This window comes from Actinia tenebrosa, unplaced genomic scaffold (genome assembly GCF_029948245.1).
Source record: "Actinia tenebrosa isolate PJP-AT-01 unplaced genomic scaffold, QUT_ActTen_1.0 PGA_scaffold13__45_contigs__length_12533684, whole genome shotgun sequence".
NCBI lineage: Eukaryota > Metazoa > Cnidaria > Anthozoa > Actiniaria > Actiniidae > Actinia > Actinia tenebrosa.
Window position 1 is genome coordinate 5,157,497 of NW_028292573.1, and position 72,089 is coordinate 5,229,585.

The following is a 72,089-nucleotide window of genomic DNA, read 5'->3' on the forward strand; positions in this document are numbered from 1 at the left end:
TTCTTCCAAAAATGCAAATATCGTGAAATAAGCCTTGCATTATCAATGCAACCTGACCTAAATCAATGGGCAAAATAAATACAGCTAAGACTCTATGCTTTTTTCATGATCTGAAATTTAAGACAATAATAATGACATCATAATAATATATTTTACATCGTAAAAATATTGAATTTGCTGTTAGCCCCTTTTCATTTCCATTTGTTTAGCCCGAGAAGTCGGTTTTACGCGTCCGAAGTGCATTTTTACTTACATTTTTTAAGCTCACGTTTTGTCGGAGTTGTGTTTCAAGCGAATTTACAGTTGAATTTAAGAGTCCGCAGTGTTGTTGACTGAAAAGTTCCTCGATAAATTTTACAAAAAATGATTCGGTATGCATGGCTAGAAAGTGTTCAACAAAGGTTCTGCATATTCACTTTCAGTTAGAGCTAGTGTTAAAAGTTGACTAATATTCTCTTTGACGAATCCGTCTAATATCGATGATAAAAGAGTCTTGACGAATCTTTGATATTGAGATATAGATCTGGCCTTTGGTTTGGGTTATTGAAAAATGGTATGAAACCACGATAAAGAATTATTCAAATAAATGCTTAGAAACACTAAACAAACAAAGCAATCTGAACAACTGAAAAAAACTATTATACGTGATCATTCTAACTTATTAATTTCAAGTCAAAACTTTGCAACAAAAACAAAAACAAAAAAAAAAAACAAACAAACAAACAAACAAAAAAAAAACCAAAAAAAAAAGAAAAAAAAAAAAAAAACCGAAAAAAAAAAAAAAACAACAACAACAACAAAAAAAGACAAATTCATACTTAAAATATAGATTGAATATAGAATGAAAGAAAGGTGTCAGAGGAAAAAAAAAGCTATCAATTTGTTTTCAATTAATTTTCATGTTCAAATTTTGCAAAGACAAAATAATTTAAGACTTCGGAAAGGAAAGGAAAGGAAAGGAAAGGAAAGGAAAGGAAAGGAAAGGAAAGAAAAGAAAGAAAAGAAAAGAAAAGAAAGAAAAGAAAAGAAACAGCAACCCAGATCAGAACTTTGCGAAGCAGAATATATCCTTATATCATGGTAAATTATAATACCACAATCATTTACTTTCTAAATTATAATGTCTTGGATGTGTTACTTTCATCATCTGGACATGAACTTCAGTATCAAGCCGTGTTGATATCAGGAATGAACATGATATTGGTCTTGTAATCAATACAAAAAAGATCTGATGTACCTCAAGCATAAAAAACGTCTAAGGCTTACAGCTGCACTGCTAAAAAATTATCTAGACGCACTCAGGTAAGATAACAACCTTGGTGATTCATGACTCACTTTTGCTTTCGTTAATCTTCCACTATCAAAACCTGAAACAACCTCTATAGGCTGATCTAAGTCAGGGCATGGCCAACTCACCGATCGAACTTGGAAACAAGCTCTGGGCTGAGCTAAGTCAGGGCATGGCTAAATCACAGATCAAACCCTGAAACTACGTCCTGTGCTGATCTAAGTCAGGGCATGGCAAACCTCACAGATCAAACCCTGAAACAACCTCGGGGCTGATCTCGAAGTCAAGGGCATGGCTAACTCACCGATCGAACTTCGAAACAAGCTCTGGGCTGATCTAAGTCAGGGCACGGCTATAACTCACAGATCAAACCCTGATACAAACTCTGGGCTGATCTAAGTCAGGACATGGCTAACTCACAGATTGAACCCTGCTATTCTAATCCCCAAATATACTAAAAGAAAGAAATACGATATGTCCAAACAAAGTAAAAAGTTCTTGCTTTAACTAACTTGAATTAAAAATCAATAAAGTAGTTCTTGTTTTAGTCGCATCACACGGGTTTTTCGTGAGAAAGAGAAAACATTTTTAGTGGCCCCCCCCCCACCCCACCCTACCAAATAAATAAAAACAATATGTTTAATGATAACTAATTCTTAATAATTTAATAAAGTTAATAATTTTTGCTTTAGCTTACCTGAATTACAAATCAATAAAAGTAATAATGCTTTAAGTTGTCCAGGACCTATTTCAGAAAGGAAAGAGTATTAAACAGGCGAGAGAAATAGAAATAATAACTTAAGTATTTGCGTATGGTTTTTGTTTCCAAGCTGTAAACATTACTCCTGTTTTACATTGAATCTGGATTTTGTTTAAGCACAGGCGTATTTGTACTTTGAAATAATTACAAGATTTCCTGACAAGCAATTACACCGAAGTGAAGCTAGCAGTCGGATTGGCAGCGTCGGATTAATATTTATTGAGATTCAGAATCATTTCCGGGGGAGGTCAAACAGGTCATTCTACGAAAATATTTAGATAGATATTTAAAAGACAGTCGAAAGGATTAATAGGTACGAATGAAAATACACGACCAAAAGCATAACATCGAGCAGTGTGTCAATAAAGTTCACAAATGCGATTAACATTCATATCAACTCAGTTTTACAGTCTTTTCTATCGTAATACGTCAAGGTATTATCACGTATGACGTCATAACCTCCCGAACAATCGAAAGAGAAAATAATAATCTACTTTCTGACATCATGTATCTAGGCACTACGCTGACAGCAAAAACGAAGTGGTCGTGGTTTGTTTGTAGGATTGATTCTCGATGCTGTCAAGATATTTTGATAATAATAATAATAATAATAATAATAATAATAAAAAAGAAGAAGAAGAAGGAAAAGAAAAAAAAAAAAAAAAAAAAAAAGAAAAGAAAAGAAAGAAAAAAGTTAACCAAAAAGTTAACATTGATTTTATTTATCAGATCAACGACTGTATTGATCAAACAAGGAATGATGAGATTACATATGAGGATATTCCATGGATCTCTGTTAGATAAGTTTTGTGGAGGGAGGAAAACTAGAGAACACGGAGAAAACCCTCGAATTCAAGGAGAGACCTAACAAACTCTACTCACAAATGATGCTGAGTACAGGTGTTACAACAGGGGTGGATATATATGGCGAAAACTTGAAGGTTCAAATACACAGATAGCATAAATCTAAAAATAAAAATCCCTGCATGCATTTAAACAATTTCGCAGTGTCCTTTATTTAGGTCAGCTCATAATGTTTTTTAGTTTTTCAACTAAAGGGAGATGACAAGTCACCCACCCCCCTTCCCCCCCCTCCGGATTCACTTTTGGGGAACAACGTCTTTTACTGTTGCGAATCCAAAAATCACCTTCATGCGCAAAACCCGAAGTTCAGTCCGGCGTCCACAGCTTTAGAAAACTGCGCATAAAATGTCAAAAATAAAGGTTTATCTTCAGCGTGACAACGTCTTGTCAGATACCCTCAAGACCCACTCGTACCGTCCTCGAGGAAGAACCCTACATTTGACATATGTCATGACGATTTATGTATCTGCATGACAGAACACTTCAAAATTCTAATGAACTAGACGCATATCTGCGTGAACTCGGGCTTCATAGCAGAACATCGAAAGAATTCTTGGTGAACACTGTCATCCTTCTGACGAAACCTTGAAAAATTCCGCCATTGCTCGACCATGTGCTTATGTGCGCATGCGCTTTAAACACAACTGCGATTTGTGACAGAACGTTAATAAAGCCCAATTTATACCTCGGGCATTTCTTTGAAAGCCCAAGTAAAAATCAATCAGTGTTATGAAATGATAGTGACGGTGATAGGATTGGTCAAGGTTAAATAGACCACTCTCAAAAAATCTGGGTTTAAAAACACCCTTTACTAGGTCGTTTACTTTTCCTTGCTTTCGCTATTTGGTAGACAAAAAATTGCCATTCTTGGTTTGAAATATTGCGTCTATTGCTTGTTTCAAATCAGTAGACCAGTTAGATATAGTAATGACTCAGTGCGCATCTGGCGACCCACGTGTGTGTACTAAACATGAAGTACAATGCATTCCAACTAAAGCTTGTTGTATTTGCGATGGTGATTAGCGATGACAAGTTTTTTTTTTCAAAATCAAGTGTAAACTTTAAGACATCGAATGGTTGCCTATTCATTAGTACTGATCTGATCTGATCTGATTTATAAAACCGTACGCATAGGAGAAATCTGTACTAACCTTTTGCAACTGGTCTTTGAGTTGCACCAACTCAGAAAGGCTTGTTCCAAAGAACCTGTAACGACTAGTATATTTTTCAATATACCGCATTTAACATCTACTAATCATTAAATATATTATTTTGGACCCAAACTACCGTATTTCCTCTTTTGAGCTTCTAGCTTCTAATAAGGCTCCGCTTCTAATGACAAAAGCCCCCAGTCTAAACTCAGTGAAAAAGTGTAAGTCACCAGGAGCCTAGTAGATGAAATGCATTAGTATATAGTTGTTCATTTATTACTGGGGAGATTAATTAACGTTTCTGATAAGAGATATCTTTATATGTGTTCTGCCATGTATGTCAAATGAATTTGAAGTACAAAAGATTGAAGACTAGACAACCTGAAGATCAGTCACTTCGTGGTCTAATAAATTAAAAACTTCTCTAGATATTAAATATTGCATACTAGAAAGAATGGAAAAAAACCCCCGTACAAACCATTTTTAAGCATCATATTTAAGAATAATAATATCTTATAGATATTGATAAAATATAAAAAATAAAAAATAAAAAATAAAAAAGAATTCGCTATCAGTAACAACACAAAGGTTTAAGAAGAAAGGAAAAGCTAAAATAAGAAATTCAACATCATTATTAAGTCGTTTTTTAAATGCACAAAGTCTAGATTAGCAGTGCAGTAAGCTCAATATCTCTGCGTCTTTCGCTTTTTTTTTTTTTACGGCGTTTTCCCAATTTAGTTGACATAACGACTACTTTAATCAATCTAAAAGCAATTCTTGAAAGCATAATAAATCATGTTAAAGCAAGCCCTTGTAGTGTTAATCATAAAGTCTTGTGGGTGTACATTGAGTGTGTTCATAAGAGCCTTGAATAATTAATCCAGAAATGCTATAGGTCTTTGTAATGAATCCCAGTGCTCTATTTTCCGTGTGTGCATGACGTAAAATTTCAATTTATTAATATCTAATTCCAAAACAATAAATCTGACTTAAAAATCGGAAAATAAGGCATTGTGGGAGACACGAGTGAAAAACATCTGCGCATGCTCTGAATCCGTATGCAAATTATTCAAAACATAAGTAAATTTGACTTTCAAACATGCCTGATAAATTGGACTTCACAAAATGCCAAAATTAGTGTCCATGCTTGAAACTTAAGGGTAATTCTTTCATATTGTGTTCGTTAATACAGTATCTTGGTCTGACAAAAGTATGCTCTCGAACTTTTTTGTTTACTTGGAGAAAACAAACATTTATTTTCTCCCTCAAACTCTTCCAAATTCTTAGAAAACGTGCTAAAGTGCATGCATGCGCAAACGTTTTCCCCTGGTGTCATTGTGGGAGTCATCACAAGGGACGATAATTCATTATTGATATTTTTAGCCCTAATTTCATAATTTCATTTTATAATCAGTTCGTTGCTAAGAAACGTGACGTAAAACGACAAACAACCCATTGGGCCTAAAACTTAGGTTGACACATTCGGTACGTATACGACTCATTCGGTACCTAGTCACCCTGACAGGGAGAAGACGAGCATTGAAATTAAAGGTGCCTGGGGAAATTTGAGAGACGACTTCACAAGAAATGACTTCGGATCGAAAATGACTGTTGTCCATGAGAGTGGATATCGGTATGGCATTTGTACTGTACATTGGAGTTGTTTGGAACGAATGTCCGCAGAGAGTATTGGATAAATTTATACAACTCAAAGGATTGTGGGAAAGCCATTTTTAAATTTACATATTTGATGTTTTATTTCCGGATATATGAAAGCATCCAAACACTTGTGCAAAAAAGTATCTATTCTGGGTTGCAAGTTTAAGGTTGATTTATTCATAACATATTTGACATCTTTGCTAGAGTAATTTCACAAAATACTAGACCTAATACATAGTATGATAGTAGTATATAAACACTAAGTCCATTGCTTGAATTAAAAGTTCCTTACAACTCACTTATTACACGACTTTGTTTCACGGGCCATGTAAGGAAAATCACTCGCAGCTTTAACGTATTTCTTGTGTTATTGTGGCTATATTGTGTTGGTTTATTTGTTAGTTATATCTAAAGTTGACAGAACTTTCGATAGTTGCAGATGCTTTAGGATGATTCCTTTGCTTTCTGGTAACGCTTGAGAAGATATACACTGAGTTGCAAAAATCGTTGTCGGATTTAGAACACAGAACATAGAAGCTGAGACCAATATGGAACATGGGAATTATGTTAATTTGATGTTTCTAGTGATACAACTCGTGGAATGTTCTTAAATAGTTGCACTGCAGGGGCGGATTCAGGGGAGTGAATTGGGTGAATTTTCACCCCCCTTTTCTGAGCAGTTATGTCTTCAAATTTCATAATTAAGTTGTTAATTATGTTGGGGGGGGGGGGGGGGGGGAGGGGGAGGGGGGTATGTGCAAAAGGGAAATGATTGATGAGAAATAATAATTTTTAATATTTTTAAATGCTTTAAAAATTGCATTTCTGTGGGTCTAAAATTCGAAAATTCCTGGGAGATCATGCACCGACCTCAATAAATGCTCAAGCCTTTGTAATTGTTGCCTATTTATTACAATAAATCATCCCCTTTTGAAAATCCTGGATCCGCGCCTGCACTGATAGAAAGTATTAGGACTTTTAACACTTTTCGTAACATGTCAAATTGTATCTCAAATTGATAATTAAATCTGAGGAGAGTTATGTCATTTCTCAGAATGCCTTCGGTCTCAGTATCTATATTCCATGTTTTGAACTCCACTTTTATTTTGCAATTAAGTGTTGCATGTATACGTTAATATATGAATGTAAGAAAACAAGAACAAATTGGTAGACCTCTCCTGGTCAAACTCACTTTCTATTGAACGAGAGCACGTCACGTGAAGGACGTGACACAAAAACACGTGATCGGGGAATAAATGCACGTGATTCGGTAAGTTTTGCATGTTTTTGTGCGTTTTTTTATTACAACTACTTTAACTTCCTTTTTAATTTTCGCTTAAATCAATAGACCTAATTAGCTTGATCGTAATGTTTTGCCATTTCAGACCTCGTATCATTCTTTGTTTAATGTTTACAAATGAGAGGACGCATGGATATAGATACAACTCAAACAAATTCAAAATTTCGTCTGGAAAATCGGCAAATGGAGACGGGGGCTGGGATCGAGTGATTTTCATCCCTCTTCCCTCCCCTCCCCCGAACTCCTTTCATTGCTATACAGACAAATCCCAACCCCGTTGTTTGAATTAAATGTTAAAGTAAGTGAGCCATTACTTAAAAAATCCTAAAATAGTTCTTTTCCGAATTTGCTTGAGTGAAAGGTTCCAAGTTGAGGACCGCAGGCTTGATTGATTTTAAGTACTTAAAATCCATAAACATCATCCAACTTCCTTCGTCTTGAAACCATTTTATAAACAGCGCATGCGTTCTGATTAATATCCTGTTTGTAATACAAAAATGAAGTTTTTTTGCGGATGGCTGGGGCACTTGACGTCATTTCTTGTCTCGTGTGGAATGTTCATTAACTGAATCACAAGCTTTCGATAGGATTCTTTGTGGCTAACAGCTAATGTTGGTCAGTATTTGCTACCATTTGAAGCAGAGAATGGGATTCAAAGAGTTTTATCAGTTGATTGAAACATAGCAATACATGCAGACGGCTGCTATACTGGCATGCTACTTCTCTTGAGATGCAATTGCATCCTACGCGACATAATATAGCAGCAGCGATTTGTAAAGCATAAGGATATTGTATTCAGTTATTAGCAATTAAAGTTACATATAAATTTTTGGCAGCCAATCAGAATGCATCATCCAGGCAAAGGTAAAGTATTCATGTTTAACGTCCTTAATTCCTTCACCTACGTTGGCTGGTTATCTCCTGAAGTTAACGGTGCGCACTTTACCTCCTCTCTCCATTGGTGCTCCGTTTTAAGAGTGTTCAAAGCTGAAAGAACGCAGATTAGATGCAGATTAGATGGAAGTTGAAACAGACGTGGAGTTCCAGAGGATCAAACCGTGGACCAACTGACCTACGCCTGCTCCTACATAGAATACTTCCTACAATATATATAGAGGTTCATTTCTCAAAAAAAGAAAGTTGGACCAAAGTTCTTGTTTTGCAAACAGCTTTTTGATCAGTAAAAAGAGGGAAAACTGTACTCATAAATTCGTGGCTTGGCCTCGTAGGATGAATGAAATTTTATCTGCGAGGAAGTTTGGAACATTGAATACGAACGTTATGACTATATTGCTGAAGCAAGTTCTCGAGGCGGGTTTGAATTTTCTAGTCGCCCTTGATCACCTCACACCTGATTCATCAGCTTTTATCTGTATCATTACCAAGTATTGTACGCTGTCCTGAAGAGCTGTTGAACGGCTGGCATGTTCTTTACGCTTTACGCTTTTTTTGCTATTGCTATTGCTATTATATGATAAGTCTTGATAAAACTTGAGTACAAATGACAATGATGCACTAGGAACTTACACTCAACGGGTACAAATACCGTCCCATCTATTCCAAGCCCTTTGTCGCTATGATATTGCATGCAATAACGTATGACTCGTTATTGTCTCAAGTATCAGTGAATCTGTTGACTTGAATCACGATACATGGACCACACTTGTCCTTGAAACACGACTCAAACTGCGCGCAAGGGCATTTGGGCCTCTTCATCACGTCTTCCTTTGCAGACCACGATCTTAATGACCAGACTTCGTAGCTGCTTGTCCACACAGGAATATACCAGAGGATTAAGCAACGCATTAATGTATGCCAACCATTTAACAATGTTAGCAAAGATAAAGTCCACCCACACATTAAACGAGTAGCACACACTGACCACTATGAATGGAGCCCAAAAACACACAAATGTTCCTATCACGACGGAAATGGTCTTGGCAGCTTTAAGGTCACGTGAGACTCGTTTGAACTTTTCCTCCTGGGAAATACTCGATCTTCTGACAATGTCCCGTGCGTGCTTCTGTGCAACGCAGAAAATCTTGCTGTAGGAAACCACGATGACGATTAATGGGAGGAGGAAACTTGCGGCGAACACAAACAAGGCGTAAACTAAAATTAATAATATCAATAAAATAATATTAGTTTATTACTAAGCCGACGAGGAACACACAGGCCTTTGGGTGTTTTATTTACTTGGGTTTGACTTTTGCGTTTCTTACCCTTTCTATTCTTCCTTTCTTTTATAATAAAGGAACTTAAGGGAGTTAAGGCTTGATTACACGAAGCAATTTTCTCTTCAACTTGTCTCGCAACATTTTTCTAAAGGAACTTGTCATTAGAGTTAAAGCTTGATTACACGGAGCAATTTCCTCTGCAACTTGTCTGGCAACGGCGTTTCGGCACAAGCTGCACGAGTGTCTACACAGTGCAACGGAGACTCAATCGTTGCCAAAAGTAGAAACGAATTCTACTTTTCGCAACAATTGCTGAAACTTCTATCGCAACATTTGTCTAATTAAGCTCTAGATTACACGCTGCAGTGCTCCATGCAACTTGTGTCGCAACCGGCGCCGTTTCAACACAAGTTGCAGAGAAAATTGATCTGTGTAATTGCGCCTTGAAGCGATTACAATGGTAGTCATGTGTATTTTTACCACCACGAGAATTGATGGGTGATTAAAAACGCAGCAATTACCATCATAAAAGAAAAAACTCAAGCATCAAGAAACAAACCAGGCTTATTTTAACATTGTGTTTAGCATTTTTCCAGTATTTTAATACTGATAAAATACAAAAAGACAAAACGTGCTGATTGAAATGAATTGAAGGTTTTGAAGTGCTGTTTGCCAAAGACCTAATATTGCAATCAAATCTAAAAGAATATATAATAGAAATAATAGAATATTAAAGAGATGCAGTGACGATACACTCCATTATTACAAAAAAATCGACACTACTTAAAATGCGGCTTATTTACCTATTGGGCACTCTTAGCTCCAACGCTTTGCTTTCAACTAACCCATTCTTTTGTCTTTTGCTTGTTTGTTTTTGTTTCCTTGCCCACCTTGTTTTCATGCATTGGTTTCTTTTGGTCTTATTCTCATTATATAATCACTCCTTTCTACCAACTCTTTCTCTTTTACTCCGACGAAGGACTAGCGTCCGAAACGTCAGTAGTTTTTTCATCTTTTCACGGTGTATACTTTACCCTTTTACCATTACTATTTTACTTCCTAATTTCAGCATTTGCCCAGTATTAAGGAGGCTGGAAAGTGTTTTGTATATTCATAATTATGAAATAAAACAATCAAAATGGCTATGATATGACAGCAAGTCAACTCGGAAAGACAAAGACCATAAACCAAAGATCACAATGAACACGAAAAAATGACGTAAGAAGTAGCTATGGGAACATCAGAACCCTTGTTATGCTATTAAAAATGTTCATTAAAAAAAACCTAATTCAGGAACCAAACGAATTTTTTTAAAACCGGAATATTTAAACATTGAACGTAATCTTCTCTTTAGCGAAAAAAGGAAAAAAAATATGTAAAAAGGAATTCGTAAAAAAAAAAAGAAGAAAAAATTGTTTGGAATAGTTCCCTTTTACAGAATTTTTAAAAATTTTCTTTGAGTTTTCGAAAACATAAACCAAAGCCATATCTAAAATTTGAGGAAATCTCTCCGCACAGTTTTTGATTTTTTTCATTTCGAATATTAAAATTTTCGAGGATAAAATTTTCCTTTTCCAAGTTCAACGTCATCGGACGTAGAGCCCACGCGCGCTCAAGAAAAACCGTATCGAGCCTCCTTAAGACAAGGAATTTACTTCTTGTTTTTGATATGTTATTTAAGGAAGCCATAATTTTTTACTTAGCTCAATGAAAAACTTACCTTTCCTTTGGTTTTGGTTGTAAGTCATAGGTTGCCTTAAAAACGCTACGGTTCCCGCGTAACACCAAACAGCAATAATCATGACGAACCCCCTTCTCCAAGTCATGCAACGCACGTACTTTAATGGACGGGTTATTGCTAAGTATCTGTCAACACTTATACAACTTAGACTAAGGATAGATGCCGTTCCACAAAATATATCCATACATCCCCAAAAGCTTAGGAATTTTCCCCCAAGAAGTATCTGAATTGCGTTGTTGCCGTAAACCTGGACCAAAACGTACACTGGCATGCTGATGACCGCGATTAGAATGTCAGCAATACAAAGATTGACGATGAAGTAGTTAGTAAGCGGACGGATGCAGTCGAAACGGAGAGTAGCGAAGCACACGAATATGTTCGCTAACAGAGTAAAGATGATGAGAACGCAGATGAAGGTTGCAGAAATGATGGCTTCTGCTGTCTGTATCGGAACGGGATATCTGAAACTAGCGTTGGAATCAACATTTCCACTGTTTGTTTCATTCATATTTTTTCCTGTGAAACGTACCTTTTGGCTTCGAAACTCAAGAGCTAGGTAGATAAATCAGACGGTGTTTTTGATATCTTGCTCTATGATCTCTATGATATCACTCAGAGAGACTGAGACCACTTCGTAGAATTTTGCTGCAGGCTATTGGGCTTTTCTTGGAGGCCAAACACGAATAAATTCAATTGTTGCCACAATCCTTTTAGAGAATAGATCTTATAACGAATTTTTTTTCAGTACACAATCTAAACGAAGATACTTATCTTGAGGGAATTTCTGCTTTTAAAATATATTCCTGTTTATTCCCAGATCAGTGTGCTCTTCTCTTCTTCGTCTTCTTTTACCACGAATCAAACTATAATATCCAACTCTGCTTAATTAAAGTTTCTTTATATCCTGTACAATGCATCACCAGTGGTTTCATATAGTTGTTCAGTTTCCTTTCACTTGGTTAATTTCTCGTTCAACAGTCTTCAATCCTTAGTGATGAGCAAAATGTGACACTTTGGTATCTCTTTGATCTGTAGCGCTATCGCTGCAAAAAGATTAAGATTATAAAACAAAGTTAGCTCGTTGAGAAGCAAATTTGAATGAAAAGTTTGATTAGGTTCTATAAATGGATCTTAGGCAAATTGTTTCCATTAAGCACGAACAAAAGTTGTGATTTGTTCCTACGCGTATATTCACACATTTGGCATCGTTAATTTCCACAGCGGTATAATGCACATATTAGGGTAATGATATCATCCAGTATGAAGCAAAGAAGGTCGCCTTATTGACGAAGTTCCGATTCAAAATCAAGTTCAAATTTATTCACAACTCGAACCGATTCACCATAGAAATAACGAAATTACCAAAGCGAGAATGACAATTCCATTAAGGAAAAATTGGCGCTATGAATATTTCATCGATTTTTGTAGTCTGATAAAAGGAAGTTAAGATCTTAGAACTGATACCAACCTTTTCTTTTCTTTTCTTTTCTTTTCTCTTCTCTTCTTTTCTCTTTTTTCTTTTCTTTTCTTTTCTTTTCTCTTCTTTCCTTTCCTTTCCTTTCCTTTCCTTTCCTTTTTAATTTTGTTTTCTTTTTCTATCCCTGCTTTTTCTTTCTTTCCATCATTTTTCTCTTCCTTTCCTCTCTCCTCCTTAATTCGTTTTACTTTCTTATTCTTTCATGTCCTTCCCTTGCCTCTTCAGTTTTCATTTTCATTTCCTTTTCTTGATATCTACTATAGAATTTGATTTCTATCACCGGACGTTAAAACGACCTTAAATTCCGGAAAAATGAGTTTAATACAGAGTTATAGAGAGAATCCTCTTTTAATTACATATTTAGAAAGCCTGGGCCAGAAGTCCTTTATATTACAAGTGACGGAACAATGTCTTATCTCTTTCTCTCTTAAATCTAGCCTATGATTTTCTCCTCTAATAAAAACCAATATATTTACATTATGACTGGACTCCATATTTTGGTGTTAAAGTCTCATTGGAGGTAAGTAACCTATGCTGGTTGGATTATACTTTGCGTGCTCGAAGTCTTAAACCTTTAACGAGATCTTTCACATAACATTTCCCTTGCTATTGAATGAGGAATATTATCGCTTTCATATAGTTCAGCAATGATTACCTCCTGTTATGAAGGCGAATTTTGTTCCCAGACAACTGTTATTGCAATTCTCATCAAACGTTCTTATGACTAGATCATTTTCAGTTTTTGAAAATTGGTCTTATCTTATCTCATTTTCAGCCCCGCGAGAAATACAATTTTAGACTAAATCATAACTAAGTTTGAAAGCCTCATTAATTTTTGGACTCAGTGCAAACGATATTTTCAAGCTACTGTTATGTACATTGAAATTATACATCTATTATGCTTAAAAAAAGCCTCCCAACCGGCCAACACTACAGCTCAATAAAGTGTCGACAGTATTCTTAAAAAGGACAACGCGGAGCTGAGAGAGAGATTTAGAAAGAGAGTAAACGAAACCGCTAAAGAAATATAAAAAGAAAGACAGAAAGAGAGAGAGAGAGAGAGAGAGAGAGTGAGAGAGAGAGAGAAACATCAATATAGAAAGAAAGAAAAAAGGAATAATAATAATAATAATAATAATAATAATAATAATAATAATGATAATAAAGACGAAAGTAGACTTTTGAAAGAAATAAAAGTAAGAGGATTTGTTATTGAACACAAATCCGCTACAAATAAATAAACAAATGAATAAGAGGGTGAAAGGGTAGTGTTTTTAGTGGATCAAAAACCATGAATCTCTCCAAACAGACAAAATAACTCCCCCCACTTTCTTCAAGAAAATTATCTTTGATCACTACCATACAATCAACTCAGAATTCAATATAACGATAACGATATCAATGTATGTATACGTCTACAGAAAGGTCTTTAAAAACACACGATAGCAACTTCATCGTTTCCATGTCGATTTGAAAAAATGGCTAAAAAAAAATTTAAATTAGAGATTTGAAAGTAAAACTTGCCTAAGAGCACTTCAACCAAGAAGTTTAGCAGACTCTGTTGCTACGAAATTGATACAATCGTCCATTATTTTAGATTCGATGTTGTGACAGATATAAAGTGTAGCTTTGGGCGACTTGTAAATAAAGATAAGAGATTATACTTGACGACAATAGAGACCTAAAACTACTATCTCTAATTACGCACCAGTTTATGAACCAAGGTTAAGTTGTCAACAGGATGTATGCAGAAATTTAGGCCTCAGCAAGTCACTCACACTGTCACATAATTGTATTTATGTACAGCGAATGGATTAGATTGTCATGCTGGCCATCAATGCAGACGTCAGGTGGGTCTACCTGCCTTTGTTGCGATAAATCAAGGGAATATCACTGATATCACTGAATATCACTACTATCGAGAATAATACAAAAGAAAAAAAAAACAAACCATGCAGTCGTAAGGTATTAAAAGCCTCGGCTCTGATTTCTTGTGGATTAACTTTTTGACTGATAAATATGTAGAATGTTGGACTACTTAATTAGAATGTTCACGTCTTTAACGAACAAGACGTCTGTTCTTAGAAAAGAAAACTGGAAAAAAAAAATCCCAAAGTCCGGCAAAAGTGGTTTTCTGATGAAAATAGTTAAGAACAGTATTCTGTCATGCGAAAAATAGCAGGGTTTTTCTAATTTGGCAATTGTTTTTTTTTTTTTGTCCTTGATATTCATTAACATACTAAACTTGAAAAAACCTGAAAAGGTTTGAGAAAAATGGCAAAGATCAATATTAAAAGCTTTACTCGCAATTGGACATGTTAATTATAGTTATACAAAGAGTATCAAAATACTAAACTATAAACTGTGAAATAACAAAAAAAAAAAAGGGTCAAATAACCCAAAAAAGAAAAACAAAGGTAAAAAACCCCTGTTATTTTATCAAAACTACAAAAAGTGTAGTATAAGTAAACACTAAAACTCTTGAGGGAGGCTTAATGGACCTCCAACATATGTTTTCCGAGTTTTGAGTATGAGAAAATATAGAAAGACTTACCCGAGGCAAATACGGATCTCAAGTAAAATGGATAATGCTGTAGCTAGAAATTCAGAACAGATGTCTCTTAACTTATCTTTAGTAAGACTATCATGCGCTATGCTTAAATCATATTGCCACCTAATAAAGTTCACGTCTAAGCTATTAGTAGACGTCATGTGAACGAGTCTTAAAACAGAATTAAAATAGAAAAAAACCTGTCAAATTTGTCTAGAGCAGAACACCATAATAGTTTGGATATACACATTTAAGTCGTGGTCAAAATTGAATAAATTGGATCGATATTGATTTGTAATAACTGGCTAAACTTTGATGATTTATTTTAATCTTCTAGACTTGCAGCTAAATTACAAGTTTATTCTCATTTTTTTAAAAAACCTTAATTTTATCGAACATCTCAGTTTTACAAACTCTGGGCTGATCTAAGTCAGGGCATGACTAACTGACATATTGAACCTTAAAACAACCTCTAGGGTGATCAAGGTCAGGGCTTGGCTTACTCAAAGATTAATGATAAAAAGGTAAATTATACACCGTGAAAAGATGAAAAAACTTACTGACGTTTCGGACGCTAGTCCTTCGTCGGAGTAAAAGAGACGAAGGACTAGCGTCCGAAACGTCAGTAAGTTTTTTCATCTTTTCACGGTGTATAATTTACCTTTTCATCATTACTGTTTCATTAGAAACACCGACGCAGCTCACACTAGTTTTGAGCTAGTTATATCTTCCTATTACTCAAAGATTGTTGATTGAACCTTAAAAAACGACCTCTACCCTGGGCTGATTTAAGTAAAGATATGACTTTATACTTACAGCTCGAAAATGCGACTTCTGTCAACCTATCAGAATGCGAATCGAGATACGCTCTAATTCAATACTCGAGTGATGCATCTCTGATGTGCATCTCAGTGTATAAATTTTGGAACTTGAAAGAGCTTAATGATTCTAAAAAACAAATTATGTTTCACGTAGTAGATTAAAAAAAACATTACGTCCAGAATAATGGTACCCCGTATAAAACAATAAATTACAAACATGACAGTTGGAATAAAGAGAAAACAGAAAAAAGGAATAAAGCGACAGGAGTAAAAAAAAAAAAAAAAAAAAAAAAAAAAAAGAATTCCTGAGAAAGCAAAAAGCAAGGAAGAAATAAGCTACTGTTTGCCTTAATTGTTTAGTGTTTAAAAAAATGTATTGAAGGTCGAATATTAATAAAAAACATTTACCCCAACGGACAATTAATTAATACTAAAAAAAAACGCTTATCGAAAGAAAAAACTCTTGCGTGCTTGAAATCATCATGGTGGTCAATTGTTCAACATTTAAATTGAGGATAGGTTGCCTGGCAACTATCTAAGGGAACCGAGAAGGACGCACTTTAAGCGTTTATTTCGAAGTATTCTGGACTAAGTAGAACCTGGAGACCTAGCTTTTAAGGATATGTCAAAAAAACACTAAATTAAGTTAAGTGTTTTAATATTTTTTCCTAGTCCCCTTCAGAGTTCCGTGCGCCATCTTGAAAGGTAGCTTTGCCTTTGTCCAAGGTGTTTAGACAAAAACTTGCAAGGTTATTCATATCGTTGCAAGCTCACTGTTGGTCTCGCTTCGATGGAAAAGCACGGCTACCTTTCAAGACGGCACAGGAAACTATGGAGGGGACAGTTGCAAAATTTCCCGCCAGAAAAATTCAGTGTACTTGAATCGATGTCACGTGATTGCGCAGGTGATTGAACGCGTGACTTGCCTCTATTACTCAAAGGGTGTTTTCCCCATGTTTTTTTTCGTCTGCAATAATTATGAGATCTGTTGGAAGAATTGTTTGGTTATTTAAGTTATATGTTTTAGGATTCATCGCAGAGTAGTATTTATAAACTCAGAGGCCGTGTTGTAGCGGTGGATATAAACATGTATAAATATACGAGCCGTCAGAAATATATAGATCTACAGATAGTGGTCGATATTTACAGCATGGTCGCTCACTCAAGGTTTAGATTTCCAATCTCTGAGTATGACCGTTCGGTTTAATAATGGGCAAAACAGTCCTCGAAAATTTTTAGCTCTGGCCTTTTACAGAAGCATTAGGTATTCGATGTTAAGTCAATATCTTATGTTTGACTGTTTAACTATTAAGAATGTTTAATTGATTGTGTAACTTCAGCATTACATGACATTGTGTGAATAATTCTCAAATCTCTTCGTGGTTGCTTATTGGAGGTTGATATAATCCCAAAAGTGGTCGCTTACGTAGTGTTAAAGTTAAGGTATATATTTCTAGAATGATTTATTTAAGTTCTCTAAACGATCCGAGGAATTGAAAAAAAAAAAAAAAAAAAAAAAAATTGGCGTCAAAAAAATTTCAAAGTTTGTTGACACCTTGGAGCAACATCTGGACTGATCTTAGTAAGGGCACAGGCTATAGTTCGTATTGAAATTTATATATGTGTGTTAGCTAGGATATGGAGAGAGGAAAACCCCAGAATTTGAAAAAAAAAAATTAAATAAAGCAAGAGGCCTAACAAGCTCTACTCACATGTGATGCCAAGTCCAGGAATGGAGCGCGAGACCTCAAAGGTGAAAGGCAAGGTAGTGTGCTATCGCTGCCTTGACTCTTGCACTATTGACACCTTGGCAAGATGCATGCCACGTTTCACCATTCCGACTAATATCAGTCGTAAACACTCATCCCTATTAGTATTTAATGGACTATTTTCGCTATAGTTGCGTATGTAATGACTAATACTTCAAATTCTTATTGTGTATTTATCCAGACAAAGACAAATGATAGGAGGCACCTTTTGTGTTGTGAAGTCTCCTAGGGGTTACCTTTAAAATTGTAAAAGCAATACTAAAGGAGAGTCATATAAAAGGCATAACGCTAGACGCACGCAATCACACTGTTCGCATCTCGAATTATTTTCCCATTTTGTAGTGTTACTAGCGTTGGGTTTTTTGATATTCTACGAACTCTGACACTCAAACAGTAACCGGCAATTGACTTTCTGTGCTATGAAAGAAAGAGAAGAGAAGAGAAGAGAAGAGAAGAGAAGAGAAGAGAAGAGAAGAGAAGAGAAGAGAAGAGAAGAGAAGGAAAAAAAAAAAAAAAAAAAAGGAGTTAAAATATCGCTCTAGAATATTTCAAAATGATTACAATCTAAAATTAATAGGCCGGTAATTTGGAGTTAGTCCGCCTAACACAACATAACTAACATAAAGATAACGTTTTTTTAAAGTTATAGTCTTTTTATCAATGAATAATCCTGACTTTTATCTGTCTCAGTCAGTCCCTTTCGTGCGTTTTGATCCAAGTGAACACATATATTTTCAGCCAAGCTGGAGATACCCCGTAGGCGATATAAAAAGCCATACCTCAAAACCATTAGATCTGATTCACAGAGAGTAACTTATAAGCATACGTAACAGTAATAAACTTTCCCGGATTGGCCTGAGTGATCACGAGACAAAAGAGCTTTTATGTGTGACGTCACTTGTATGGGGAAAGAACTTCCGGGTCCAAAACGAAAAGTAGTTCTATAAAATTTTTAATTTTTCTACCTGAAAGGATTTGTCGAACATTCCCCACTTCATTTTAGCGATCTTTCATCACGCTGGCTCGGATGTACGTCACAACTTAAAAGCTCCAAGTCGTTGATACAATACAGTAAATGTATGAACACATCAAGTCCAAACTCGACTTGCCGACGTCATTTTTTTGTGGTGAATAAAGTAAATTCGTACCGGAAAGATGACGTCATGGGAGATACACAAATATATATTCTTAGGGTGCATGTTACGTCATAGCCTCCATGTTGGTTGACGATAACAAAGCATACCTGATCAACTACTATTGTTAGATCATCCAACATGGCGACTATTTCATTGTTATTCATATCTAAAGGGATTTTGAGTCTTGTAGTTATAGCCCAAGAATTGGCCCTTTGCAGTCAACGATCACGTGTCTGTACTGGAATGCAAAATTTTTGTTTTTATATTGCAGTCGAAATGCAGTTTTATTACGATCTCTCGAAACAGCAGGTTGTAGAAAGTTTGTCTGCAGTCCAGTAAATTTCACCCATGGGAATCAAAATGTTCATTCATTTGCTCTCAGTGAATTAATCAGCACGTGATTGCTTAGCTGCAAAGGGCCTATTCTAAGGAAGTGTTCCATTACAGTCAAACCCATCGGTCCCAGCAGCCATTAGACCTCCTCGGCTCCGACGTAATGTTTTCCCATTTCAGACCACGTGTCATTCCCTAAAGTATCATTTCTTTGTTTAAGGTTTGCGCTCGGTTGCACATGAGAAGACACATGAATATGAACTAATACGTATACAACTCAAACAAAGAATATTATTGTCAAGGGAATGACACGATCTGAAATGGGACAACATTACGTCAGAGCCGAGGAGGTCTATTCTCAAGTGGTTAGCATCAGTTACTTAGAGCTGGACCAATGCAGCTCGAGTTAGTTGTAAGAACTGTCACGCATACCACTTGAGTACTGGCAGCTCGGGCTGACTGGCTAGACTTAATTAAAAGCACCCTTAGAAAGTTAAATTATTTTTTTAAATCAGGTTTTTCGATTGTACTTTATTGAACTACCAACCCAAGCCCTATCAGAGATAATAGCTAGACATAATTATACACCGAAGACTTAAAAGCTATCTAAAAGGGTAAATTTTGAATGTCCATTAGTAAATTCTCGGAGATACCTGAATGCTTTTAAATTTTCTTGAAAGGAAAACAACTAAATCGATTTGCCTAATTACAGGATTAAAAGAATAAGTGAGTGATTTTTGAAATTGAAGTTTTGAGGAAAGTACTGAGTTGTAATCGAGTGCATTAAATTCTGGAACGAATTTCAAGTAAAGAATCCAAATACTGTTTTCTAGCTCGTCTGGTTTGGAGATGCCAAACATCGCTACGATGTCTTTTTCTTAATATTTTCTCATTCACTTGCATTTGAAATTTTAATAGTTAATTTCATTTTCATTTTCACGCTAGTTTGTTCTTCTTCTTCTTCTTTCCGCCTCCTCCGGTAGAAATTTATTACAACACAAATTCTAGTTTCTGATATTTTTTTGGTCAGAATTATACATGATGCGAACAAAATGATGTTCTAGTATCTGTATAAAAACAATTTTGCCGTGCAAATTCTAAATGAAAAACACTTAAGCCGTGCGGCAGAGAAGATCGACAGCTCCAACAGCGAGGCGAGACGAGCAGAACTGACAATATATGTTCTCGAAGAATAGATAGTATCTACAACTACTTGAGAAATAAAAAAAATAGCTTTCATCAGAGCTACTGAGGGAATACATTACTATTCAGAATATTCATCAGAGCTGTTCAAGACAAAGGGGAGAATATATCTAGCTAGTTGATGTGAAATTATTGAGAACGAACCAACGAATAATAACAAGTGAGTGGATGAATAAATGAACAATAAATGACTAAATGAAAAACAGAAACCCGCAAACACAATATAAAAAGAGGATAACGTTTCATATCTCAAGAGGCCCAACTCAACTGGTTCTAAAAGTTGAAAATACATCCCTTAACAATATACTTCTTCCCGTTACTATACTATGTAGTTAAGTACAAATAAGTGGTTGGTATATATTGCACCAGAGACACACAGTCTACATTTCTCGACTAACCTCTTTAACAAATACCCGTCACATAATAAACACTTTCTCGCAAGAAATAGAAACTTATTAAGGTGACTGGCTATTTTTGAAAAACAAAAAACAAAAAACAAAAAACAACTTTTTTTCTTAAAAAAAGTACAATTTCCTAGAGTGAAATTTAATGCTGATTCCAAATACGAAAAGAAAAATGGGGCGTCCCAAGCTTGTTTTCGAGATAATCGGCATTTAATAGATGCCTACGCGCGAGGTTTTAAAACTTACAAGATCAGTTCTTTACAGACAAGTGAATCATTCTACAATACAGGATAGTTGACAAAAAGACAAAGAAATGCATTGATTTGTCATATTTCGTCCTTTCAGTGCCTTCAAGAAATCCATAAAGACTCACAAAAATTCCCTACAAAAACCTATATTTTCGTGTGCTAGAAAAATTAACTTTTCTAAAGAAGTTGATATACCGTAGATTTTTAGAAGTATTTTTGGATAAGCTTATAAAAGGTATAGAGTATCGGGCAAAATTTGAGGAGTTTTTGCCCTCTTGAGGTTCAAAACGTGTGTGGTTCTTCAATAAAATCTTGTAGATTATTCAGCGGTTTTTGAGCGCGCGCTCATCGTGGGCTCAAATACGTTCAAAAATAGGCAGTCACCTTAAATGTGATTGGTCCTCGCGAGGAAACCCTAACAAAGAGCGGAATATTGAATCTCGAAGTCAAGGTAACGGAACTTTAGGCTTAATTGGTTTGATAAATGTAGAGTAATATCGGTTGTTCCGGATAATTATCATTCTGTCTACATAGAATAGTTTGCTTCTATGACGATAATATTCTAAAATGATTTTCGTTTAGAAATGATACTTTTTACAATCGTTTGGGGGGGGGGGGGGGGGGGGGGGGGGGCTGTGAGTTAGGCGTGTTCTGTCGACGTTGATAAATCGTCCTCGTGTACGCAATTCAGCCTTTTGGCTGCGATGTACTTACTCAATAAAGTATCTATCTATAAAGTATCTATCTATAGGATACATTTATGAGGGCTGTGGCCCTCATTCCATGTTTGCACGCATTGGAATTTAGAAGTTGATTTTTGTGGTGAACGGAAAACTGGAGTACCTGGAGAAAAACCCTCGAAGCACAGGAGAGAACCAACAAACAACTCTACTCATAGCTAATATAAAGTATGTTCTTTTCATACATTACACCTAGTCGCATTGAAGAGATGCGAACGCTTTCGACGACCTAAGAAATAATCATCGTAAAATCATGAATAATAAGTGAGAGAAAAAAATTATGGAGTACAAAAGCGTCTAAAAAGGAACAAAGACATGACTGGAATTTGAATATATATAACATTCACTAATCAGTAAAGTGGGTTACAATTAAGGCGTTGAATGTGTTGGTGTCAGTATTTTGGATTATTTTTCTGTCCAATATTCGGTGTATTTCGGCAGTCTCTCTTATTTAGAATTCTATATTAAACGGACACTGAAGTATGATATCAACTCTTTCATGACTTATGTTTGAAGAACGTAAAACAATTTATAAACTTTCTAACATAAAGATAAAAACAATTTCTATTTTTTAAAATAATTTACTGAGCCAGCATAACAATATATACTTTTTGAGGTTCCAAATAAGTATTGATGTGTCGTTTCATTACAGACTCATTTACTCAGGCTTGGCCTCGTATCAACGGTAAAGCAAAGAATTTACAACTTACGACACTTTGAAAATCCACGGACCTTCACTGGAACAATTTTGATATTCGAGGCTAACCCTGAGCAACAGAGAACTCGAAAATGGATTATTATGCCAGCGCACATATAAAAAGGTCCATAAATTTCGAGAAGCCACTTCAAACCCGGCCCCGAATACAAAAATATATACGAAATATGATTATGACGATGAAAATGATATTATCAGATAAACAATAATTTTTTATTCTTGAGAAATTTTGGTATAACATTTACCTCTCTAAAACAAAAGATGACTCATCATATGGTAATGTGAGTATTACATTACTTAACGTTTAAAATAGCGTTGCTATAATACATTTATAATAAAATATATTGAAATTATGAGTATGAAGAAAATGTATGTGGAGGAAGGAAACTGAAGAATTCTGAGTTCCAGATGGGAGTGGAAACTACGATCTTCCGTTTATATTCATTTTAGCGATTTTAAGTCAATTTGATAAATAATAAAGAAAAAGTTTTGTTTTGTTATTTTAAATGTTATTTCTGCAAGCAGCACACGTAAGCGTGCGCCTCACTGTTATATTCACCTGTAGGTAAATATAACAGCATAAGACGTAAAATGTGACCAATGAACGCGCTGGATTTATTATATTCACTTGTGTAAAAACACTATATATATATTGAAATGATAACCAAACATTTTTTCTTTGCCCAAACAACTTAAATTAAAGTATAGAATATGATATATTGGCCAAAGTGCATGATGAAGCGTTAAAGTCATATTAACTAGCGCCAAAACATAGGCCATAAACGCGAAGCACGTCGTAAAACGAAAACTACAGTCTAAGAGTGCAATTAGTCCGCATATGCGTAGGTGTTTTCAGCATGAAGAAGATGGATTAAAGGCTTGAATGAGGTGAAGGTGTTGAGCGTAAACCCTTAACTGGAATAAATACTAGAATAAGTTTTAATGCATGTATCCATTTCTGTTTCACTAGCCTGTCTGAATGCTTCATGTCGACGGTAAATATAAAGCATTGACACGTCGTCCGTGAAGAACATAAAGATAAATGGATGAATATCTTCGTTTACAACTACTCCAATTCAAAATCAATGGTAAACAACGTATTCAAATATTTTTTAACCCTGAAAAAACCTCGAGGTTGATTTAGCTAAATCAGGGTACAGCTAACTCACTTATGGAAATGGAATTTAGAGTATTAGGTTTTGTTGAGGGAGGAAAACCGGAGAACCTGGGGTAAACACCATTAAAAACGAGAGAGAAACCCAATAAATTATACTTACATGTGATGCTTCGTTCAGGAATCGAATCCAAAGCCCTAGAAATAAGAGACGAGTTACCGCTACAATACACTTGATTTCCAAAGAACATCATACTCAAGGGCATGACACATGGTCTGAGATGGGAAAACAAATATGGCGCACCAAAGCTTTATATTTGGCCTCTAGTAAAACCTCCTCCGCCCTTCAGATAGCACAAATGATTCCTTAAGTTTAAATTACTTTTACAGAGAAAAAAAAAGGACTAAAGCTTTTAGGCCTTTTAGGCACCTTTTTAGCTCGCGTCGGCAAACATGGCGGCGACTATCATGGTGACGTAATAGATAAACAGCATTAATGTTCTATTCGTACAACTTAATTTAACTTAAATACAAGCGGCTTTTTATTTAAGGCTGATCGATATCCTCGAAGGTTTGAAGCCGGATTGAACTTCATTTCGAAGCGTATTATTTTTTCTACTTACTTCTTATCTCTCTCGCTCGAAGTTCATCGCTGACAGGGAGAGAAAAAACTGCCAAAATCTGCATGAGTTTTAGTGTCCCTTATCATTTATTTTTTATCGATTTTAGGAATTTAATTTGATTTAAACGTCTACTTATAATACTACCACTCAACTTTCTAAAAGTGCTTTTCTCTCTCAGTTAATTTCAAAAAAATGTTAGTTGAAGGTTCGATTTAATGTCTTCACTGGTCTTCACTCTAATAAGGTCGTTTTAATTTTTTCACAAAAGTGAATGTCTCAGTTTCCAACGAATTTTTTGTTTTTCTTTTTCTGCATGGCAGTTAAGTTTACTGCCTTATCATTGTTGTTAGTACAGTTATAGATATCGTAGGATCAACAATACAATAATAAAGCTTCCTAGATCCATTATAAACCAGGATTCGATATTTGTTTAGGTTGCCGTGGAAACGTGGTAAGTAGCGTCCGGAAATATATAAACCTGGTTAAATGACACCAGGGTATACTTCGTTTCAAAGGATTATACTTAAGATAGGCTATCACTAACATTCTATATCTTTTCAATAAAAATGAAGAAAGAAAAATCATTTATATATTTCAGCACATAATTAGTTTAAATGTCGTATAAAAAATAAACGCACACCCAGATATATATATATATGTGTATATATATATATATATATATATATATAAAATATATGTATAATATTACGTAGAAATTATGGGATATTTTTCTATTTTTTTAAAAGTTATTTATTTTTTAGTTGTCACGAGAAAAAAGTAAAAGTAAAAAAATAAATAAATAAATAAAAAAAAAAAAGAAAGAAAGAAAGAAAAACACGAAGTTAGCCCCGTATTATATTGCACTTTTGCCCATGTAGTATATATATAAATATATATATTTATACAGCCATTTGCAAAAATTATGACCGCTTCCAATATACATACAAGTATATCAAAAGCATATCAAAAATTATGGGATATCCTCCCTTATATTTTTTTCGAGTTGTCTATCATTAGGGCTTTATGAAAATAATATCAAGAAAGATATCCCGCCCTGTCTGATATACTTTCGATATACTTGTATTTATATTTTAAACGAGCAAAAACTCTGACAATTTAACACATTTATTTAAAAGTATATCAAAAGTGACAAAGTGGATCAGAAATTATGGGAAATCATTCCTACTGTTTTGTTTTTAAGTTGCCTATCACAAAGGGCTTTATTTCTCGTCACTAAGTGCAGTAAAACTAACTCATAATTTCTTATATTATTCTAGTTAATTCTAGATATTTTTATATCATCGCTTTTAAAAGAAAGAACATCTAGTTGTTCAAATATAAGAGAGCTTGCTGTCTAAAGTAAAGTACTCGAGTAAAATCAAGGAAATGAACCGGTATTATGTTCCAAAGTGTTGCACGTCGCCTTCATGAAGTCCATTGAGTTGAGGATTAACTGGCGACAACTTCGTCGTGAAATTTAAACTTCTCAAATACCCGATGTTTGCTTTTTTGTCATTTCGTTCCTGTCCTTTCCTATTATATGTTTATCTTTTCACCTTTTTAAAAAGCTTTTGGTGGTCATTGCTGTATTCCTTCTTTTTAGTACATTTTGGGCGCATGCTTTTATAACGAGGGTGAATATGTATTGAATGTTTGTTGTGTTGTAATAAAAAAAGGTTCAAAGTACATATCGATGCAAAAAGGAAAAAAGCATTAAAAAGAAAAAGAAAAAAAAGGAAAAAAAGAAAAGAAAGAAAGAAAGAAAGAAGAAAGAAAGAAAGAAAGAAAGAAAGAAAGAAAGAAAGAAAGAAAGAAGAAGAAGAAGGAGGAAATGAAATAAGCACTTATTTATTTGACTTATAGACCACATATACTAGTGTATCTGTGAATACGTTTATGTACATTAATATATTTATGATCGCTTCCTTTTTGAAACCCAGTTGTGATGCCGTAGAACGGTCTAGTGATTATTATTATTAAGGAATGAAAGAAAGAAAAACAAACAAACAAAAGCAAATTACAAAACGAACAAATCTAAAGAAAGATGAACGAATTTTTGAATTCTAAAACCACACAAGCCCATAACATCTTCAAGAGCTCACTGAACCTCCAAAGCCTCAGGCGATAGTCTAGATGACTTACACTCTTTGGGAATATATTGCTATCAGTAATGTTACAAATTTAGCCAAATGATACAAAGTAAAAAAAGGCAATATTAAAACATGATAAACTGCTGTTTTGCCGGTTACAATTTAGACTATCTTAGCTTATAATGGCTACAAGCTGTCTAGTAGCAACTGAGTATAAGATATACGGTCCAAGACGCCTAATCATCAGTGATCCTTTATAAATATTGTGGGTAATTTTGAGATATTAGACTACATGCTACCTTACATCAGACAGATGGAGCCGGCTGATTTGATAATGCTGTGCTAAACTATTAAAAGCCTTGTTTTCGCTCTGGAAACTGGGAATAAATTGGTTGAAACCCCACTGGTGGGCGGCTGTAATAACCTAGTATTTGTCTGGTGACTTAAAGACTTGCAGAAAATTGAGTGAGATCTTTGATTATTGAATAATTCATGTTTCGTGAGAACCATTGAACGTGTCGTTGTGTTTACTTATCTGTTCTTTTCCTTCTTTCTGGTAGGTGCATGTCGGCGGTACGGAAGGGAGGGGTCGGCGGACGATTAGGGAGAGGGCGTGCGGGGGCGGGAGGAAGATGGAGCGAATGAGGCGGAAGTTGGAGGGGAGGAAGCACTGCTCCTTCAGATAGTCGCCGTCTTGTAGTGCCTTATGTATTCGTTCTATCTGCTTCTTCTTTCCTCTAATTTTTTCGTCTTCTTTCTCTCTTTATCTTTCTTTCTTTCTTTCTTTCTTTCTCTTTCTTTTTCTTCTTTTCTTTCTTTCTTTTGCAAGCAGGCAATTCAATTCAATTCCTTTCTTTTTTTATTAATCTATTAATTTTTCCATCCTGCAACCTCCCCCCCACCTTACCCTCCCTCTCGAGAACATGATAATGTGAAGCCTAAATTATGATAGCTTAGTATGTCCTGAATCCATTTTAGTCATAAATCAATTAAGTCATAAATTATTTTAGAGTTGTTTTATGTGAACGTTGAACCGCGAAAAACACAGTAAGCCTAATAAATCTCGTAGTAGAAGCTCAACACAATTTCATTATTTTCTTATAGACAACTTCGTTGCACGGGCCAAGGAAAATCCCTCTAGTATTGAGTATAGCCTCTACTTGTGGCCTATTGAGATACAGTAACGTGAACGATTCCTCTCAGGTCCTCTACTAACTAATATCACTGAACTATATAAAATTTATTAACGCTGTCATAATTCCACCGGCTACATTCACTAGGTCATCATAAATTGATCTGAAGTCGTGAATCCTTAAGGCCGGTTTAGACGGTACGATTTTCGCCTAAAACTATCGTATACAACACGCTTACGTCTGTCGTAAGCGAGTTGTAAGCTTGATTTACACGCTACGACTCGAGTTGTAGGATGGCGCAAGCGTGTTGTATACGATAGTTGTAGGCGAAAATCGTGCCGTCTAAACCGGCCTTTAGGCTGTACACAAACGTATAAAGTCAACTCTCGTTACGCCAGACGCCCTCGGAACCGTCACTTCATATCCGTTATATAGCGCGAGCGTCAGCAATAGCGAAAATTATTTAAGGCCATTTCTTTTGTCTGTATTTTTCCTCGGGGAATTCCTGTCCGTAATAGCAAGGTGTCCGTAATATCGGGGCGTCTGCAAGGTTGACTCAGTATATTGACAGTTTTATTTCTAAGCAATTTTTATTCCAGCCGACTTAATTTCGTTTGAATTTGATTCAATGAATTTTAAATTTTAATGTAAACTGTTGCTATAAAACATTTATCAAAAGAAAGAAAGGATATTGATCGAGGAAGAAAACTGGTTCTATTTTTCCCTTTCTCTTGTTCGTTTTCCATTTTCTCATTTTCCTTATCTCTTTCCTGTATCTTTTCTATTTCATTCTACTATTCAATTTCCGGTTGTTCTATTTTTATTTCTTTTTCGTTATGATTCTCTCCTTCTGTGTTTTTATTATTTTTTCTTTCTTTTTATTCTATTTTTCTTGGGGAACAAAAAAGTTAAGAAATGCAGCTGTGCTGATGCAGAATAATCACATGATAAAATGAACTTAATTTCAAGATGGATGCAATTAGAAAACGGCATTTGGTGCTGAGTACGGCTATTTGATTATATTATCAATCAGAAAGGAAAAAAACTAGGACGAAATACACTGTTTAGAAATGAAAAAAAAAACCCTGTGAATATGTAGTGCAGCGCATGCCTGCTATAAATTTTATTTTTATTTTTACTTTTAACGATCGTGAAAAGTTTGATTATTGGCAAACAAAAAGAGAGAAAAAACTTAGAAAGGAAAAGTACGAATCTTAGGAAATAAAAACGAAAGAAAGAAGTAAGAAGAAAGAGAAAGATTTAATAAGAGAAGCGAAAACAATGGAAGGAGAGAGAGAATGGAAAAAATTAATGAAATAGCTTAATGACTGCCAAGCTGCCAGAAATGTATTTAGATTTACTGCTTGTTCTTTGGCAAGTGATATATTAGTCCCTATACTAATCCCACCGAATGGCCCGTAACACCGAGTAACGCCATTATACGTTATTAGAACCGTAATTTTAATCCCAAAAGACACTAACGCGATAGAACCCAATGCAATTATATTCCAAAAATGAAATTAAAAAATCCCAAAAAATTGTCAACATACGTCTACATTTCTTTCAGGAAGTTTACAAAAATTTGGAAAAAAATAAAGACAACGTTTTCTTATTTTCACGGCGTTTACTTTTGAAGTATTTCACTGGAAGATCAAACAATAGTATTTGAAAGTCTAACAGCCGTCAAATTCCTCAATTTCAGCTGTCAAATTAAGTAAAGGATCAGCAAAACTAAAAACGTCTTTGATAGAACATCGTTGTTTTATCTGTTTGACGAAGGTGAGGTTGAACGACAGAAAAGCCAACAGAAAGTATGCGAGACATCAAACAGTCTTAATGAGATAAAGGTTCCTTATCATCTCACTTGTGGGAAAGAAAAGCGAATGACATTCCTATTCACATTTTACGAGTGCTAATCATAACAAGAATTATTTTAGTTGATTATGATTCTAACTTCGAAAACCTAACCTAAGTTGTATGCTTTGATATTTTGTTGCGTTTATTTATAAATCGTAAAATATAATTAACGATTCGTACCTTTGGCTGACAAATCACAGTACGGCAGCTCTTGTCACTGAAGTGCCTCTATGACCTGAAAAAAAAATTGTTTAGTTTCTTAAATTTCACAGTTCTGAGAAATATGACCGTTTTTTAGAAAGTCTTCCAAAATTTGAGAGATCTTGATGGATTTAGAAGGAAAAAGGCTTACAGTTACGCGTACTGCGAGAACAGAACGTTGTCACATCGTATACGAAATGAAAGAATCAATCGCTGGGAGAGGCGGAATCAATATGTAAACTTACTAATGAAGTAGCGAGATGTTATGGATGCAGAATAAATATGTCAAAGCTTGATCGATAAGACTTTTCTAATACCCCCTAAGTGTTTGTAATCTATCTAACTTCTACCTCAACTGTTGCAATCAGTATAATTTAAAAAAAAAAATGGCGTTGCCTTATACTCGTCCTAATTAAGAATACAACCGACAAACCAATGACTAAAAAAATCACATCTCTGTACTCGGTAAAAAGATGCCATTATTCAACCATTCCGCTTATAATTTATTTACAATGAGTTTTTAACTAATCTAAGTCGAGGATATATAGCCAGAAACCCTAATCATCTTTCGTGTTTCTAATTAACATTTGAACGGAATCAGGACCACATTTTGATTTCGTTGTTTTGCTGTGTTGTTGCATTGCATCTTTTGTAAACTTCTTATCACAATTCCCACATCAAGTAACTGATAGCTAACTCCATCATTCTAATTATTTTATTCTAGTCGCTCTTATTTGTCCCAGCCATTTTGATGCCATAAATTCTACGTTTCAGTGCTGTAAAACCACATAAAAAATGGGCTCTGAAAACTATTATAGATAAATAACGAAATTTATAAGATCGGAAAGCTCCCTGGTTGTTTCGAGAATCCTTCGTGCTTGAAAGAATAGATAATTTAGATCTAAAGCAGGTGGATGGGTTGAGCCTTATTTTCTTAATTCGCTAGTAGTCTCACACAAGTGCTAATTTCCAATGACTATATTCTTTTCTAATAACAATCAATACAAAAACATCGTAATTATCTAAACTTACATAATTTCTTTTACAAAAGATTAATAAAGTAAAAACTTTGGTATTGCTTCCACTCACCCGAATATAACCGTGCCGACTTCACGAGAAAGCGTAGAAAGCCGAAGTTAATAGAACCTTGAATATGTTCTTCAGAATAAAGTTATTGACCACAAGAAAGAGCGATTTGAAGCAGATGCAGCGTTCCCGAAATTTGGCTTTCTCTTTCGCTTAAAACGATTAAAATAGAAAAAGTGGGAAATCAGGCAGTGTTGATGACGCAGGCGTACAAACGAGACACAAAGGTCATGATTCTTTGGCTAATTAGCGCAGAGTTAAAAAAACAAGCAAACTAGAGTTCGTACGGTCACTTATTTGAGAATCCAACATGAAGCATTTTACACCCTGCCAGACTGTTTCTTCCTACAGTCGAATATCACAATGCAAGGACTGAATTTTCCAAAAATAATTAAAGCTTTCTGATCACAAATATATATGAAAAATTTGCGTCACCGGCTTCGGAGTGTTATGTTCTTGACGTTATTTGTTCTTTGTTATATTGCTCTTTCTCTAGACAATAACAGTACTTCAGAAGTAGGAGACTGATGTGGAGAGTAACTCGACTAGAGAACAACAAGAGAAAATATGGAGTGCACAGAATATTCATGGAATAATTCATTTGGACAACCCTCTTCTCTTTTAATATGGGAATTTTGGCTTTAAAAGAGTTCTGTAGTAAAAAAAATATTGGCAGAAACTAAAATGATGGTAGTATAAAATTACCTTTATACCAGATGTCCACTTGAAACTCGAATTAAAAAATATATACATTAATTTGATTTTTGTTTCGAATAATATTTCAATTTTTTTGTGACAAAAATAATGACAAACGACGGTAAAATGGCAAAGAGAGCTGCCAGTATTAAGTGCTCAGTCGAGTCATTTGTCAATATAGCGCAGAGCTTGCGAAAACAAAGGATCAGAGGAATGGAAATTCAACAGAATAAAAATATACACAATGTCATTAAACTAAGCTGTAAAACAAAGACATTAATGTTCTTGATTTCATTATCCCGTTCTAATACTGTGAGCAGATTTTGTCTTCTATTTTACATGTTTTTTACCTGCAAAAGGCATTCTTTTTCGTCTATTTTAAACTTGCGTTTGAATTTCCTTATTTTTACCTCGACACTATTACCTCGCCACACGATCTAAATGAACTGAGAAGGTAAGACTGGTTGAAGATTGATAAACAGAATTAATGTAAACACAAAACACTTACAAACGAAAGTATATGGTAAATAAATAATTGATAATAATTATATTCATCTGGTCTCTCAAAGTACGTGGGTGATTACTCTTTACTGCGCATGTCAGGGATTTCATTTTATTCTGGTTCGGGAACCATCTGAATTTGAATCGGTCATAAAAGACGTTCTTCTAAGCACTGGTCCATTATCCCAGTGGGGTATATTGAACGACTTTTGGCTAAAACTCATTGACTCGTTAAGCAATGAGTCCATTACATGATATTGGCCTCAAGCAAATCCCTTGCCCTCGGGAAGTGATGCGATTTGATGTCAATCAAGTCACGTCACTTCCCCTCGGGCAGCCCTCAGTTAATCCTTTCAAGAACCTCGAGTAGCTGACAGAAAGATCTATATGAAGTACTAATTACCAAAAGTTCTCCTTACAGCGATTTTTTTTCATTAGATTTATTGGGTTTTCACACGTTGAGAATTAATATTCAAGTCAGGAAACGTACCATGATCCTTTGGGGTTAGCAACGATTGTTCGTTTAAAGTTGGAATAAATAGGTTTAAGTACAAGAGAAGATAACTTAAAAAGATCCACGTACTGATAACATCACCGAAATGAAAGCTCTACTTCCGTCTAGATATACATGCCTTTGTAGAGCTTATAATGCACTCAAAATGTGGTATTATTTATTTTTGCAGTGATTGAAATTCGTTTAACAGCAATAATGGTTGAATAATTTGCTTTCGTTAGCTGATTGCAATCAAACTGACTTAATGACTGGAAATCTTAATGTTCTGGTACAAACAGCCACCACAAGTGGAACATAGAAAACATTTACTGTGTTGATTCGGCTGGCTTCTGATACAGGTGTTCGCTAGAATCCAAAAATAGAAGATTATTTTGACCAGACATTGGGTAGATTGGCCTATGTGTATAATTGAATCAAAACCTATTGAATGTATATATATATCATATATATCATAATATATATATGAATATATGAAAACAAGAAAAACTAACAAGCAAAAAAAAAAAAAAAAAAATAATAATAATAATAATAATAATAATAATAAAAATAAAATAAGATAAAATAAATGGCGATGACTATATCATAGGGAAATCAAATAAACAAAAAAACATATATAATAAATCAATTTTTTAATAGTGAGATACAAATTTATTATATGCATACAGGTTTCCAATAATTTGCCACCCTTCACTCACTCACCCACGCACTCTACCACTACATTAAATCATATGAAACTTACGCTTAACAAAAGGTCAACAAAAGGAAACTGACGCTCACGCCCCCTCCTAAATCACGGTCAAACACGCAATTTTGAACATTTTTTTGTACATCTTGTTGGATATATTCATCTCTTCTAACAATATGAAAAAGGTAGCAACGGAAAACGATAGAATAACATCTCCTTTCAATGTTTTTAGTTTTCTGGATCTCGTAGATTATTTTTTACCCCGGTCAATTTGGAATTTTTGATCATCGGTGAGGTCAATGTTTGTATGGCTTTCCTCATATTTCAGCACACGTACATGCACAAAAACCCCTATAAATAGCTCCAAAATCAACCAATCAAAAAGGTAGCAGCTGAATTGATTAGTATATGGAAAAACCCGCATTTTGATGTAAAACAGACCCACATTCGTAAGGATTTTACGCGGTCAAAATGAATTCGAATGTTATACTTCTTGCCTCTCTCGTACTGAATCTCTTCGCTGCCCCTGCTGTCGAAGCACTTGGAGAGCAATCTTCCGAAGGAGGTTCGAAAGGAGCAGAATTTCCTCATTTTTTCCACGAAATCAATAAGTAAGTAGCGTTGAAATTGATTCTGGAAATGCGCGGGAATACTATAGTTTTAATTATATGTTTCCTAAAACACAACGCGATGGTGGAGAAAGCTATGAGTCGGCATTGAAGACTATTGTTGAAAAGGTTCTGGACGAATCGGGTCTTAAAGGGATCACCGTCAACAACAGAATTATCAGTGCGATCAAAACTCAAATTTACAATTTACAAGCAAAAGTTAAAGCAGCACGGTTAAAAGGCGGTGGCAGGTTGGCCAAAGAAAATTTTAGACTCGTGGAAAAATGGAAAGACCTATCGGTTCAAAATATATTACAACGAGTTAGATGTTGGAAAACTTAAAGAGGAAAATAGAGAATTAAGGAAAACAAAAAGAAAACTTGAAGAATCATTAGTCCAAGAAAAGGTTAAAAAACTACACGTTGAAGAAAAACTCACGGACGCCTTAAAAAGAACAGAAAAACAAAGGAACTATTATAAGAAACAATTCAGAGCAATAGCGCTAAAAGTTGCCAGAAAACAAAACAAAGTGAGAGGTCCAGAAAAATATAAAACTTTTAATGAATACTCCCCACAGCAAAGGACAAGAATAAGATCTAGTTTGAAAGAACAATGCAAGACAACACTATCCTTTCTTGGCCTTTATAATTTTATGGCTACGAAAGTTGAAGTTTTTAATCCTGATACGGGAATGTTTGAGACTTTTGAGCTAGCTAACGAACAAGATATAGATTTTACTAACGCCCCAACAAAAGAATTGACTAGTGATGACATCAATGAACTGAATACCTGGTTATATATCAAAGACAAATTCAATCTTTCCAATGAAGCATGGAATGAACTTGCTCAAAAATCCAAGGAAATTCCATGTCAATATAAAATGGTAAAGAGGATGCAAGCATTGAATAGTCAATGGGAAGTGAGGCCAAGGCCTGGTGATGCTGAAGGTATTCAGATTGAATTTGCTAAGAGTTTAGAAGAGCAAGTAAAAAGGCTACAGAAACAGGGAGAACTGCTGGAAGGAAATACCATACAGGTCAAAATCAGTGGTGATGGGACTAATGTTGGAAGGACTTTAAAACTTGAAAACATTACTTATACGATTTTAAACGAAAAAGATATTGCTATGGGAGAGAAAGGTAATTATATACTAGCAGTCATAAAAATACAAGAAGATTATGATAACTTAAGAATATCCCTTTCTGATCTTACGAATGAAATGTCTAAATTAAAAGAAATTACTGTCAATAATATAACATATAACATAGAATATTTTCTGGGTGGGGATTGGAAATTTTTAGCTTTAGTTTGTGGGTTGGGAAAGGCAAACCAAGATCATGCATATGCATATGGTGCATGTGCCCAAGAATGGAAAGGCATGATACTACTAAAACATGGTCAATTAGTGATTCAAAGCAAGGAGCAAGATCCCTTGATGAAATATCTAATCATGCCAAGTCTAAAAAATTTAATCGTAAAGCTGTTCCTCTCTTCCCTTTTATTCCTATTGATCATGTAATTATTGATAACTTACATTTATTCTTAAGAATATCAGATAATTTAATTGAGCTACTGATTAGAGAACTCAGAAGGCAGGATGCAGTTGACAAGCTAAAAAAATTTCCAAATGGATTTCAAAGGGATAAGTACAAGCACATGACAGGCTATGAAACCTTTCTAAACAACATTGGAATATCATTTTCATGGAAAATCAAAAAAGATACTAAAAAATTAGAATATAGAGATCTAACTGGCCCTGAAAAACTTATTTTATTTCAGCATATTAACTTTTCTACACTTCTTCCATTTTATGACAAATGTAATGATCTTGAAAAACTCTGGATTGATTTCATAGAAATCATAGGGGACCTCAAACTTACATTTTCATCTGAGGAGAGCATTATCAATTTGAAATGCAAAATCAGAAATTTCTTCTCCTTATTTCTCTCTTTGTATCAGGCAAAAGATGTGACACCCTATATGCATGCGCTGTATGCCCATGTTCCTGAGTTCTTATCACTGTACAAGAATCTCGCATATTTTACACAACAAGGGATGGAAAAATTTAATGACACTGCTTCAAAAAATTATTTTAGATCTACCAATCATAGAGGTATTTCTGCTCTGAAACAACTCTTTTTAAAGAAAAACAGAATTCACTTCCTTGAAGCAGAAGGCTGTGAGAGAGTTAAAGCCACATATCAATGTAAAAACTGCTCAAAAAGCTGCCATAATATTAAGACTTGCACTGAGAAATGTGCAAACTGTGGCTTTCAAACTTGTTGTGCACATCTTGAGAGAGTAATAATGTATGGACAAAAAAATGCCTAATTACACAATAAAGTTTTTAATAGGTTATTCACTGGGTATAGGGTATTCACTGTGATGATCAACATTCTAACACAACAGTTAATGTGCTAGATATTTAAACATACCTTGTATCAAAAATGATGTTCTGAATCTTCATTAATATAAATCAAAACATCAATGTAGAGCTATATTGCAATCAAAACAACAGTAAAAAATATTGCTTCTTCAGACTATTATATTACTTCTAAAAAATATGCATATATTAAGTATAATCTTATACCAAAATTATTAATTATTGGCAAAGAAATGTATTTTTACTTACTCCATTGTTGTTAATTCTTATCTATAATTATGTAATTATGTTTCATCAAATATTTTTTCTCAAGTCATTTCTAGTATTATGAACTAAATGTACTGTAATTGTAACGATTTCCATCACCACGAACAAATGTAAATACAATAAAATTTCTTTCTTCAATCTCAGACTTCACATGTTGATCTCCAATTAACTTATATTCTACTATAGGATTAGATTTGAAAGCCAGTAGCGAACTGTTCCTTTAATTACAAAGGCAAAGTCTCCATTACCATTAAAAATGCGCTCATCCCACTTTTTACCAAGGAAATTGTCAATGAGTCTGTTGGATGGTAGCCTGTAAATAGTCTTTTGTCTTTCTTTAATACCTCTTACTACTGTGGCAAGTCCTCCTTCAAACACATCTGGCTCAACCCTAAGCTCTATGCGTACAGCTGGATCATCCCTTCGACCAGAAAACAATTTTCTCTTGATTTCCCGATATAATTGTTCATGGAATATTTCTTGTCTATCTCCAATTGAATCTGCGGAAGGTATATTCAGCTTTTCATGACGAACAGAGGGAAAGCTTGCTCCATCTCCAAAAGATTTCCACTCGTCATACTTTGTACTATACCCAACATAGTGGATTTTTATTCGCTTCTTTGACTTATCTACCTCAGTTACTACCACGTCATAAAGATTATTGTCTTTCTTTGACGATTTTCTTTGCTTTGAAGCAAAATCCGAGGAAAATTCCTGCATATACCTCACTGGAAATTTTGACTCACGTTTTACACGAGTCGTATCCGCCATTTTGAAAATCCATATATGGGATTGATTCGCATGCGCAGTACATTAAAATGTGTCCGCGTAGGCCTAGGCGCTAAAAAGAGCAAATGTTCATAAATGTATGGAATAAGTTTGATATGTCATATGCACATAACTCACATGTTGATTTTTACGGAGGGAGGGTCCAAATAAACCAGACAACCTGAAGAAAAAATCTGACCTCGTGGTACATACATATTCCCATACATTAGTATTAGTATGCTTTATAATCATTCATTCTTATCTTCATTATTAGTTATATCTATATACGCAATGGCGTTGTTAACTGAATAACACAGTATATTTATTCATTAATTATTTGTTATTATTTAATTTTTATTGCTGTCATCATCATCATCATCATTATTAATATTATTATATATTACTACATACATAATGGCGTTGTTAACTGAATAATACATTGTTTTTATTTATTTATTATTAGTTATTATTTAATTTTTATTGCTATCGTCATCATCATCATCATCATTACCATCACCACAACCACCACCATCATCATCATTATCATCATCAACAACATCATCTCATCATCATTATCATTACTATCACCGCCACCATCACCATCACCACCACCATCACCATCACCACCACCAATACCTCCACCATCATCATCATTATCATCATCAACAACAACATCGTCTACTTCATCATCATCATCATCATTAGCCGATGGTATTTCTACATAAATGATGACGGCGTTAATTGAGTAAAATATATAATATATTTTTTTATTTATTCATTTGTTATTATAATCGTTTTAGTTATTGTCTCCATCAACATCATCATCATCATCGCTATTAGATAATTCTAAGTGGTATAAAGTGTGTGTGTTAAATGAGCAATAGGTTATTATTCATTTATTATTTATTTATTTGTGTTATCATATAATTATCCATAAAATACCTGTATTTCTCATTTTCGAAAAACTGATATTTTCACATGTCAAAATAACATGTTATTTTCGCTACGCTCACTCGCGAGAGATCTTTTCAACACTCGAAGATAAATTTCGATTCTCCGCGCGCCCATGTATAATCCTCTATTCATTGCATTTCATCATTATCATTATGAATCCGATATAGTCTGTTTTGCTAACTACATCTAGTTTATATCACCTCAATATTTCTTAATAATCCTTAAATTTTTTAATTTATTTAATTTGTTGCAAATATATTTAGATATCGTATATATAGATTTTGATTACATTCTTTGGCTATTTAAAAATTGTTATTATTCAAAATTTTCCATTTTAAAATAATAGATAATAATAATAATAATAATAATAATATAATAATAATAATAATAATAAAGAAATCAAGTATGTGATACGTGACTGGGAAGTGAAAGATGACGTCAGGAAAAGCCATCAAAAACCACTCTTCTTTCGGAAATACTTAGCTCACGACACAAAGCCCCCTCTCTTCCAGAATTTTCCACCTCGAGACGTATATAACAGATTTAAAAGTTTTGCTTCATAAACTCCTTGAAGTAATATATACAGTAATGGTCAAAAAGAAAATAATTTTGTAAACTTCTTTAAAGTAAAATAAAATTAGGTAATAGTAAAACTGAAACTAAGCTAGTTATAATGAATTAGTTTCTCATTGAAGATGGGATGAGAGAAAGTCGATACATGTAGGGAGGATATAATAAAGATTAAAAATAATATTCAGAAAAAAATGGTATCATTTTCTTTCTAGGTAGTAATGTTTTTTTCTTTCTGGCTATCAAACTTATCGGCAATACAAGCAAATTTCTAATTCATACTCTATTTCTTGTATATCATTCGTTAAAAAAACTACTTTACTTATAAATAACACTGGGGGAAAAAACACATTCGCATTACACCAGTTTACACATTTATTTAGATTTGAAGTTTGGTTCATATCAGTTCTCATTAACAAGTTAATAGGCGTTTTAATTTCTATTTCAGGGTAAGTTAAAAAAATATTAAAATGTTGATAACTAGTAGAATTCGAATTCGTTCAAATTTTGGCTTTGTCTTCTAGTCTCAGAAGTGAGAAACTCAAAGCTTTTTTCCACCAAGCTTAATTGTAGAAAATAAAAGAGGTTAACTAAACTATTGCTTTATATTGAAACCACTCCCGAACTGACATTTCTAATAGCAATCATCTGATATCGTTAGATCACTGACTGAATAACAATCGAGAGAAAAAAATTGCAGAAGTTGCAATACTTTGAAGAAAGCGACAACAAGAAAATAAATGAATAAATGAATGAAAAAGTTAAATGACAATGAAATAGATAGGCAAATTAATAGATAAATAAACAAATAAATAAATAGAAAGAGTTTACGAGAAAAAATATAAACATCTAAATAAACGCGTTTGTTTGTTTGTTTTTTTTGTTTGTTTTGTTTTCTTAAGAACAAATATTTGTAAAAAAGAATAACAACGAAGTGAACGAAAACAGGAATATTAGAAGGACATGACTAAGTGAAAGTAATTCAATGTTGTTTACTTAACAACACAACGTGATCACTAACCACACATGAAAAAACGATTTAAGCAGGGCATTAGCCAAATCCCATTACTTGATGCGCTCGTCTTGACACTAATGGAGTTTAGACTTTAAAAGCAATGAATAACCACTCTATAAACGGGATGTTTGTAAGGCTTATTCAGTACGCGGTGCTTAGGGAAGGCATCGCTGTTTTTTGTTTTAATGTCTTTCAAAGTAAAGTACACACTGGATCCTCTTTTTGTTAACAACTAAAAAAATATGTTGTTTCTTATTCTTATTATCATCATTGATATCTTATTCTACGAAGTTAAATAACTAAGATATTTGTCACCTAGTCGACAAACTTGAGGAAACAAAATTGCGGTTACGTTTGTCGGCCACCGGTGCAAAATGTAAGGGGGGGGGGGGGGGGTAGAGTCGGAGGATTTTTGTTGTTAAAGGCAGAGGGATCGGAGGATTTCTGTTGCAAAATCAGTATAAATACTAAGTGATCCACCATCTCCCCCAAGAGGTAAGTTATTTCTTCTAGTCCCCTAGTGGGTACTACTAAATACCCCCCCTCCCCTTGATCGCTGATCTCCGAACTGAATCCTACAATCCCCTCCCCCTACAGTTGATAAATTATGAGCAGTCCCTTAATTAACTATTCGCGTATGGCCGCATGTTTTCTTTTCCCCCGTTGCTTTTGCTAGCCATATAAATAAGGCAGGATTTACTTCGTCTTATATTATTCCGTCTTTTTGTTAGATTTCCTATTCTTAGTAGCCTCAAACTTGAAGTCTATATTTCAAACTGACATCTTTTGGGTCTTCAATTCCAGTTACAGACGCCAGAAAATGATTAAGTTCTCCGTCAAAACAGACATTAAAAATAAGTATGAACAACTGTCTTACCATATGTTTAGACCAACGAAATACTAAACGCTCCTTTACGATTAGAAATCCTTGGAGCCCTCTCTTCGAGGCTTTGTATCTCACGAATCGCTTCGTATTAAGAACTAATGTCAAAAAACCTTCGCCAAAAGAAATTTGCGAGAAAACCCAAAAAAACGAAAAGTGCTCCAGACATATGCCCCAAATGTTATTCTAATGCTAAAGTAGCAATGTCAACTGCCTCCCAATGAGAGGAAAATTCACTTATGAAAACATGATTGGCTTTGGTTTTACCTCATTGATTTTTGGCCTTTGGAGTTCGTAATCGCGTCTAGGTGGCTTGTTTACGTTGAGGTTCTCTTCCGTCGTCCTTTTATGTCCTTGTCACAGCACTTGTTATTTTAACCAAGGTGAGTGCAATATTCTCGATTAACCTGGATAAAAAACACCAATATCAGACTCTATCCCTGTTTCCCGTATACGAACAACGAACAAGCACGCAAACCCGTTTCTGAAATTCCTAATAGACGCAGCTCCTAAAATCAATCAACTAGAATAAGCCTAAATCGTTTTATCCTCCTCTAATACAGGATTACCCTTGACGTGCAAACTTTAGTTAAAGCACATTTGCGACACTTAACCTCTTAGCGTACATCGAATTGAAAGGATTAAAGTCAAACAAGGCTTACTATCTTCTTCTCCTAAAATTGTTTTTTTCGATTTTCCTTTCTATGAAGTGCGTCTAGAGTCTTCTAGAGGACTCAAGGAATGGAAGTTAGCGCAAAGAGGCGAGACTTCTGTCGGGGACTGAGATTCTTCGTGCCGTAATCAAATCGCTTCGTGATGGAAACAGAGGGTTTACTGCTCTCATCGAGGATTTGTGTTTTGCCTTTTAGGTATTAGTTTATTGGGTTTATATCTTTTTGGTGCTTGACGAATGTCTAAGCAGTGCTGTGCCCCCCCCCCCCTCCCCACGGGGGCTGTGTCGTGGTCGTTATTTGTTGAAGTGTTGGGCGTATTATGACCATGTATTGTTTATAATTCGTGTAGATTAGATTGGAAATTATAAGACATTAGTATGGAAAAATGTAAAAAATGGGGAGGGTTGGTGGGGTGGGGGGGGGGGGGGCTGTAACCTGTAGTCCCCCCTGCCTTAACCAACAACAACAACAAAACAAATAAAAATCATAAAAGATGATTAGGATTAGTAACGCAATTAATGTATTGAAATAATTATATGAACATTTATATATACAGAATATCTATGTACGTATGACGTGTATGTGTGGAATGTGAATTTAGATATTATGCACATACATAAACATACGTATATACTCGTAACTTATTTGGAACTAAGTTGATGTGCAACTATGTACAAAACGCCAAATAAAATATGTCTATCTGTCTGCCTGCCCAACCCCTCGGCGGCCCCTAGTTAAGCGTATTATGATGATGCGTTGTTTATTCGTGGATATTTGTGTCGATGAATGGCGTCAAAAGGGACAAAGTTCAACAAGAGGGCAATCGGCTTTAGTAAAAAAAGTCTTATATAAATAGAACTTATTGTTTTCGATGGACACACTTGTGTGATACCATCAATTCCTGTTTACCAGTAATAAATAACTACGCTCCAATTGGAGAAAGACGGTTGTAAAAAGCATCGACACATTCGTATGACTTGCTTCGGAGAACTTCCATCATCATCATCATCAACTTTGCCATCGTCGCGCGTCGTCGTCTGTTTGTCAGTTTGTCTGTTTATTCGCTTGCATTGTTTGATACCTTACTTTTCAGCTGATTATTTCGTTATTTTTTGATATTTTGTTCTGGAAGAGACGAAGCAGAAACATTTCAGCTACACATAATCTGTTTTAGATTTGGGCCATCCGTGCACTAGCTAATTTACTGAAGGTGAGCGTGGCCCGATGCAAGCGTCAAGTAAGACTTGGAGAAAGGTGATCGGCGCGTACTGGCAAACGCCAATGCAAAAGGCGGAAATTTGATAAACTCCAAGTTAGCCGTGGAACGGACTCGTTTGAACATTGATAATCGATCAAAAACAGTCCAATACCACTCTCGTCGGTCTACGACACATGACTGTCATATGCTAGAAAAGTGATTTGTTAATGATGGTATCTGACTTGTACCGGAATTCAGTTCCTGTCGTTCTCCTTCACGATGTCACATGTCTTCAGTTTGATTAGTAAATTGCAGTCAATTCGATATTGTCTACTCAAAGTGAACCTCTTGCTTGCTTTGTTCGTTTGGATAATTATATTTGACGATTGCGGTTTTTGCACCCGAAGTCCACCATACACAAAGTGCCGGCTTCAACCGTAATCCAATTAGTCGGCTCGTAGCTGCTCTACTCTTCCACTCTTGGCTTTTTGAATTCATTGCGTTCTGATTACGTTCTTTATGCCGGAATTGCATTAAAAAACGAATTAAAAATTAAATATGAAAATAAATAAAACGAATAAAGACGAAATAATAAAAAAAGAGAATCAAATTTCAAAACTTTAAAAAGAAAAAACGAAGAAAAAAATTTAAAGAAGGAGAAAAAAGAAAGAAAGATAGAAAGAAAGAGGTAACGACGAGAGAAAAATAAAGAACCTAGTAATGTAATGAGCCGCCATGTATGGGCAGATGTTGTTGGAGGAATAAATCGGTTCTAGTATTATTTTCGGAGCAATTTATTGGTTTTAGTGTTAGTGCTGGTGTTGTTGTTGGTGTTAGTGTTGTCGAGGTTGTCGTTATTTTCAGTGGAGGTGATGGTAGTTGCACATACGTTTTAAAGTTCAGCTTTCATGCTGCTTTTGTGTGGTATATTCTTGTTGTTGATGTTGATGCTTACGTTGTTTATTGTTGCTAGGTTAGATTTGATGCTTGTGGTGGTGGTGGAAGTGGTAGTGTTTATGTTGAATATTATTTTTGGTCTTTTTGGTGATTGTGGTTGCACATGATGTTGTTGGGTCTTAATCGTGTAGCTGTTGTACTGATGATGCATGATGTTGATGTTGACTTTGTGTTGCTAGTTATATTTGTTGCTAGTCAGTGGTTTTTGTGGTGCCGTTGATGTTGTTGTTGCTGCAGTTTCTGTCGCTGGTTGATGACGATTGTGATGTTACCTTAATTTATATATATATACACACACACTCGATTGCATAAAGGTTGTAATATCCATTTCTTCAAATATACAAATATCTAATGAGATGGAAAAATGGAAGAACTCCTAAAATTTGATTGTGTATATATTGAAAGTTAACAAAAACACTTTTATGTCTTATTTTGATGCAAGACACGTCAGATACATCAGGTTTTTAAGCATCGGATATTAAATAAGTAGATTTATTTATATTTTTTCACTTTATTGACCTAAAAACTCTCCAATATATATTTAATACCATCGCATTGCGCTCAAATAGTATTTTTTATATTCTTCATGAATACAACATATCAAACAATATTATTTTTTAAATATGAAGGAATGGGTAAAGAGTTATTCAATTTTTCATGTTTTTGATGATTATGATGATTATGATATTCATATAGCGCTCTTTTCCATATGAATATGTTCAAAGACGTTTTACAATGATTTATGAATGAGAGATGGTTAGTATGAAGAATAGCCACTGAGGGTGGTCACTGCCAGGGTTTCTTTACGTCCTCAGTGGTTCCAGTTAGGTATTTGTATATATATATAAAAGTATACTACAACCTTCCTGCAAGCCAGTGATATATATATATAGATAGATAGATACTGCATTGACACAGCATTTTGTATATACATATATTTGACAAAATGCTGTGTCAATGCAGCATCCTCTCTGAGATTGTCACTAAAATCCAACACAGGAAAAGTTCTCCCCTCATAAAGAGTGGACATTTTGAGAATCGAATAGCCCAGCAGCAACAGACAGGACTAACAGAAAGGAAGCCAAAAATATTTTGAAAAAAAGAAACGAAAGAAAAGAGAAAATCCTTGGCTTATACAGTCTATATACAGTCGAATATTCAGCTCCGTTAAACCTTTAACTCATTTCCCGTTGATATATTATGCAAAGATAAAATTAAAATCGTTTGTTTTGTTTGTTTTTTTGAACTGCACTTCAAAAACTAACGTAGATATTGGCTAGTCTGAATTCCAATCTGTAAATCTGGGCGTTTGAATTGGACTTTTCTTAACGGTTTTAAAAAATGTTTCTTCGGAACTTGTTATCGTAATAAAATGCATCGTTTCTTGTCAATGTTAGTGGTTAAAGTTCACACGCACACCTTTTTCTTTTCCAGCCTAAAAGTTATTGAAATATAAATATGCCTTGAGTTGCACCATATCGCTTTGCCCTAAAGATTCTTGTTAGCATAAAGCACAACTTAAGCCCTTTCCGACATCTTAACTGTCATTCAGAATATTGCAAGCTTGGATAAGTTGGAAGCAAGAGAAATAAAAAAAAGTGTCTTCAAAAGATAAATATTACACAACAGACATATGATTAGATTAAAAATTATATCAAAACGAATTCATTAGTTAACGGAATTAAGACATCATGGTGCTTGTCGTTATCGGCAGTAAAATATCTGACGGATAATTCCTTAATTAGTTAAGTCTCTAAGTGTCAAGGGAAGTAAAAAAACAAAAGTCGGTTGAGCTTTCCATATCCTTTTGTACCACATGTGGGAAAATCGAGTTAGGAAACGACCAATATTCTTAGTGAACAATTGTTGCAATTTGGCTGGAGGAAATGGGACTCTTGCAAACGGTGGACGCCTTTTGTTTCATTAACAAGGATCAAATATATTGGTATGTGTGTTTAATGGGGCTTATTTGTATTGGCGTATCTTGAGTTTAATAGGGAGAGGTGCTTTTCAGATAAGATCGCTTGCGTTTTCCTCCCGATACATTTATGTATGTTTGTCGAGTGTTTTGTAGGCGATGACATGTGACAACTTGTAAAAATAGATTGAACTGTTATCTTTCATTTACGTTTCTACGAATGATAAGAAACTGAGTAGGAATTAAATGAAATGGGAAAAAGCAAAGATGAATTGATGTGGATAGATGGATGGATGGACGGCGGGATGAATGGACGGACGGATAGATAGTACTTAGGGCCCGGGGGGTGAGGGTGGAAGTCAGAGAGTGAATGGTTGGTCAGAAAGATAAAGGAATAAGTAGTGAAAAAAACATTACATGGATTGTTGAATAAGATAGACAGGAATAATTTAATTTCAGTATTGTAAGAAAAAAATGATGCTATTCAGTTCTGTGTAAGATTTAAGCATGTCTACTACGGTCGCAAAAGTTGTCTTAATTCGCCTTACATTGACCTACAATAGATGGCTGTAAAAAGAAAGGGAGGATTATCAGCTGATGAATATATGAAAAACCAAAACTCAATCGAGTTAGACTCGGGATGATATACAGAATAATATGCAGAATATGATAATAAGTTGATGATGTATCTATAATATTTACGGGTCCTCTGCCCTCTTGCACGAGAAGCAGTACCAAGAAAAAATATATTAAAAAGCTGCTACGGAAAGACGGAAGAAAAAGAATGACGCCGTTCATAGACTCCCCCCCCCCCCCCCCCCCCCCCTTCCCAAACACACACACACAAAGAGAATAAAAATAATATTTTATGAAGAGAAAAGTACCAATACGCGTCCTTTAGCTAGAGAAGTAAAGCAATCAATGAAAGGGAAATGTAAACTATTAAAAAACCTTGCCATGAAATAATAATAATAAAGAAAATGCTTTGGAAAGATGGACAAAAAAGGGTGACACACGCGAATTAAGACACCGACAAATAGTTAAAATAAAAACTGGGAAAAATTAGAAACCATCTTTGTTAGGATACAAATGCCTCACCGTTAAGAAGCCAAGCAATAGGCGCGCCGAGTGGGTCAAAGTTTCTTCGATAGAAAGGCAGGAAAAACTTATGCCCTTACTGTCAACGAAAGGATCTTTATCTACGTGTAGGCTGTTTGAAGAAGCTTACTCGTCTAGACCTTAACTGGCTTTTCTTTGGCTGGTGCGTCTTATAAAGTGCATTACGATAATTTATTAATATATTTCAGTAATTGCCTTTTCGGTAAAACTCTTATTTTCCATCAAGGGCGCAGCAGGGGCCAAGTCATCATCCGGCAACATATCTACACAAATTTTATTTGAGAGGCATTTTCTCTTCGAAAAACAGGAAAGGGGACCCTAACGTTTTAGTTTTAATTTACTGCGCAATCAAGGCACCGAGAGATCAAACGAATCCTTTGAGCAACCCGTAACCTATTTTGGGCGCAATGACTCTTGATTCCAGGAAAGTACAAAAAAATATAAGTCGAGGTATAATTATATTATACAAACACAATAAATATCCTAAAGAATCTTAATTTTCTTTTTTTTTTTTTTTTTTTTTTGCTTATTGTTTCTTGGTTTTACTGAATTCATTTTGTTTTCAATTTTTTGTTGTAATCATTCTTACTTAACGTATGGCAACAATTTGAATAACTATTGTTCTGGACTGACTAGCCTCTTATAGATGTAAAAACGCTTTTAGTCCAGTCCTTTATTAGTCTGTCAGTTAGTCAAAAACAATAGTAAAAATTATTCAAATTGTTCGCAATATTTCGATTCGGTGTATATGGTCATGAGCTCCTATACTTTGGAATAATAAACGTCTTAGTGTGAGAAATGCATGCACCATCAATGCAATATTTTATTTATTTCCTAAGTTTGGATTCGTTAGATTTTTTTTTTTTTTTTTTTTTTTTTTCAATGTCCAAAAGAGAGGGGCAATTATCTACTTTCCACCCCTTGGCTATACGTTAGAAAGACTGATAGCGGTAGTGTTTACCTTAAGTTACTTACTGCAGGTACTTCAAGTTAGGGATGGATCAAAAAGCCGACAAAAACAGAGGGCGAACATTTCCTTGGATATCAAAAATATCTCCCTGAGGCATCTAAAAAACACCGGTGTTCCAAGACACACTGTACGTAAAGTCATAAGAAAGCTCCTAAGACCCATATTTTAGACACACTTGTATAGACCAAAACATGTTAAGGAAAATCATTTTTTGGATTTTGACGCCGTGTGATATTTACTACCACCAGCAAATGTATAACGTCTGTTGAATTTGAGTTTAGCCCCAACTTTGAATGTCCGACATTGAAAGCGTAATAAGTGAAAGCAAAATGGAGAGTGATATGAAATATGAAAAGCGGCCGGCTTCTTGGAACCACGAACAGCGGAAAGTTACCGATGTTACTGTAAGATTCATTTACACTTGTCTTTGATTACTATATTAAGTAGATAGCTCAGTCATGATCTATAATGTAGAGAAATGTGCCAACTCTTTCAAATTTTTGTTTTCGTATGTTGTTCGTGTCGCCCGCCTCGCATCAAAGATAATCTTGAAAATGGTCAAGATTGAAATACATATTGTAATACAACTCTCAGCAGAAATCTTGATATTCTTACCTATAGGAACGAGGCTAGAACGTAATAAAAAAATTATTTTAATCGATTGTAAATGTTATGTCTTTCGTTATAAAAGTGAATCACAATATTTAAAAAATCAAATAAACAAGTTATTATTCCACGAGGCTTTATGGCCTTTAAGAGAGAAAAGTAACGGCTTGCGATGTGCGGCCCAATTCATGGATATGATGGTCAATTCCTTATAGATAGAATTTGAGCTTAGAAAATCGCTTTTTTACAAAAAAAATTTTTGAAACGAGAATGCTTTACCGTATTTTACAGCCAAGCCAGGATAATTCGCAAAAGAAACGACTCCATTTCTATCAACAGAACTAGTCTCTGCCTGCTACTATGCTACTGTGGTACTAAATCATTTAAAAATAGCTAGCATAATGAGTCCTGCACGACGCATGCTGCGATAACAGATACCGCAGATAGACGCAACAAAACCTTAGTCACCACACATAAGAGTAGTCTCCGTTTGTGTAACTCCTCTTTTGATTTATATTAGGTCGCAGGGAACAGGAAGGATGAAAACACACAGCAGGCAATAAGCTACTGCAAACCACCCTGGACGTGACGACGGCTTTGACAATTTAGAACGACGTCATATACCAATCGATTCACAAACTTCAAATTGAATTTGAATTTGAGCTGTATGATATGAGATGTTATTGTAGGATTTGCCAGAACTCTCAGCTATCAATTAATCATTAATTTAATTATCAAAAAAGTTCGGCGAAAATAGAAAAACATGACGCAAATATTCTTGTTTATTTATTCGTTCTTGCTATGATGTTATAATAGCAGGAACTGCTTAGAAGTAAGCTAATTATAGCGGTCTCAAAAGAAATTGTTGACTTTTTACGAACGTTTTTTTTGTTGAGTAGATGACGTCACAGATTCCGTTAAAAACTCGTAAATTTTTTTTCTTTCTTTTTTTTTCTTTCTTTTTTTTTTCTTTTTCTTTTAATGAATGAATACTTTATTAAAACAAAGACGTGTCACTTTACAATATACAGATATACACAAAAAGCTATACATAACATTTTCTGTCTCTTTTCCTTATATTTCTTATACACGTTTTATTTTTTTTTTTTAAACTAAACTCGTGATATAATACTTCCATACGTAATACCAAGAAAATTAGTCTTATGATCATTGGGCATTAAAAGCAAAAGCAAAGGAATTGAATTGAATTGCCTGCTTGCAAAAAGAAAGAAAGAAAGAAAGAAAGAAAGAAAGAAAGAAAGAAAGAAAGAAAGAAAGAAAGAAAGAAAGCAAGAAAAATAGAAAGAAAGAGAGAAAGAAAGAAGAAAGAAAAGAAGAAAGAAAGAAAGCAGAAAATAAAGAAGAGAGACAAGAATACACAAATAGAAAAGAAAAAAAAAGAAAAAGAAATATAAAAAGCCTAAGAAGATGAGGAAGAATAAGAAAAAGAAATCAAGAATCCTAAATAAGAAGAAGAAAGAAAGAAAGAACATAAATACATAAAAAGAAAAAACAGAAGAACATATAAACATCAAAAGAAGGAATAAGATCCTGATCAAGATAAAGAACCAAGATAACAGAGTCAATGTCATTACTCCACCGACGTATCACAAGTACCCCTATAAAAATCCTAAACAATTTGCACCGATTAAGAATGCCATAGCCTGGGGATTAAGTCGATCGCTCAGTTCTTAGCACCAATATGATAATTAATCCTTGCTATTTATCAACCTCGGAGGTTGAACTTCTTAGACAAAATGGGTCCACAATAACTCTCTGTGGCGCAATCAGTTTAAGTAGAAAAACCGCTCCAGCCTCAATCATGCGTTCGTGGTACATCATTATCCAATATAGTAAAAAAACTTCCAACTATAAGGTTTTTTATTCTAACTTTGTTTCTGTAATATTTAAAATACTTAAAATCGTGTTCCTTTGTCCATAGCTTCTATAAACTTGTCAAGATCGATGATCAACATTCTTATAGCACCTTTAGCACTTATGGCATCATAAGCTATTATTCACAGCTGCAACTTATTTGTATAAATCAGTTAAAGCGAATTAAATTCAAAGATCCGATTTGAAAAATTGTGGGCAAAATATGGTTATATTGGAGATCCATTTAGCATAGCATTTTGATTATCATTATGAAGCCAGATCAAGACACCAGAGCTGTTAATATCTGTTTGACAAATTTAGAAATGTATATAAATGACAGAAAAAAATGTCAAACCACAAACCTTAGTTTTTAAGCGACAGCTTTCAGTATGGTCTGGGCACAGATGCACATATGGTGAATTCTGAACACGAACAAAACTGATACCTGGCAACTGTATAGACTTCAGCTTAGACAATCCGTAGATGCGAGGTTTATTCTTACAATACTCTTTCAACATAATGTTAGGTCTCTAAATCTGATAAGAACGAGTAAAATAAGCTTTCATGCTGAGAAAAAAATGTAGGAAGAAATCTGGTTCGCTGGAGCAAGGATTCCTAAGTTTGCTGTTAACAGATGAAAAGTTAATATGTCCGGCAAAGAATTTCCGCTTTTTAACTTTTTAAGTAGTTTAAGAGGTTTTCTCTTTATAGTTAATCCAGAGAGCGTCAAAGTAAGCCATGGAGAGGTTTGTTCATTATTGAATAAATAAAATTAAAAAAAAAAAAAAAAAACAAAAAAACTAAAACGAAACCACCACCTCAACCATTAAAAACCACAACTATTTACTATCGCGTAGGAAAAAAAAAAAAAAAAAAAAAAAAAAAAAAAAAAAAACGAATAAAAAGGAAAGTTTCAGATTTTGATTTTTTGTCCGTGACTCACCGACTCTGCAACTAAGATTAAACCACGAATAAAAACGACAACTGACCACCGCCACCACTAACAACAGCAACAACAACAACAACAACAACAACAACAACAACAACAACAACAACAACATGCAACAACAACAACAACAATGCAACAACAACAACAATGACAACAACAACAATGACAACAACAACAACAATGACAACAACAACATCACTTCATTATCGCGTAGCATAAACTTTTCAACATAGAAGCTTAGTTTGATTTATTGTCACTGAAACAAAACAAAAAGAACACCAACGCCAACACCAACACCAACACCACCATCACTAACAACAACGTAACTCAACAACAGCAACTACAGCAATTCACGATCGCGTATAAAATGGAAGCTTGATTTCATTTCAGTTCTCAAAAATTCACGTTACAATTTAAAAACACGAATAACTGAAAACAAAAACACCTGAACCGTGCATGACCATCACTGCCACTGACCACTACCACTACCACTACCACCAACACCAAAACAACTGAACAAAGTTAAAGACGTTTTTCGAATTTTAACAGGATAAATTATATTAAAAAAATTATCGATAACCAACTGCTCGGTGTAGTATTAGCGGTTCAACGCCGTATCAATCAATCCTAGATAATTGGACTTAATCTTCTCATGACCTAAGCTTAACTTCAAAATCAATTTTTTTTCAAACATCCCTACCGTTTTAAGCCTATTCTTTTTCAGCTTTTCCTCTCTTCCTCGGAAACCAAGATGGATCTTACGTACCCTGATTGACATACTGTTTGCCGAGCTTTTTGTTTGGTCTTACGTATCACGGCGCTCCTATCAAACGAACCACAGCTATATTTAGATGTTACAGATGTCTTTTCTCGCCGATACTTGAAATGTATTGAGGAAGTCTTACCAAAATGAATCATTAGGCATCTATCATACAGAGGTGATGGTTTTTTGAAATGTTTATTAAATCGTTAAGACACGAGGGAATTGTACGGCCGCGGGAACGCATGAAAATAAAGGCGTTGATTTATTAATGAAATCAGTAGACTTCCTTGATTGTCCGAGCACTTTCTTTTACTTTTCTATTCTTCTTTAATAAAGTTTGTTTTCTTTGGTATTCTTTATCACATTTTGATATTTTTTTTCAGTCTTTTCTCTTGCATTTTATTTTATTTTCTAATTATTATCTTTTTTTTCTTTTCTTTCTTCCTTTCTTCCCCACTTTTCAACCAGCTATTTTTTTCTCTTTCAAAATGACAAGGATAACGGCGATTTAAATGATTTATGATTTATATAGCGATTTATAAAATTCACTTTACATTGAATTGTGATTTTCAAATTGCTTTGGGCAATTTCAAATTCATTCTTTAGTTCTTTCCTATATTTCATAATAATGAACATTGCAAGAAAGTATAAAGAATTCAAAGATCGATCGTTTACCTTTATGCTCTATTCAGTATGCCCAATGAGTTGTTCCAAGATTGGCTTGATCTACAGATGCCTAACGTACTCTAGACTGGATTTTTGTGGGTAGTTTATCTGGGCTTGCCTGCTCAGTTTATAAACTAACTAAGGTTCAGATACGTCAACTGAACGAGGAATGTTCACTTAATTTTAGTACACTTTCTAAATCCTTTTCTCATCCCATCAAATTAAGATAAAATCACTTATATGAAGATTTGAATTGGTTGATGAGAAAATCGCGTTTAAAAGCACTAATCGAGCCTAATTGAAAACACTGATCTATTCTTCATCTTTATCTCTTAATTTCCTCTGTTTTGCTAACACCATAAAGGATTTTGTAGACTACTTGCTGGTTTTTAAAATGAATATGTCTGTCGTTGCCTGTTTTATTGAATTTTTGTTTTTATCTCCGAAAGTATAAAACAGTAGTAAATAAATAAATAGAAATAGTGGCACGACTGTTAGCGTTCTACTTTCTTGTTGCCTTCCAATTGCGTGGGTTTTATCAACTGATATATATGAACGATTATAAAACTATCTTTAATTGAATGAAAAGTACGCAAATTATAAAACAATCAAAGATGATAACTTTTGTTTCCTCAAGCAAATATTTTTTCAATGAAATACCAAGTGGTCCTTAGATAATCGTCCTTTGAGGGCATTATGGGTCTTCGGTCTTCTGAAGTTGCTGTTAATTTTAGCTAAGTTTAATTTTATTATAATTAGTACCAAAAATGCATTTTTAAAGTTGGCCTAAAAATGTATTGGTTTTAACTTTCCAGAGTAATTAATTAGCAATTTATATTAGTTCTAACATGCCTTATGGTTGGGAAATCATTTAAAATCGCTTTCATTCAGTTATTCATTCATATATATAATTATATATATGTATTTGAATGAACGGTGTTAGACACTCATGGACTACCAAAAAAAAAAAAAAAAAAAAAAAGAAAAAAATTGAATATATATTTACTTGTAAAATCTAATAAATATATTATATTACACACTTATAAACACCGAATCCCCAACATATTCGGATATATAACATATAAATCGATTTGCTTAAACATCGATAAATAAACAAATCGATTTATATGGTATATATCCGATTGTGTTGGGGATTTGGTGTATATAAGTGTGTAATATAACATATTTATTAGATTTTACAAGTAAATATATATTCAATTTCGATTTTTTTGTTAGTCCATGAGTTTCTAAAAACCGCCAAAACAGAGATACAAAGAGTTCGTGAAAAGAGTTTCGTGCCTCGCGCTTTGTTTATTTATCGATATTACGTCACCCAATTTAACATTATTGAGTCAATTCCTTTGTTTTTACTTCAGTCGTAAGAGGCGAGTATCGGCTAGATTGTTCTAAATGTTTCCACTTTTTAAATCTCAAGTCGTGTGCTTATAATAGCAGGTTCACAAACTAAATGGAAGCGTATGTCAATTAATCCTATATTACTTAAATTCAGGAGTGTGGGTGGTTACTAAGATATATTTAATTAATATAAAATAAACGCTCGCGCACTTCTTTGTATTGATACAAACACACCGGGAGGTGTAGAGCAAGAGAGAAGCAATTGTAGAAACACGAGGCGTTGTCAAGTGTTTTTCCTGCACTGATCTCCAATGCTCTACAGCTTTCAGGGTGTTTATATAATATAACAGAGGCATACGTAGAGCCTTTGTATGTTGCTTTTATAAAATATTTTGAAGGTTTTTGCGCGAGCATGTTATCTGATATAACTGATATAAACGCTGGAGCCAGCCAATCAGCGCGCGCATCATATTTCAAATACTATTTCAACGGAAGAGTTTAAGGAGGAGAGTTTATTGTTTTATTAGTATTGAAGAGAAATCGCTACATTGATTCCTTATTAAATCGAAAGATTAAGGAAGAATCCCCACCGGCTCTTACTAATTTTTAATCCCTTATTCCCACCCCCTGCACGCTTCCGATAATTACGCGGGGAAAAAGCAAAAAGAAAGATCGGAAAGAAACTCAAACTATATCCGAAATGTACTTCACTCTCGCTCTCTTGAATATTTAAGAGGAAAATGTTTTCGATAATGAACAATAATGGCAAAAAACGCCAAAAACTAGACTTTCGTATGAGTTTTGATCCCAATTTTCGTTTTGGGTTAATCTATCAGTTTTCTTTGTAATTACAGAGTGGGACAATCACGAACGGAACCCTCAGATCCATGCTAGGTGAATGCCCAAGATCGAATTGGAATTTAGTAGTTGGTTTTTGCGTAGGGAGGAAAACCGGAGAACCCGGAAAACCCTCGAAGCACAGGAGAGAACCAACAAACAACTCAACTCACATACAACACCGAGCTCGTAGGGACTCGAACCCGGGTCGCATTGGTGAGAGGTGAGCACTCTCACCGCTACGCCACCCGTGCTTCCAAAACCTCAAAACCTTTTTTAAACAGTTAGAAACTGATGTACTATGATAAAATGCCTGTTTGAAGCGATATTTTCAATTGTACTGAAAGATGTTTTGTTGCATTTGTGTTAGAATGTTGCTTTGTCAGACTTTTTTATAGAAAATATATGGTAAATAAGCAAATGAAGGCCTAAACCTCATTTTCGGATAAAACTTTTGCTTTGGGTTAACACTTTGATTCCACTTTCATCGGTCATCTCCACTTCCAAACAAGTTGAACTTTCTCAATAACAAGATTTTAGCCTTGTACAACAGCCAGCTTTCTTCAAGAAAATACGGTTTTTGGCGCTCACTGCTTGAATACGAAAAGAATTCTCTTTTAATGATAAATACAATCAGTTATTAATTTGTTAAAATAGGTGCGTTTTGGAGAGACCGGTAGCAAACTTGTTCCGCATACGATTTAAGAACGAAGCAGGGAAACTCAAATCAATAATACGAGTTCAAAAACTTTCAAGTTTCTTACAAGACTTTTTTAAAGAAATTATCTTTGAAGGTAATTAAATAAAGAGTGGCTCTTGATCTTTAACCACTGAATACTACTGAATTTTTTTGAATTTAAAAGTTGATTTTTGCCGGAGAGAATGAAAACCGTATACCGAAACAAAAGCATGGAGAAAGGCAGGAGAAAAGCTAAGATCTAGTAACTTACGACATCGAGCGGGCTAGAGGCAATGGAACCTGGGTAGTATCGGTGAGCTGCGAGCGAACTCATCGCTATGCCGCCCGTGCTTAGATGTGTTGTTGTTGTTGTTGTCTCATTTTACATAGACCGACTAAAACCTTATGATCTCAATAGTCCCTTTCACAGTTCCCCGACCCCATCTTGAAAGGTAATCGTTCACCTCGCTTCGGTGCAAAGGCGCAGCTACCTTTCAAGATGGCGCAGAGAATTGTGAAGGGGAATATTGGGATCGTCCACAATATCACTCGCTTCGGATTTCGAAAGAACACATAATATAAATATCCAGTGCAAGGAATCATAAAACTATAGATAATTTTAAAAATGAGTATCATTTAACAGTTACAAGTGGCAAGCATGCAAAAAGCAAAAAACAAAAAACAACAACAGTTGATCAATTACTATTTCCGTTCCTCCATTGATTTCCCGCGGATACATTCGACTGCATCCAATTTCCGCGAACTCCAACTAAGTTACAGTCTCGCATTTTCCTTCAGATCCCAATCAAACGTGAATAACCGACTTCTAGATTTATAGGAAATTTGATGTAATCCTACTAAAAATTAAAAGGATTTTTCGCAATTATTATTTTTCCCCATAAAGTGAGGAAGTTAATTATCTTTAGTGTGAGCTGCGACAATTACTCATCTAATTGCGTCCCAACCAAGCACTCACTCCTGGTTAAGCTCCTGCTTTTGCAAAGTAAAAAGCTAATTGAATTTTGTAATTACCCTCTACTAGATATACCACCAATCGTTTTATAGGTTCATTATAATTGCGATGGTCTCAGTCGGTTAATTAATAATTTTTAGTGAATGCTTAGACTCCTTGACTGCTCTAAGAGATTAATGTATTTTTCGTTTAATGCTCCATATGCAATTTAATTGACGACAAAGAGCATTAATTTCATCTATACTAATCATATGTTCAGATCTAGAGTATTTTTACCTTATTGCCGAGCGACACGCTGAAAATACGTTCTCCACGCGCGTCCACAGGAATTCCAAAACACTTGTCTTTAACGATCGTCTTGAGGAAGAAAGTGGGACCGCTCGCAGTCTAAGAATAAACTACTCTACGCTACTATTTTGTTGACTTGTGCTTTATATTGAATTAATGAGACGGCGGATTGTTCTTTAAGTTATTCAAGTTGTACGCCTCGATATTATTTGTCCGAGAGAAAAAATATTAAATGCAATCGAAACCTTGTTGAAACGAACTCTGGGCTGATCGACGTTAGGTCACGTGACTAACTTGCTAATCGAATGGGAATTTCGTTTTCAAGGTTTTGCGGAAGAAATCATAGAAAAACCCTCAAAATCATGGGAGGGAGAGAACTAACAAACTCTACTTAAATGGTATCAAGACCAGAAATCAGAAATCAAAAAGAATCAGATTCCAAGATCTTATCAGCAGGCATCGCACTTTAACTTTTCATCAAAAACGTCATCCACTACTCAAGACTCAGGGTCTATAAGTTTAAGTGCCAAAGCTCTATTAGAAAATGTATAACCTGCTCACTTATCTTATAAACGTAGGAATGTTGAATGTTGGATATTTTTTGACGGCTTCTTTGGTACAAAAATAGTTTATTTTTTCCTTAGACAAACCATAAAATAAAATACTAAATACTAAATAGCTTGTTTTTGTTTCTAAATATATCACAATAAGTTTTTAATGGCTTTTAAATTTAACAATTGAAGTATTAGTGGGCCCGTGCGCAGAGATGGTAATTTATATGCTTTTCTTTTCATCTAGAAATGTTTTTTCTTTTCAAGAATCCAATCCTAGACTTACTTGTTTTTTCAAGAGTCCAATCCTAGACTTACTCAAGTGGAATCATGACTTAATTGAGAACACAAGACTGACAACTCCGAATGTATTGGGTTCAATAGACTATTTTCCGGCGCGATTCGAGATCAAAATTACCGCTGTGTTCCTTAATTTCAGACTATTTACTCAGGGTTAGCCTTGAGGCGGTGTCCAAATGATTCACAAATACCAAAAGTAAAGAATACACAACTTCAGCAATACAAACACTTTGAAATTCTATAGACCTTTTACACATGAATATTCTACGCAAAATCAGTCGAGGTTAACCCTGAGCAACAAAGTAATCGAAACTGGAGCATTCCTCTCTGTATACGTACGACTGCTGGGATTTTTTTATTACTATATTATAAAATTTACTTTATTAAACGAAAATTAAAACATTAATTTACCAATTGTAACTTATCAACTATAAAACATGTATAAGAAAATGTTTCTTGTACAAAAACTGTACAAAAAATACAATCACCTTCATTAGGAAACAAAGAACAAGTGGAACAAATGTGGAATGGTTTACCTTATATATATATATATTTCAGATTTTTACTTTTTTTAAATATTTATTAAAATATTTTACTTTGGTTGCAATGCTTTCTCAATTCAGACCAAAGGCTGTTCATATGCAATCTGTTGAGCTGAAAACACTTGAGAAAATACATAAATGTGGATTCATATATTATTCCCAAGAGGTCTGAAATGGGAAAAAATTTTAAAAGCTTAAAGTAAGAAGGTCAAACTTCAACTTTATACACTTAGCAAAAATTTTATTATTGGAAGTCTTTTTAGAGAGAGACACTGTGTCCATTTGAACCTTTTCATTTGCTGAATCTAATCAGAACAATAAGGGTAGATTGATTGCCTTCTTTAATGCATTCGGTACATAAACACGCCTAAACTTATATTTCATTATATTTAGCTTGAGCTAATAATTTTAATCAATTATATACCAAATAAAGCTGCTGATGTCGTCTTGTTAATTTCTAAGTTTTTTTTTTTGTTTTTGTTTTTTTTTTTTTTTGTTTAGTGGTTTTTTTTGTTTGCTTATTTCATTTTTTTATTACCTCAGATAAAAAGAAGAAGAAGAAGAAGAAGAAGAAGAAGAAGAAGAAGAAGAAGAAAATAAACACGAAGTTTTATTTCGCATGGAGTTGTGTATCATTTTCTTGCTATCACTTTATTCGTTTTGGCCCTTCTCTGTTTTCTGTTCTGTGTTTCTTTCTGTGGTTATTTTTGGTGTTGTTGTTTATGTACTAAGGGTTTTTTCTAATCCTAATTCTAATTCTAATTCTAATTTTGATTTTTTTTTAAATGTTTCTTTCACCTTCTATTTTACTATATATGTTTTGTAACAAAACCCTTGGCATTTTAATCAATAAGTATTGTACCGTAGTGCGTACGTTCCTTACTATACAATGGACCTTGATAAAAGAAAAAAACACATTTGTACACAATCGAGGTTAAGAATGAGCAGAGGCGAACAAAATGGGAGTATTGTTTACTTTCGAGTTTTTTTTATACTTTCTTTCATTTTCTATTTCATTTTGAAATCAATCTTTATTGATTGACTGATTCATTTATCTATTATTTTGTCTTTTTTTCTGCATTTCTTTCTTTCCCTCCTATTCCTTTCTACCTTTTTTCTTTTTCATTTTCTGTAGACTTTTTTTTTCTTTTGCATTTTTCTTCGTGCCTTGTTTCAATTTTTTTGTTTTTTGAAGCTTTTTCTACTAAACTATTCTTGTTCTTTAAAGGTAAACAGATATCAAGAAATACGTGCATTTCTTAAGTGTTTTCAAGGATTCATCATGAGTTTTGAATTAACTTTAAAAAACAAACTTAATTGATCGTAAACTGTTTTGAAATTACTTAAGGTATTTTCATTAACCTATATTGACCAGGGATAGTCAAGAGAAAATAGATGTTTGAAAAACATATAAGGTACAGCGGATATTAAAGGCACCTCTTCCACAGGAATCCCAAACAAAGGTTTAACCTACAAAGTGCTTTTCCCCGATTGTTCATTTATAAAGAGAAAGAGCTACACGCTAGTTCTGATGATTGCATCCAAGATTAATCGCATAGCTTATAATTAAATAAAGCCGTTTGCAAAGTCCTTAACCTCATTTGACCTTTGACTAAAGGTGAAAGGTGTGGGTCATGCCAGAGCAATCATCCTATCATATTTCTTATACGTGTTCGATGTATACCTATAACACTTATTCGCCGAAGGCGAAGTGAATACAATCGGGGAATATTTACCGAGACGCGAGTCTTACTTCGCCTTCGGCGAATAATTGTTTCAGTATAAATACACAGGTGGTTATTTTAAAAGAAAACAGGAAAAAAAGAAGATAAAAGACATTTTTTCCGGTAACAGCAACAAAGCGGCTGGCCGCCATTTTGGATTATTTGGAGGTGACTATCCGTTGATAGTGTGAGTTTCTCGACCAATCAGCGCGCGAGATTATCAATAATCACCTGTGCATTTTATACTAGATATTTTATATTTATCCATAGGGTCAATGCGTGCAAGCTTGTTGAAGAAAATAGACTAAGGAAGAAAAGAAGAGAAGAAAAGCCGGAAAAGAAAAGAAAGAGAAGAGAAGAGAAGAGAAGAGAAGAGAAGAGAAGAGAAGAGAAGAGAAGAGAAGAGAAGAGAAGTGAACTGAAGGAACAATAAAAACAGTCAAAAGAACGTATACAAACAAGCTAGCTAGTATACGATTCAAGAATACTCTTCTGAATTATGACAAAATAAAAATATAATGCATATGATTTCCTACCTCTTTAAAGCTTTTTGACTCTTTTCTTTTCTCTTTTCGTCTCCTTTCTTCGCCTTTATCTTTCTACTTCAATGATCTCCAAATTCGAATCTTGGCAGAACTGAAATGAAACCCCAAGCTCGAGACTACTTTTTGCTAGTGAGATATCAATAACTGTTTTACATATATAGGAAAATTCATCCTTATATTTGGCCTCTATAATTTATGTTAACTATGTTTACGAGTTTTTCAATGAAAAACCTTTTAGATCGACAAGTCGGAAACAATTTGGATAATAAATTGTGCACAAATATTTACATATAATTATATATATAATAAAATAATGACCATTCTAACAGCTAATAATAATATAAGAATACTGAGTTCATACACGACGTTATGGATGCATGTTGAATTTTTGCATCATATAAAACTAAGTAACCTATATAAGCATAAAGCTAAATCCTATTGTCTTCTCTTGTCTTCTCTTTTCTTCTCATGATCAGCTTCTCTCGTTTTTCACATCAAAAGTCTCTCCTTCCCTTCCCCCCCGCTCTCCCCCCTCCCAGCCAGGAGACCCCCTGCTCAGGAGACTCCCACCATTCGCCACCAAAACACGCACGCACCACCATGAAAGATACTATTATCCGGTAAGATAGCCATTTTCAAAAGAGACTTACCATGAAAATATTGAGACATTTAAAACGACTTTGAACGAATATATCCTAGAGTTATCAAGTAATTTTTAAGTAAAAACTAAAGAGTCACAATGCATGATGGCGCCAGTAGTCCTGACGATAGCATAGTAAGCCATATCAACTCTTTGAACTCCAAATATTGATCTTTATTTCCTAATAGTTCTTTTTCTAGCTCTATTTTATGAATGGGAATGTTTTTCAACTCACCTTCATACTCATATTAACTATAAAGCAGGTATATGTTACGCTATTGCCGCCATCTTGATTGAGGATAACAAAGAATTCCTCATTAGCTTCTCTTGTTAGATCAACCAAGATGGCGGCTGTTTCATTGTTATTCATATCTCAAGGGATTTTGAGTCACGTGGCCATGGCTGCACACACTCTATAGAACTATATGTTAGATGTTTGTATTCGTATATTTTTAACCTTTTCTTAAACCGTTTTTCTTGATTTTCGAAAGCTACATTCATTAGTTTTTGGCTAAAAAAGTAGTGGCCATTATATTTCATTTAAATTGGAATGTGGAAGTTGCGAAGAGAGGAAAGAGAGGCGAAGAGAGGCCCAAAGTTAACGAGCAACTCTGTTCACATAATGACTGCGGACCCGAGAATTGAACCCGCGATCCCTTTTATGTTAGAGAACTGATATATTTAAAGATGATAATATCAATAATTTGAAATTGAATTTAAAGAGTACAGCATTGTGACTCACTGTCACTCTACTCAGTTAGCTATTTCTTGTAGCCAGGTAAAGGACCGGCCATTATCATCAGTGGGAGAAGTCGGGGGTTAGCGGGAGTCGTGTTTTGATTTAGACACCTGGGAGGGGGCATCATCAGGTAAGTATTGATAGGGATAAATAATAGGGGAACTACAAAGTAGCAACCACTTATGATAGGCTATCATTATTATATTATATATTATTATATATTGTATGTCATTTAGTGTCGTGTGCTCAGCTGGAGACCTGCCTCGGATTTATTATAGAAAAATAACCAACATACTTTGTGAGCCTTCTCATATTATACGAAGTATAAAGACACTCATATTTCACATTTTGCCTTAAATCATCATAACAGACTGTTTCTTTGACATTTTTTCCAAATACCTCCATTAAAGAATAGAAACAGAAAATACAAGGAGTGCGAGCGAAATTCCATAGGATGAAACGCTGAAAGACTTTAACGAAAAGGGAAAATTCCCAGCCCTATGAATAGCACTCCTGAACCTGCTGGGCTCGGCTAACTAAATACCCAAATTACGGGAAAGACTGATAACAATGATTTAAATTGTCTTTAAAATTATCGGTCTTTAGCATTCTCACTAGACCACTGAGCGGTCCTCAATTTGCAATTCATACGTACCGGTTCTATTATTACATATTTAATATCACCATCATTCATTTTCCTCCATAAAAATTAATTTCTAACTTCCAATTTGTTCTGGCTTCGAATGCTTTAGTCTTGTTCACTGGCTCGAGTCACTTGACTCATACGCAATAATTCCCTGGGTGACTGACGTGAAAAAATGAAAAATATTGGTAACATCTTTGTATATCAAGATAATTGGCATAAATATCATGAGCAATATTATTTCAAAATTCTTTATAATTTCACGAGCCGATTATTATATCATTTTCTTGTTTTAAAACGGCCTAAGCATAAATACCATGATCAATACTATTTCAAAATTCTTTATAAATTCACGAGCCGATTATTATATCATTTTCTTGTTTTAAAACGACCTAACTAGAAGATCTGCAAGTTTGTTCTATGGTAATGCAAACAATTCAAAAATGGCCTAGAGGACTGACATGCAAGCATTTTAAAAAACTTTAGCTAGCTTTAAAATAGAAAGACAATAAAAATCAAACAAACTTTGAATTAAAGTTTCTTTCTAAACTATACAAGAATCTAAAAATGTTTTAAAAACAACATGCTTTAGCAATTATGAGGAAGTTTTAGCGAGTAGTATAATATACAACTTTGATGCCGTCTTGAATCGAACCGACGAGTCAGACTTGTGTCGAACTGATTTTCACTTTTATAATTTAACAAATCATCGTGTTTGTTAAGCTAGTATAATATTCTTATTTAAGAAAGAGGTCTTAAAGGGATTAGTTACCATTTAGAATGCTAATCTTCAGCAGGATATCTTCAATCGACAGAGCAGTTTTGTGTCATCGAGTTTCTACTTCAGGCCGTTTTCTTCTACGGCAAGAAGTCTCCAACGAACTCTCATTCAGCTTTCCTGCAGAAGTACCCTGGTTTTTCGTGATTTCATTTAACAATACCGACTTTTTAGAACCGTCCTGTGTTTCACATAATCTTGTTTTCATTTTCTATAGAGTTCAGTGCCAGTAGACAAATATTAGACTATATTATGGGCTTTTCTTCGCCTGCGTCATTTTTTTAACAAGACAAGCCTCGTAGTTGCCATGGAAACGTATGTATCAGGGTAGTAGATGCCATTCCCTTCAGCCAATTAATATTCAGTATTTTTCTGGTTATAAATAAGTGTAACATCATCATCATTTCAATCATCGTCATCATATGAATCATATTCATAATCATAGCGTTAGTTCGAATCGATCGGATGAATTATGGACAATAAATTGATTTGAATGCCTCATTGGGATGAGTAGGAATAGTAACGGGAGGATCGAATTGCTCTTCAAGTATCACCTGCTGGCCTCTTAACTCAGTATCCTTTTTTTATTTTTTTATTTCCATTTCTTTGCTTTGCTTTGCTTTGCTTTGCTTTGCTTTGCTTTGCTTTGCTTTGCTTTGCTTTGCTTTGCTTTGCTTTGCTTTGCTTTGCTTTGCTTTGCTTTGCTTTGCTTTGCTTTGCTTTGCTTTGCTTTGTTTTTCTTTGCTTTGCTTTGCTTTGCTTTGCTTTGCTTTGCTTTGCTTTCCATTCCATTCCTTTCCTTTCCTTTCCTTTCCTTTCCTTTCCTTTCCTTTCCTTTCCTTTCCTTTCCTTTCCTTTCCTTTCCTTTCCTTTCCTTTCCTTTCCTTTCCTTTCCTTTTCTCTTTTTCTGTCTACTATTTCCCCCCATTTTGCTTAGTATTTTACTCTTCATACCAAAAGGATACAAAAATAATTTTATCGATAAGAAAATATTTTGCAGCGTTAATTGATGGTTTTGATTTTTTTACCGAGATAAGGCGTTTTTCAACACAATGCTCTCCTAGTTTCGAATTCTTATTCAATCTAGCTAACTGTTAAATGATTATATATATTGTTAGACGCTCCTAATAGATGCAATATACTTGCTTTAATACTGACTTAAACTATATAGTCCTTATGCAGCATTCAACATTCCTAACCATATTATAACAGTACAGTAGTTTAAAGTTAATTTTTGCGTATCTGACTTGTTATCAAACATAGACATCAGCGCGAGTGGCCGAACTAACTTATCGATGAAGAACTGTCAATGAAATCGATTAGCGGTGAAATTTGAACAAAATGGCTCCGTCATATGAAGCCAAAAGGACTTTTGATTTTTACGTGGAAAAGAAAATTGGAGAACCTGGATAATTTTAAAATCTTGTAAAGCAAAATATAAGTACTGACAAGAATCGAATCTAAAATTGCCCTTACTCGCTGAATCGAGTGGTTAATCAATTAAAGTTGTAGTGGTTCATGCCCGAGACGTCTTAAGGTAGCTCCATATAGTTAAAAGGCTTTTGAGGTACATGTTACATATTGCTGTATTAAAAAAAAAAAAAACCAAAGTATGTTTTGACCCTTTTTTGCGCATTGTACTAATATTAGTAAATCAAGGTTTCAGTTTTTACAAAAAAATATCACATGACGGGTCGCCATAGCAACGTAACGTTAGTCTTAATTGAGGCTTTTTTGTAATAAAAAAAATTAAAGCTCGAGTTTTTCGTGGTGAATTTTTTTCTAAATTTGTTAAGTGAAATCATACTACTTATTTCATCATTTGACACCGCGACTTAAGTATCCCAACGACAGAACCTTAGATTTAACGCAATTTCTGTCTTTTCACAATTAAAAACATTCTGTCGTTAGAACTCGCTAAATATTTTGCAAGCTGATTGCTTTTGATATCGAAAAAACACTGTAAAAATTTGAAGACATTTTACCGCCAAATTTCCGAGATTTTTAATTTCAAAAATCGCGCACAAAAATTAGTCAATTGCGTCATCAAAATAAAATTTCTACAAGATCCGTATTTGCGCATGTGCGAAACTGAGCGAGCGAGGTAAACATTTGTGCCAGCCAATACAAACCCACCGACCATCCATGATATTGCTGAATTTCTCGCGGAATTACCACTCGCAGGCTCATCGATAATGCACGAAATATTAAAATTGAACTTGTTTTGAGCTTCACTCGAGTCGTTAAAAGGCACTGATGTAATTGTTTGGACATTTTTTTGGATTATTTGCAGTGTTCTTTTATTCCAGCATGTTTTGAAAAGTAATTTTACGACATTTTTTGAAACTGCTTGGCGCACCGCCATCTTTATTTTGTTTTTCGTGGCTTTAAAAGCTCGCGCCATCATAAAACTCATTCCCATTTCCCTCGCGGTAAAAATTAACTATATGGAGCTACCTTAAGCGTATTTTCGAACTTTAAATCCCAAAAGGTGTTATCTTGGTCTATAAATAGCACATATTTTACATTAATAGGTAATTTTGGCATTTGTTTTTCTTTCTTACTTTCTTATTCATTCATTCTTACTTTCTATCTTTCCCTCTATTTCTAGTTTTCCTTATATCGTTCGTCTCCCTTTGTCGCCGCGTATACTTCCCTTTTCTTGATCCTTTTCCCTTCTCTTCTTTTCATTTATTCTCACCCCTTCTTCTCTTGCATATTTTCTGTGTTTTCTTATCTTTCCTGTATTTCGATTATTACTATAATGTAGAATTCTTAGTTTTCTTTTCTTTTGGTTTCTTTTCTCGGTTTCTTCTTTTCCTTTTTGTGCTAGAATAATTTTTTCTTCTCCATCATTTACGTCTATGCACCCGCACTTTCTTTTTGCATGTCGATTTTAGTCTCAACATTCACAAAAAACTAACCACAATTTAAAGAAAATAATACTGAACATTGAAATTTCTTTTGACTTAGAAAACACCATTAAAGATTTTTCTTACAATATCGTCTGAAAAATCATGAAGACATTTTCGTGCGAAAAAACGAATAAGACATCCTTTCGGTTTTTAAATAGTGACAGTACATGTAGTTAGGCCAAAGCAATGAGTCTCATTCAGCACGAGAAGAAACTCACTAAATGTGGTTGATTGATTTTAAGGGATTGATTAGGAAAGAGCGGAATAGCACACTGGTCCACCCACGTCTTTTATAGAACACTCCTATGGAACTCAACACGGCTTTCATGTCAGGAAAACAAAAAATATCTTGCAAAGATGGTTTGCATATCAAGTTTACTTGCGTCGAAATGAAATAGAGTCGGCAAGAAAGTAGAAATGGCTGTTTGTTGTTGTTCGTTAGTTAGGTTGCTGCAAGCTTACTATTTTGAAGAAACTGAGCTCACAAAATACTTAAGTATTGTAATGACATGGCCTCGTCTTAGCTTTTTTGTTTCTTGCAAAAAAGAATCCTATCATTTACAAACCAAATAAAAATTAGAGTTAGAAAATCGTGTTTCCTTTACATGTCTTCGGGCTACCAGCTCGAAGTCAACTTGCTTAAACTTAAACATCGATTTTGATAAATATAATTTAACAAAAATTCATACGAATTAAAAATAAAAAAAATTTATTATCATCGTACTAACAATACTATTTTAAATTGTTGTGTTGGATGAAAATGAATTAGGGAAAACGAAGAAATAATATTAAAAAGTAATGAAGAAAAGATAGGAAAATGAATAAAATAAATATTCATATAAATACATATTTAGAGTACTAGTTTTGAATATAGATACCAAAACATAGACGTTTTCTGACAAAAAAAGTCTTTGAAATACGGTAGTTATCACTAACCTTTAGGATTTTAACTGCAAAGGCTGAAAATCACGTTTTGAATTGATCTGTTCACCACACGTACGATGTCTCCTTACAGTTATCAACTCCAAGCATCAAGCTTTATCAAATTAATATTATCTTCCAGGTCCCAATTGGCTAGTTTTGTGTGACGTCGGTGAAAATTTTGATAATTAGGTTTTCCGTGTGAGGAAAAAGTTATGCAAGATGCACGGAATTTTTTGGTACGCTTATCTTATAATAGATAAATGAATAAATAAATAAGCTGATAGACAATATTTATAGATAGAAATTGCACCAAACGATTTCATTTGTCACAGTCACAGTAAAACACCATTCATAAAAAAATGACAAAAACGGCTTAAAAAGCAAATGAAAAAGTGTAAAACGCAGCACGAATAAAGGGCAGGAAAGTAAACAATAAAAGAAAAGAAAAGGAAAAGTCTGGAAGGGGAAATAGCATTGTAAAAATATGGCTTAATAGGATATCCACAGCACGAAATTATATTATTTTAACCTTTTAAAGTTTAAATATAATATTTATAATATTCTAGTTTCTAAAGGATAATCCTAATGGTATAGCTAATTTACCGATTGTCTCTTATTTTTACATATGTCCTAAAGGGAATGAGATGGATACATCATTAAGCTTGCCTTTTAAAATCAACCTATCAGCGAATCCTTCCCTTAAACTTTGGCTGGTTACTCAAACTCTTAATATCCACGGAGAAAATGGTAGATTATGCACACACACACAAATCAACAAGAACAAAATTTAATGCAAGAATTAACGAAAGCAAAAAGCTTGCTACATTTTTAATGCCTTTTTTTTACCGTAAACTTGAGACGAAAAGAATGGAAACTGGATAACCTATCATGATGAAAATACTTAAGATACGAGAGGTAGAGATATCCTCAAATTATGCATTGTTCATGAAAATTGATAGGGAATATATAATTAATGACAAAAAAGAAAAAGAAAAAGAAAAGATAAAAAGAAAAAAAGAAAAAAAGAAAAGAAAAAAAAAAGGAAAGAAAAAAGATATCGAAAAATTCTAGCCAGATTCTTGGAGCCCAGTTTTAACGACTGTGCCCACATTGATGTACTGCTTATATTCTTATAATTTTTATTTCGTGATGTCCTATTACTTAAAAATTCCAGTCCTACCTTGGTTATCAATTATACGATGCTTCCGGCTGAAAGAGGCACGATTGAAGTATTTTCCTAGTTTTAGTTCAATTAAAGTATTTTTTATTTGTACATTTTAACGACTAATGCTATGATAAATATTCATTGCTTAATCAATTCCGCTTAAGATAAAAAATTGTTAATGGACAGCCCAACAATAAACTCGACTTTCTATTTTTTTTAAGTGATTGAAGGAAAAAAAGGGGGTTAAATGTAGTTTTGAAAATAACCGGTATTAAAAAAATAATAAAACAGTTTAAAAACAATGAGATATTCCATGTATGTTTACTTCAAGTAGGTGATCTAAAGAAAGCGAAAGTTTGTGAGAACGCGGTTTTTCTTTAGTTTCTAAAAACGCATTAAACAAAGACACCTATTGTCCCAAGCTTTGTAAAACAATCGTTCTGCATCGTCTTATTTCCTATACTAATTAATCACTGATGCTGAGTAACTGAGTAACAACCGCATTAACTCGGTCGAGAGTATCGACTATTTGATGCAGATCGACTTCCAACTCTCTTACCTAAAATACATTTGCAGGGCCGTAACCTAAAGCCGCGGGCAAGACAGCTGCCTTGGTTAAATGCTACGAATTCTCCTGAAAACTCTGCGGAAATTGCATTTCCGAGAGTCTCAATTTCAAAATTTTCCAGGATTACCGCCCCAGTTTTTCCCGCCTTCTTCGCTAATGTTCCTCGGTAAACAATTTGGTCTGTATGAATACGGCCCTGATTTGTTTTTTATAAATTCTCGAACAAAGCTTACTGCCTTTCGAGGAAAAAAAAGGCAAAGAGATTAAACAAAAAAATGTATAAATAACTATAACGCGCGCTCTGATTGGCTAGGGAACGTTGCATTTTTTTATTTACAAATATCCAAAAAGAAACAAAGAATAGTTTGTCTAAAAAAAATACCTCCAATTTTAGATAGAAACATATACCAACCAATTGAAATATTTGTAATGTTAAAACTTAGCTAACCTTGGCTTGTTTAGGACCAAACTTCAGAGTTTTCTCCGCATTTTTCAAGCTTTGGAATTTTATCGTCGAAAAAATGTACAATGTTTGTCGTTCAGCATCTTAAACTTTGGTTGTTGGTTCGTTTGTTTTTAGTCGAATGAATAGCACACCATATTATTGAACTACTTTAGCAGAACATGCGTAATAGGTAAATTACGAGCCTTACCGCTTCATCTACCATGTACTTTAGCAGAAGGCTTTATTACAGAGATATTTATAAAAATCAATAATACTGACGATATAGCTCTGTAAATTTAAGAGCGTTAGTACTGAAAATATATTTCTTGAAACCAAATTGCTTACATTTTAAATTAATTTTTTTCTCATTTATTTATTTGACGTTGTGAAGTCTTCCTGGCCACGCACTGAGAGGCTAAGGATTATGTATAAAGTAAACATAAAAATTCTCGAAAATACTGAATTTTCTATTCACACTAATTTTCTATTTTCTCCCATGTACTTACTTTAGCAGAAGGCTTTATTACAGAAATATTTATAAAAATCAATAAGACTGACGATATAGTTCTGTAAATTTAAGAGCGTTAGTACTGAAAATATATTTCTTGAAACCAAATTGCTTACATTTTAAATTAATTTTTTTCTCATTTATTTATTTGACGTTGTGAAGTCTTCCTGGCCACGCACTGAGAGGCTAAGGATTATGTATAAAGTAAACATAAAAATTCTCAAAATACTGAATTTTCTATTTTTATTAAAGTTCAAACATAAATCAATCATATAAATATGGTATTTACATTAAACGCAAATAAATGACAATGTTGCATATACTGAAAATATTAAAATACCTGTAAATATTAATTTATCGCTTTGTATTGATTATTATCCTGGTTTTATGGACGAGGATATTTAAATTCTAGATTATTATTATTATGATCTTTATTTACAATTTGTTTCAATTTTCCGACAAAATTCTTAGTTTACCGAGTTCAAACCATGGGCCTTGCATCGGGAAAACAAGAATATATTTACAATATTATTATTATTATTATTATTAGTATTATTACTATTATTATTATTATTATTATCATTATTATTCATTATTATTATTATTATTATTATTATTATTCATTATTATTATTATTATTATTATTATTATTATTTTGGTATTATCTTGCTGAATATTTCATTTGTTTAATTATATATATCAACAAAAAGCGAGGTAGCCAGGTCCGCGATAGATATCAACTACCATATATTGAACACACATATTCACGGCTTCTTTCTTTTATATTAACCTATCACATTACGGGTCAGTTTCTTCTCATTCATCTAATGTGTGCACGAGTGTCAGGAAAAGACAGCCTTGCTAAACAATTTTATCTGCCTATTTGACAGTTATATTCTGTATCTGTATCAACATACTCTCGAGTCTAGAAGATGAAACTAATCCGTAGTTTATATGATAAGAATGGAATTAGGATAATCATTTTCCTACGTTAGCAATATAAATATTTTGGAAAATGTTCTTGCATTGGAGTATAAGAGAGGAAAAAAAATAATTAGTTTCGTGCGAGCGTTTGAAATAAACTAGAATATCAAAAAATGGTCCTAATATTCCGGTATTCATCCAGTCACATTAATAATGCTCCTTGTAATTGCATTTCTCATCAAGCGATTCAAAAACCATTTGTTACCGCAGCCTCGAAAAAATAAAATACGTGCATGAATCATGTTTGCTAGACTAAGATTTTTAAGACTAAACTATAGTTAAAGATTTTGAAGCTTCTACAAATGCCATCTCAAAATTCGCTAAGCTAGCTTGAACTTTAGATAGATAATTCAAGTTAAAATTTCAAAATTTAAAGCAATCTTTTGTACATATAAGTTAACGAGTTTCTTACCTTCTTATTTAAAGTTTAATAGTGACTTGTCATCCACACCACGGAGCTAGTCCAACTGAATAAAATATCGTAGTACTATGAATTATATATTCGCTTTTTATCGAACTCTGTGGTTAATTTAATTGTTGTATTTTTCAGAACCTGTTTCACTAAACTTAACCCGAACTTTGCTTAATATTTATCCACTTGAAGAGACTCTGCAGCTTGAGTGTAGCTCTGCGTAGTTAATTGTTTTTTGAAAGCCACACAAAGAATGAATATTCGCGGCCGATTCTAATGGGTCTCAGACTCAGACTTTACCATGAATATGTTGTTAAAGGTGATAAATATTTCAGGTCCGTATTTAAGTATTTACATGACAATACTTCATTATGATAGAAATAATAAAAAGATAGTTATAAATTTATTTACGGATATGTTTCCAGAGTCTATGTGAAAAAGCTAGCTGGAGGAAGGTTTTAAGACCCCTATTCAAACCCTTTTTTAAACGTACGGAACTTACATATAAGAACAGGAATATTACTTAAACACGCGCAAAAAATGCTTAACACGAAAAAAAATAAAAAATAAAAAATAGCATGGCTTGTTACTTGACATCATTACAAATACTCGGCACGTATTTTTATCAAAATAATACTTTTTTTATTATAAATTAATGCATAACAAATCAAAGATGTGTAGCGTATTTTTTGTAAAAAATAAAAAGGAAATAATGTTGGTTTATAAGATGTGTAGTATATTTATTATTGACGATGCTTTAAAATTAAATTCAGAAAGGAAAGCGTTTGATATTTTTTCAGTGTATGTTACGATATTGTTACGATGACTTTTTTGTTTTAAATGATTTATCTTGTGTTTCAACCTTTTGATCTTTTAGAACTAAAAATAAACCTGAACCACGTCCAAACTCTCTCCTTTAGGAGTTTTATAAATTGAGAATCCTTCCTACCTCGGAAATTACAGTGAGGTTAACTTAAAAGCGAACACTTCTTTGTTTCGTTTTGAGGAGTTTTTTTTTGTTTTTTGTTTTTGTTTTGTTTTGTTGTCAATTTTAATTTGTTTCTAAATACACACCGTATATCCTTGAGCCTATCGAGCAAACTTATATCTATACGATTTAAAGTTAACGCCTCAACCATTAATCCCATAGATCGACCTTACAATTTAAGGTATGAATACAATAAAAAAATTATTTTGATCACTCGTCGCACTCAATGCTTCATTTTAGAGTGTTTGAAACAGTCTGAAGTGTTTTTGAAGTGTCCTCATGGCTGTATGGGTTGCCTCAAGATTCTTCATAATGTATCGCTGCGATATATATATGTACTAGCTAGTTTTTGTGAAGAAAATGAATTTAATTAAGTTTTTTGAAATAAATAAACATGTATTTTTTTTCCATTCAGATAAAAAAGTATATATATTGGCTTTTTGGCACTTATCTATTGGCACGCACTTATATCTTCTTATCTAGATACTTAAGTTCTTTGGCAGAGATCTAAAACGAGTATTTGTGATAGAAGCCCATTATCGTACACCATAATAACATCCATAATAAAACGTTTACTGCACAATGTTTGACTAATTAAAGTTTGT

General features: G+C 34.1%; 1 protein-coding gene and 1 long non-coding RNA gene across 5 annotated transcripts; one reads left to right on the forward strand and one right to left on the reverse strand.

Annotated features, from left to right (window-relative positions):
- The first annotated feature begins 1,132 nt into the window (after window positions 1–1,132).
- LOC148911665 (uncharacterized) lies at window positions 1,133–3,048 on the forward strand. Its single transcript, XR_016119530.1, has 2 exons — window positions 1,133–1,302; window positions 2,778–3,048. It is a non-coding gene; the product is annotated as an uncharacterized LOC148911665 (long non-coding RNA).
- Window positions 3,049–6,801: 3,753 nt separating this feature from the next.
- LOC116295189 (alpha-1A adrenergic receptor) lies at window positions 6,802–59,815 on the reverse strand. 4 transcript variants are annotated; one of them, XR_016119605.1, is made up of 7 exons: window positions 46,131–46,258; window positions 40,553–40,692; window positions 29,335–29,389; window positions 23,615–23,649; window positions 10,920–11,983; window positions 8,550–9,134; window positions 6,802–8,009 (listed from the first exon to the last, which is right to left on the reverse strand). XR_016119605.1 is itself a non-coding variant. In XM_031702940.2 (6 exons), the coding sequence occupies exons 5-6, from the start codon at window positions 11,446–11,448 to the stop codon at window positions 8,704–8,706; spliced, it is 960 nt and encodes a 319-aa protein (XP_031558800.1). In that variant the 5' UTR covers window positions 11,449–11,983; window positions 23,615–23,649; window positions 29,335–29,389; window positions 40,553–40,692; window positions 59,767–59,815; the 3' UTR covers window positions 6,802–8,703. The 4 variants fall into 4 exon arrangements, 3 of the variants coding, with proteins under 3 accessions (XP_031558800.1, XP_088885355.1, XP_031558802.1); XM_031702940.2 differs by lacking the exon at window positions 46,131–46,258 and adding an exon at window positions 59,767–59,815 and having other exon boundaries at window positions 6,802–9,134; XM_089029229.1 differs by having other exon boundaries at window positions 6,802–9,134.
- Between the last annotated feature and the right edge of the window lie 12,274 nt (window positions 59,816–72,089).

Coding starts and splice junctions, on each gene's coding strand:
- LOC116295189 (XM_031702940.2), bottom strand. CDS start 11,448: ATGAATGAAACAAACAGTGGAAATGTTGATTCCAACGCTAGTTTCAGA. Junction 9,135..10,919: donor CAACCAAAACCAAAGGAAAG/GTAAGTTTTTCA, acceptor TATTAATTTTAG/TTTACGCCTTGTTTGTGTTC.